This window comes from Leptodactylus fuscus, chromosome 5, assembly GCF_031893055.1.
Source record: "Leptodactylus fuscus isolate aLepFus1 chromosome 5, aLepFus1.hap2, whole genome shotgun sequence".
Lineage (NCBI taxonomy): Eukaryota > Metazoa > Chordata > Amphibia > Anura > Leptodactylidae > Leptodactylus > Leptodactylus fuscus.
The window spans coordinates 35208412-35280500 of NC_134269.1; the positions used below are offsets into that span (position 1 = coordinate 35208412).

The 72089-nt window shown below is 44.2% G+C and overlaps 2 protein-coding genes across 2 annotated transcripts; both read left to right on the forward strand.

Moving 5' to 3' along the window:
* Nucleotides 1-8883: 8883 nt before the first annotated feature.
* Nucleotides 8884-33743, forward strand: LOC142202636 (CD5 antigen-like). Its single transcript, XM_075272863.1, has 8 exons — nucleotides 8884-8972; nucleotides 11944-12065; nucleotides 21340-21484; nucleotides 22301-22408; nucleotides 27767-27900; nucleotides 31155-31330; nucleotides 32765-33030; nucleotides 33454-33743. Exons 1-8 carry the CDS (start codon nucleotides 8924-8926, stop codon nucleotides 33702-33704), a joined length of 1251 nt encoding a protein of 416 aa, XP_075128964.1. The 5' UTR covers nucleotides 8884-8923; the 3' UTR covers nucleotides 33705-33743.
* A 7967-nt stretch (nucleotides 33744-41710) lies between these two features.
* On the forward strand, nucleotides 41711-57880 carry LOC142204486 (zinc metalloproteinase-disintegrin-like MTP9). Its single transcript, XM_075275799.1, has 14 exons — nucleotides 41711-41839; nucleotides 43379-43461; nucleotides 43727-43871; nucleotides 44031-44107; nucleotides 45163-45247; nucleotides 45895-45971; nucleotides 46147-46321; nucleotides 49455-49523; nucleotides 51648-51719; nucleotides 52516-52685; nucleotides 53911-53995; nucleotides 54804-54934; nucleotides 55252-55429; nucleotides 57644-57880. The coding sequence occupies exons 1-14, from the start codon at nucleotides 41711-41713 to the stop codon at nucleotides 57878-57880; spliced, it is 1713 nt and encodes a 570-aa protein (XP_075131900.1).
* Nucleotides 57881-72089: the final 14209 nt, after the last annotated feature.

Below are 72089 nucleotides of genomic sequence, written 5' to 3' on the forward strand. Positions count from 1 at the left end.
TGTGCAACGCTTATGGATGAGTATGAGGATGCGGAGGAATTGGAGAGGTTGAGTACAGACATGGAGTTTCATGTTGGGGTGCTTTACACAGGTGGGCACAAAAATGAAGGCTCTATCCAGTGGTGGTTCATTTTTATCAAAGTGAGCCGGTCGGCACTCTCAGCTGACAGACGGGTGCGCTTGTCAGTGATGATGCCACCGGCTGCACTGAACACCCTCTCAGATAGGACGCTGGCGGCAGGACAGGACAGCACCTCCAAGGCATATAGGGCAAGTTCAAGCCACAGGTCCAACTTCGACACCCAATACGTGTAGGGCGCAGAGGGGTCGGAGAGGACAGGGCTGTGGTCAGAAAGGTATTCCCGCAACATGCGCCTATACTTCTCACGCCTGGTGACACTAGGACCCTCCGTGGCGGCACTTTGGCGAGGGGGTGCCATCAAGGTGTCCCAGACCTTAGACAGTGTGCCCCTCGTTTGTGTGGACCGGTGAGAACTTGGTCGACTACTGCCCTCCCTGCCGCCAACGTCACATGCTGGAAACATCTCCATCATATTCTGCACCAATTGCCTGTGGCAAGCATTGATGCGATTGGCCCTCCCCTCTACCGGAATAAAAGAGGAGATGTTGTTTTTATACCGGGGGTCAAGGATAGCAAAGATCCAGTACTGGTTGTCCTCCATGATTTTGACAATACGCTTGTCGGTTGTAAAGCACCCCAACATGAACTCAGCCATGTCTGCCACAGTGTTAGTTGGCATGACTCCTCTGGCCCCACCGGAAAGTTCAATCTCCATTTCCTCTTCATCCTCCATGTCTACCCATCCGCGCTGCAACAATGGTACGATTCGAAGTTGCCCGGAAGCCTCCTGTATCACCATCACATCATCGGACAACTCTTCTTCCTCCTCCTCCTCCATTAAACGCGATGAAGCAGACAGATGTGTGGACCTACTCTCCAGCTGTGACGGATCGGATGCTATCCCTAACTCCTCTGTGTGATCTGAGTTATCCCTGATGTCAATCAGGGATTCTCTCAGAACACACAAGAGCGGGATTGTAAGGCTCACCATCGCATCCTCAGAGCTCACCCTCCTTGTGGACTCCTCAAACACCCGTAGGATGTCACAAAGGTCTCTCATCCATGGCCACTCATGGATGTGAAACTGAGGCAGCTGACTTTGTGGCACCCTAGGGTTTTGTAGCTGGTATTCCATCAAAGGTCTCTGCTGCTCAACCACTCTATTCAACATCTGAAACGTTGAGTTCCAGCGTGTGGGGACGTCGCACAAAAGCCGGTGTTGTGGCACATGCAGGCGTTGCTGGAGAGATTTTAAGCTAGCAGCGGCTACTGTCGACTTGCGAAAGTGGGCGCACATGCGCCGCACTTTCACCAGTAGCTCTGGAACATTGGGGTAGCTCTTTAGGAAACGTTGCACCACTAGGTTGAAGACGTGGGCCAGGCATGGAACATGTTGGAGTCCGGCAAGCTCCAGAGCTGCTACCAGGTTCCGGCCGTTATCACAAACGACCATGCCTGGGCCCAGGTGCAGCGGCTCAAACCATATTGCCGTCTCATCGAGGAGGGCATCCCTCACCTCGGAGGCAGTGTGCTGTCTGTCCCCCAAGCTGATCAGCTTCAGCACAGCCTGCTGACGTCTACCAACGCCAGTGCTGCAACGTTTCCAACTCGTAGCTGGGGTCAATCTAACAGCAGAGGAGGAGGCGGTGGCGGAGGAGGAGGCGGTGGAGGAGGAGGAGGAGGGGGGTGTTCTTCTCGTGTCCCTGCCAGGAATGTTAGGCGGGGAGACGAGGTACACCGGGCCAGTTTGGGAAACAGTCCCAGCCTCAACTACATTCACCCAGTGTGCCGTCAGTGAAATGTAGCGTCCCTGTCCGCATGCACTTGTCCACGCGTCGGTGGTCAAGTGGACCTTTGTGCAAAGCGTGGAACTAAGGGCCCGCCTGATGTTGAGTGACACGTGCTGGTGCAAGGCAGGGACGGCACACCGGGAGAAGTAGTGACGGCTAGGGACGGCATAGCGAGGTGCCGCAGTTGCCATCAGGTCCAGGAAGGCGGGAGTTTCAACAAGCCGGAACGCCAACATCTCCTGGGCCAGCAGTTTAGCGATGTTGGCGTTCAAGGCTTGCGCGTGTGGGTGGTTAGCAGTGTATTTCTGCCGCCGCTCCAATGTCTGAGAGATGGTGGGTTGTTGTAAAGAAGCGCCTGATGGTGCCTTTGATGGTGCTTGAGAAGGAGATAAGACAGGAACAGGGGAGGATGAGGAAGAAGTCAACAAAGTGGCGGAGGCAGATGAAGTGGTGTCCTGGCTCGTCCTCTGGAGTGCATCGCCAGCACAGTCAGCAGTGGCAGTGGCAGAGGCAGTGGCGTGAACGGCAGGCGGCCTTTGTCCTGCCGTTGCTGCCTGCCACTGATTCCAGTGCTTGGATTCCAAATGACGGCGCATTGAAGTGGTGGACAGGTTGCTCTTCTCAGAGCCCCTAATCAATTTCGAGAGGCAAATTGTGCAGACAACACTATATCTGTCCTCGGCGCATTCCTTGAAAAAACTCCACACCTTCGAGAAACGTGCCCTCGAGGTGGGAGTTTTTCGGGGCTGGGTACGAACTGGAACATCTTGGGAGATTCCGGGTGTGGCCTGGCTTCGCCTAAGCTGCTGACCTCTGCCTCTGCCTCTAGCTACCCTTTTTGGTGCTGCACCTGCCTCAACATCCACACTACTTTCCCCGCTTGACATCCCCCCTGTCCAGGTCGGGTCAGTGTCCTCATCATCCACCACTTCCTCTTCCTCTTCCAACTCCTGTCTCATCTCCTCCTCCCGCACAATGCGCCGGTCAACTGGATGCCCTGACGGCAACTGCGTCACATCATCGTCGATGAGGGTGGGTTGCTGGTCATCCACCACCAAATCGAACGGAGATGGAGGAGACTCTAGTGTTTGAGCATCTGGACACAGATGCTCCTCTGTTAGGTTCGTGGAATCGTGACGTGGAGGGGCAGGTTGAGGGACAATGAAAGGAGCGGAGAACAGCTCTGGGGAGCAGGGACAGTTGGGGTTATTGTTCTGTGAAGCTTGGGAATTTTGGGAGGAAGGAGGACAAGACTGTTGGGTAATAGGAGGAGAGGAGGCAGAGTCTGACTGGCTGCTGGACAATGTGCTGTAAGCGTTCTCTGACAGCCATTGCAAGACCTGTTCCTGGTTCTCGGGCCTACTAAGGTTTGTACCCTGCAGTTTAGTTAATGTGGCAAGCAACCCTGGCACTGTGGAGTGGCGCAATGCTTGCTGCCCCACAGGAGTAGGCACGGGACGCCCTGTGGCTTCATTGCTACCTTGCTCCCCAGAACCATTCCCCCGACCTCGTCCACGTCCCTTTCCGGGAGCCTTGCGCATTTTGAATTCCCAGTTAGAAACTGGCACTATATACCAGTAGCAAAAATTGTGGGTGCACGTAACCCCAATATATTCTTTGAATTACCAGTCAGAAACTGGCACTATATGGCAGTAGCAAGAAATGAGGGTATTTGTAACCCCAATATATTCTTTGAATTCCCAGTCAGACAATGGCACTATATACCAGTAGCAAAAATTGTGGGTGCACGTAACCCCAATATATTCTTTGAATTACCAGTCAGAAACTGGCACTATAGGGGACCACACAGTGGCTCAGTGGTTAGCACTGCAGCCTTGCAGCGCTGGAGTCCTGGTGTTCAAATCCCGCCAAGGGCAGAAAACCATCTGCAAGGAGTTTGTATGTTCTCCCCGTGTTTGCATGGATTTCCATCCCATATTCCAAAAAGACATACTGATAGGGAAAAAATGTACATTGTGAGCTCTATGTGGGGCTCACAATCTACATTAAAAAAAAAAAAAAAGAAAAAAAAGAAACTGGCACTATATGGCAGTAGCAAGAAATGAGGGTATTTATAACCCCAATATATTCTTTGAATTACCAGTCAGAAACTGGCACTATATACCAGTAGCAAGAAATGAGGGTATTTGTAACCCCAATATATTCTTTGAATTCCCAGTCAGACAATGGCACTATATGGCAGTAGCAAAAATAGTGGATGTATATAGCCCCAATTTTATTGCTAGGGGACTTGCAGGGTATTTCTGGGGTGAAGGTGGGGGGGCACACCATTGGAACGGGTATCGGGGGTATATATCGGGTATACGGGAATACACTGTCAGTGTATTCCATTCAGGATCCTGGGAAAGCTGGGTTGCGGCGATTGAGCCCGTCAGTGCCACGTTACACTGACAAGCTTCTCCCTGGAATTTAGCTCTTATAAGAGCTGTTGGTTGTCTTCTCCTTCCTATCCTAGCCTGTCCCTGCCTACCCAGAATCTAACCCCTAGCTAAGTGGACGGAAACCTCCGTCCCCGGTGAATTGCAAGCTCAGAATGACGCGAAGCTGGGCGTCGCTGTTCTTTTAAATTAGAGGTCACATGTTTTCGGCAGCCAATGGGTTTTGCCTACTTTTTTCAACGTCACCGGTGTCGTAGTTCCTGTCCCACCTACCCTGCGCTGTTATTGGAGCAAAAAAGGCGCCAGGGAAGGTGGGAGGGGAATCGAGTAATGGCGCACTTTACCACGCCGTATTCGATTCGAACATGCCGAACAGCCTAATATCTGATCGAACATGAGTTCGATAGAACACTGTTCGCTCATCTCTATTACATACAGTATACACATGATAGTAAAGTGGTGACTTATGGATGAATATATATATTTTTTTTTTAAAATGTAGATTGTGAGCCCCATATAGGGATCACAATGTACATTTTTTTTTTTAAATTTTCCTATTAGTATGTCTTTGTAGAATGGGAGGAAATCCACGCAAACAAGGGAAGAACATACAAACTCCTCGCAGATGTTGTTCCTAGCGGATTTGAACCCAGGACTCCAGCGCTGCAAGGCTACAGTGCTAACCACTGAGCCACCGTGTTGCCCCCATGCTATTATATATTATGCCACAGCTTGTTATTTAATGTGATGCCAAACTGCGTACAGCCAGAATGCCATATATCACTAGTGAGTGTGTGTTGCCACTTTAAGGACTTTGCTCTGGTCATCGCAGCATTATTCTACAGGGTAGCTACATACTGTATTATTACACTGTACATATGTTATACTATGTAACACGGGACTGACATGTGATCCATTTGCCAGTGATATGGATTGATGTAGGAGTGATGGATGCTAAGCCACCTTTAGGAGCGTAACCATAACTTTATGACTGGTATGGTCCATAAATGTTATCTATTACTAGAGCAATGGACGGCATACCATAAAATTTTAATGGTCCAGTAAGTGAACATAGTAAATGTAGATAAGACCTGTAATCCACCTTGAAAACTAAGTGGCGAAAAAAAAAAGTCCGCCTGATAAGACTGTTGTCTAGTGCCTGATGGTTATAATGGGACACGTATGGTTGCTGTCCTGTTGCTGTTGGTACATGTCATTTTAGCTTATTTTGCCTTTACACATTTGCCCCTGGTTATTACTCTTTGTGGGGTAGAAGGCTGTGGCACATTTGGGCTCTCTCTCCTACTGTTCTTATACAGTATATTCATCAAGGAGAAAGGTTGGTAGCAACTCAAGGGGCAAGTGGGGTAGGAACACCTGAAGTGAGGGCAAGGCCTTCTAATAGAACCTCATAGCATCTGCAAGATTTGCCCTTCATTCTGTAATACAGTGCGTAATATAAACATATTGTGGGCTAATTGTATCATATGAGTGTCATACATATTGAATTTTTTTTACAAGATTTCTCACCTGAAAATATGTGTAATGGCGGTATTATATCACACTTATCTAAGTACTGATCTGTCGTATGTCATCTGTGTAACGCAGCAGGGTCAGCATGAAAGTCAGTGACTCACTATATCGAGCGATGGACCGGTTCAGTGAGTTTTACGTCTCCTCCCAAAGACTCTTCTTATTGGGAGTGGACACAGGTCTAGTCGAGCGCACATTACCTGTTCTACAGTACGGTGACATTACTGCCTTACCATACATACAGGTTATATATAGCATAACCTAGTGAATTCCTCACACTGGTGTGGTAGAGGATGGATTTCATCTCATAGCTTTTGTTAGATTTTCTTTGTTTTACAAGCTGCCATGTGGATCATAAAGATCCTGGTAGTTACAACTAAACTCATTGCCAAAAACAATACATTCAGGCTGCGGTCACAATAGCATTTGGGGACTGTTCAGGGTTTACGTCCCCCATTCTGAATGCATTTTCTGTGGAAACCGGCCGAAAAAGCGGCAGACCCCATTATAGTCTATGGTGTCCACTGGTTTCTATGGGTAACTATTTTTTAAGCGGTAGGGTTTCCATTTTTTTTTTTGGTCCCCAAGCAGACCAGAAGAACGGAAATCCGATTGTTAGTGTGAACTTAGAGCTACAGGAATGTGTATAGCATGAAAATGTGAATAAGGCCTAAAATGCATCAAAAAAACCTTGTGCTTTTTTGCTGTGGTTTTTATAGGTGAACAGGGCCGGCTCCAGGTTTTTATGGGCCCTTGGGCGACAGAGCCTCAGTGGGCCCCCTTGTGAAGGAGGTGGGGGAGTCGAGACACTGTGCGTTGCAGATGAAGCGAGTGACGTCATGCAGGAGTGTACCGTCACCAACGCCATACCTCCCAATCTTTTAAAGAGTAGAAAGAGGGGCAAAATATGCGGCGCGCTCTGCGCGCCGCTGCAAATTTAGCTCCACCCACTTTTATGTTGATTCCACCCATTCTCATTCATTATGTGCTCCCACACAGTATAATCCTCCTACAGTCACCTGTAAATTATATGCCCCCCTCCACCTCTCCCCCAGTTTCATATACACCCTTCCTCTGCCCCCAGTTTCATGTCCCCCCTCCATCTCTGTCCCCAGTTTCATCACGTTCTCCCCCTTCATCTGCCCACAGTTTCATGTTCCCCGTCTCTGCCCCAGTGTCATGCCGTCCCCCCCTCCCCTTCAGTTTCATTGGGCCCCCTCCATCTCTGTCCCCAGTTCCATGCCGTTCTCTCCCCACCCCCTCCATCTGCCCCAGTGTCATGCTGTTCTCCCCCCCTCCATCTGCCCCAGTGTCATGCTGTTCCCCCCTCCCCTTCATTTGTCCCCCCAGTTTCTTTGGGCCCCCTCCATCTCTGTCCCCAGTTTCATGCCGTTCCCCCCCCCCCCTCCCCTTCATTTGCCCCCCAGTTTCATGGGCCCCCTTCATTATGTTTCACCTTAATATGTAATACAAAACAAACACTTACACTCACACTCACCTTCTATCACTCACCTTCTCTCATTCCCCCGACGCTCCTCTCTCCAGTCACATACGCGATGCAGGAGCTGTGAGATCAGCTCCTGCTTAGCTCCGGCCCGGCTTGCGTGTGTAGGCGTGATGCGATGACGTCATCGCGCCTACACACGCAAGCCGGGCCGGAGCTTTAAAGCAGGAGCTGATCTCGCAGCTCCTGCATCGCGTATGTATTCCAGCTCATCGGCGGACAGACGCCGATGAGCTGAAATTGTGACAGGCAAGTGCCGGGGGGCCCCCAGAGGCTCTGTGGGCCCCGGCACTTGCCCGACTATGCCGTGAGCTGACGCCGGCCCTGTAGGTGAAACATAAAATTTTATAAATTCGCCAAAAGGTCATGTCCATGCAGATTTAATAGCACCCAACTGTACTGTCTGAATACACCGTAGGTCTCCAAATTTTTTGAATTTCTATATGTTACCATAGTGGTCTGTTTTTATGCAATTGAAATTATTCATAAAACCTGACCAAACAAAAAATCATGACCAAAAAATATGTTTATGACCGGGTGGCCTGGTCAGGCTGGGTTCACATTCGTTGAAGACACCACTGAAGAAACATAGGAAATTTAGCGGAGAGAAAAGTCCTGTTCTATAGTCAATGAGGTCCGCCAGGGTCCCTGTGTAACTGCTATTTTAGCGGTCTGGCTCTCCATCCTTCGGGTTCCCTTGCAGATCTGAATGACGGAGAAGACAACCCTATAGTGTGAACCTAGCGTCACATGTTGTGTTGTCCCATGGACGACACTATAAGTGTGTAAACGGTAAACAGGGACCCAAACAGCAAGTAATGGCGACAAAGCCAAGTCATTTATTTTTCGCCCGTAATGACCCCTTTAAGACTATATGCAGATGTGCACCAATGGATGGATGATACCCAAAGGCAGACCGTGCCCTTCACAGACCCATACGTTTCATTACTGACCCAGGCCTACAAAATGGAGAGGATCTGGCCTGAGTTTTACCTCCCGACTCACGGTCACCTACACGGACATGTGATGATACACTATTGTATGGATGGGGCCATAGGAAAATATCTGGTCAGTGTGCTAGTGGTTACAATATGAGGAGGGCATATAAATAACAGAAAAACACATAGACTATAACACAGGCATGTAAATAACTACTAGGCCTCATTTATTTAGCCTTGTAACCCATAGCAACCAATAACAGCTCAGCTTTAATAGCTGTAAAGCAGTTTACAAAATGAAAGCTGAATTCTGATTGGTCGCTATTGCACAAGTCCATTATTTTGATTAGGGCAGAGTTGTTCATAGCAACCAATCAGGACACTTCTTTCATTTCTGCAGCTGCAATCTGATTGGTCGCTGTGGATTTTGGACTCTGTGAAGTGTAATGAGCACGGAAGTAAACTGCTCCCTGCTGCTGTAGAACTACAAGTCCCAGAAAGTCACATGACTTGTATGTTTGTGTAGAAGAGGCGGCTCCCGGTGTCTCCGCGGACAGGTAGCAGCGGCCACTCCTGCATTCCTGGGCCCCTCCTCTCCCACGTCTGTTCCTCTCTCTTCCCCCCTCCCTCAGCAGCCACAAGTCCTGCCCTCGTCCCCGGCTCTCCTGTCCCTGGGCATGGAGCTGGCACTGCCCCTTTCCTGGTATCTGTGGCTCTGCAGTCTGGGTGAGTTTGTGCTGCTGTATGTTATGTGCCCCTCCATGTTCTCCTCCTTCCTCTCGTACTTTCTGCCCCTCCTTTACTGTAAGGTCTCATCTCCTGCTCAAGCCTCGTCTCCAACCCTCCCCCTCCTCAGAGTGTAAGCTCTTGGGATCAGCAGCTCCCTCAGTCACTTCCTGACTACACAGTAACTAGAAGCTAAGGGTGTATTCACATGTGCAGGTTTAGATCAGTTTTTGAAGCTATAAAGGACAGATGTTACTTCTATTTTCATTCCACTCTTGATATGGTCTTCAAAAACAGCATCAAATAACCTGATCAAAACCTGCATGTGTGAATATAGACTTTTCAACTAATGATATGACCAAACCAAAGCAGTTTTCTATACAGAAATTAAAGGAATTCTACCATTAAAAAACTATTTTTTCTAGGTAACACGTCGGAATGGCCTTTAGAAATGCTATTCGTCTCCTACCGCGCCGTTCGTTCGATATACCGGTTTGTACCAGTATGCTAATTAGTTCTCTCGCAGCGATGGGGGCGTCCCCCAGCGCAGGAGATGTGATGGGGGCGTCCCCATTGCTGCTCAAAAACCGACTGCAACGCCTCCTCTATGTTCTTCTGTATCCTCCCCTTCCTTCTTCAGCTTGATGTCGGACGCCTGCGCAGTACGCTCTGTTCGGCGAAGACTTCAAGGAACATACTGCGCATGCGCAAAATTGCCGTGTCGGCACTATGGCCGTGGGCATGCGCAGTATGTTCGACAAAGTTCGCCGAACAGAGCGTACTGTGCAGGCATCCGACATCAAGTTGAAGAAGGAAGGGGAAGATACAGAAGAACATAGAGGCGGCGCTGCAGTCGGTTTTCGAGCAGCAATGGGGACGCCCCCATCACATCTCCTGCACTGAGGGACGCCCCCATCGCTGCGAGAGAACTAATTAGCATACCGGTGCAAACCGGTATTTCGAACGAACAGCGCGGCGGAGAGCACTTCCAAAGGTAGGAGACGAATAGCCTTTCTAAAGGCTATTCCGACGTGTTACCTAGAAAAAAAAAAGTTTTTTAATGGTTGAATCCCTTTAATGTCCAATATTTCAAAGGGGATTTCTGTGCTTATCAATTGATAATCTATCCTTAGGATAGGATTGTCAGGGGGCCGACATCCCGGTCCCTGCTGATTCAGTGTTTGGTTGAATGGGACTGAGTGTTTGGTCCCACTTGAATGGGACTGAGCAAACAGGCAATATAACCATTGAACACAACATCACATGGCCTGTGAAGTGGATGTTGCGTTGGTGTCTTCAAACAACTAATTTGCAGTAGTCACAGATGTCGCCCTCCCGACCCCCCCCCCAACCCCCCCGGTCATCAATTGATAAGCCCACAAACCCCTTCAGGCTAAGGGTCCATGTAACAAAGCACAACTAAAAAAAAAAATAGTGCGGAACCAAACCATTTTATTCTGCAGCATTTTCTTTCCCTATTAAATCTATCGGGAAATCACTTGCAGTTCTCCAGCTAAAAATTAACACGCTGTGATTTGTTTTTAAAAACATAGTTTTTCTAAGGGTTTTTTTTTTACCCCCACAATAAGTGGATTACCTGAAATGAAATCTCATTCACTTTGCTGATACTAAAAAACGTAGTTTTTTTTTTTTTTTTTTTCCACTGCAGCCCAAAACTACATTTCCGCTTGGGCTGTGGAGTCAAAGTTGGGACCAATATTGGTTGGAGTCAGAAAAAAGTTACCAACTCTAAATCCGGCTTTAAAGTAAAATGATTAATTATGTTTAATGATATTGTACAATTATTATATAATTAGATGTATAAGTTTGTTACATATTTACTTCCATAGGAACCGATCACTGGCTATTGACTGACTATGTCTGTCAGCCATTTGTGCAGGAGACAACGTTGGGGTATGGATAAATAGAGGAGTTGGAGTCAGTGGTTTGGCCTGTTTTCGGGAACTGGGAGCCTTATCCTTAAAAGGGGTTGTTTGAGCTTGATGCTGGGGCCCCATGGGACGTAAACGCCGCAATTTGCCCGAAGTGGAAATGCCACGGGAAAAATCGAGACGTTTTACAGTCAGGGCAAAGTGGATGGGATTCTAGCTGTGAGAAGAACTGCGATGCGTTGCCACCACGATTTATCCCACAGCGCTTTTTGCGACGAGATGCCCCGTGGGGGCCTTAGCCTAAAGGGGTTTTCCAGCCCCAAACTGAATTTTTTTTATACTGATGACCTATATACAACACTCGCACCCCACACAGATCTATTCTAGCATTCTGTAGGTGCTGAAAGCTGCTAGCGGCAGTGCCTCAAGTATTCAAGTAATAGCCGCGGTTCCGGTGAACTGCAGCACCACTACTATTACTTGAATCAGAGTGACACTGCACATGTTGTCTGTACACTAGCAGCTTCTGACTTCCAGAGGCTGCTAAAACTGATGATTTGTGCAGGGTCCAAGTGTCAAACCTCTACAGATTGAATACTGATGATCAGTTTTGTGTATAGGTCATCAGTAGCAAAATTTATTTGGGGATAAACCATAAATATCCCATTAGTGGTGGTCCAACAGCCCTGACAGATTTCAATGGGAGTTAAGCTGCTGTGACAATGTGCGGTTGCTGTAAAGGGGATGAAGCTTTCTGTTTACTGTGCAGATGATCGGCCCAAGGGTCAACTGTCGTCCCCACCACCACCCCCAATCATGTTTTTATGGCTTATCCTGAAGATAGACCATGAATCGCATAATCTCTACGATCTCGAGAATGTTTTGCTCCCCAGCACCATAGCACGACCCAAATACCCCATTGCTATAACATGTGGTTTATCAGGACATTTACACTACAGCCTGCAGACTGACAACATGCTCTAGTAGCACAGTCACAGATAATAAATCCCAAGTACGAGGCTTCATCACAAAGTGGCCACATCCTACAATAAACTGACATGAATGTCTGTCCTTCTCAGTACTGAGTGGAGCCTCGGGACTTCGCAGCTCTTTAGCGACTCTGCAGAATGAATCACTGGTGGAGAATGAAGAAACTTGTCAAGGAATTGTCCTTCTCTTCATCAATGAGACCGCCAATCTGGTAACCTTACCTTTATTATTACATGACAAGCTGATGGTATTAGGAGCTTTTGCTTTTCATTGATTTTTATTGAATTTTCCAATGTGGTTATAGTAGTAGATTCCCTAGTATGTGTACAGAGGCAAGTAAAATGCAAATTCCCCTGTCTATTGTATCCTAGAGATCCCTACAATGAATGGTGGACAGTGTATTCTATTTTACCATGGACATAGGGAATACTGTAAAACACATCAGTCCATATAAGTGAACAGAATGTTGGTCACAACTACACACTGTTGCTCTGTGCAGAAAAGGAAAGTTTTGTGATCACTAGTGAACAGTTGAACGCACAGAGATCAGACACTTTTAGGCTGAGTTCACATGGGGTATTTTGGTCAGGATTTTGAGGCCGTATCTGCCTCAAAATCCTTGCCAAAAAGATGGCTCCTATTGAAATCAATGGGAGCCGGTCAGTTCTTTTTTCGGGGGAGTGGTTTCTTCCGGCTCCCGGAAAGAAGAATGGACATGCTCATTCTTCAGGCGGAGTTACCTCGCGAATCTGCCTGAAGACACTCCCTGCTACCGACTAGGCTCATTCATTTGGGCCTAATCCGGAGCAGAGTGCGCGACTGGATGCCGGTGCACTGCACCAGCATCCAGTCGCAGTTACCCGTATTTTGGACCGGAACCTGAGGCAGCCTCCGCCTCAGATTCCGGACCAAAAAAACCCTGTGTGAACCCGGCCTTACCGTATTATTTGGAGAGCAGATGTCTTATTCACACTTCGGTATGTTGTGGATCCATGGTCTCCATGATAATCTACCCTACTATTTTCAGGTTATGTGCTGTCCGTGGTTGATCTGTTTTTGACGTCCATCAAACAGATCAATTTCTATTTTTTTTTAATTTCCTATACTTTACAATGTCTATGGCTTCATGAAAAATGGATGGCACCCAGATGTTGTCCTTGACTTTTTTTTTTTTTTTTTTTTTTTTTTTTTTTACACACCCATAGATTTTAAAGAGGATTTTTTTTTTAAATGCCAGGACAAGCAGGGGAGGTGAAAAAAAAAAAAAATCATACTCGCCTGTCCTCGGTGCTCCGTTGTCCTCCCGGCATGTTCTGGTCCTTCTGCTCCAGCTGTTTGGCCTCAGTGGTCACGTGTGGCTGGGACTTCCACCACACGTTAGCACGGGATTGAGAAGACCGGACTGTGCAGGGATGCAACAGAGCATTTTTGCCTGGACAACCCCTTTAATGGAGCACCAATGACCCTAAAAAGAAATAAAATAGAGCATGCCTCTGTTGAAGAACGAATGGAGGTCTGCACGTGCCCATTAACATAAATGTGTCCATATGCAGACTGTGATTATCACAGAGATCACAGAATGCAGATGTACAAATAAGGTCTAAGTGTTGTTAGTGATAAATCTCCTTTACCCTAGTCCTCCATGACAGATATATCCATCATTGAGATCAGGCAGATACTGGCCTTGTGTGTTCATGATCTTACCTGATCTTTCTCACCAGGTCCACCAGAGGTATAGACCTATTTCCTTCTTCCTACTGTGAAGACGTGAACACACTGCTGAAGTCAGGAATAGTAAGGCTGGGTTCACACTGGGCTTTTTGGTCTGGAACCTGAGGCAGAGGCCGCCTCAGGTTCCGGTCCAAAATACAGGTTGCTGCGACTGGATGCCAGTGTATTCCGCCGGTGTACTCCGCTCCAGATTAGGCCCAATGAATGGCCCTAGTTGGGAGGAGGGAGTGTCTTCAGGCGGATTCGCGAGGCAACAAATGAAACAAACGGCTCCCGGAAAAAAGAACTGGCCGGCTCCTATTGATTTCAATAGGAGCCGTCTTTTTTGGTCAGGATTTTGAGGTGGATGTGGCCTCAAAATCCTGACCAAGATACCCCATGTGAACTCAGCCTTAGATCACTCAGCTCACAGCCATCTAAGGTGTGTGGCCCCCTTAAGTAATATAGTCATTCTCTACATATAAACTGACAAGAAAGCAGATAAGCATAGTTCTAGCCAAGTAATATCTGTACACGTGAGGGGACAAAATGTAACATAAGTCTGTCTTCCTCTACATGCTGACTGATGCCATCTCAACCAGCTGGAGACTCATCACTGTAGAAAAGTACTGTATGACATTGTGAGTTTTCTAGTATTATATTTTCTATGAAGGAAAGCATAACCCAGCCGTTGCAAACCACAGCAAAGCAGTATAGGACCAGCCGGACTGATACACCAAATAGCAACTGCTTGCACTACATGTAGGGTACGGATTCCTTTCCTTGCTTGTATGTACATGCTTTGGTACCATCAATGGTTTATAGACAAGAGAGTTAGTTAGTAGTGCCTATGTTGTGTCCATGGGCAGCTTTAGTATAACGCAAAGTGCCCGTACCTCTGCATGTCAGATCCGTGTCCACTGGTTTATTAACATTTCCTCTGCTTGTTTGTACGGCTCTGATCTATTATTAGGAAATCCCGCTAATATGGGATTTAATAAGAGGCAGATTTAGGGCAGACATTGCTTTTAGGATTCTACATGAACATAACAAACAAGATAATAAAAGATGTTTCTAGTGGTTGAGGAACATTCCTTCTGGGATATGAAAACCCCTTAGATCTGTTTAGTCCTCTTTCCCTTTACTTGTTGTTGCAGGTGGTGGAGGTATCGGCTTATATTAGGGAGCCTTAGGGGCTAAAGTGTGTGATTTTATTTCCTTAAGCCACTTCTTTACAACATATTCCTAATACAGCCAGACTTGGTAGCAGGGGTACGCTATTAGTTAGTTGGAAATTGGCACATTTAAAGGGAACCTGTCAGGTCTGTTTTGGGCACTAAACCACCACAGGTCCTTATGGATTGGTGGCTTACTATCCCAAATAGCCTTATCCTAAGTACATATACTCCCACCACCTGCGTAGTAGGAGTACAAGTCCTGGGAACACAGGAGTTGGGTAATGATGATAATGGTTTTTTTTAACCTTGATCGTGGACAGTATTAGCATACAGCTATTTGGGACACTTAAGCACTGTAAGGACCTGTATGTGGTCTAGTTTCCCATATAGCTCTGCCAGGTTCCCTCTAAAAGGAAAATATTTCTTCTTAACTCCAAAGTTAAAGGGGTTGTCCCATCACAAGGATCCTATCTATACTGCTAGTTTATGTGGATTTAAGACTTTTCATAAATGCATTGCTTTATCAAAACTGCTTTGTTTGGCCGCTATCTTAATTTATTCACTTCATTGTTTACACTCCGTTTCTTTGGCCCTTGGGATTATCTGCTCATTTGTCAAGTGATGTAGTTGCCTGCTTTCAGAGGGGGAGGGGCTGGGAGCAGCTCTGAGCTGTTTGTGTCTGATAAGTATCGGAGCTTCTCAGATAGGGGAGGTGAGAGCTCTGGATTTCTGAGCTCTTATCAGTCGGTTTAATTGAATTTGGCTGATAAGGGCTGAGATAGGGAGTCCGTTACCTCTGCATGTAATGCAAACTGACTCAAATCCAGCTCTGCTACATTCAGCTTCACTCTGTGGTAATTAATTTACAACCAATCCCATGCAAGTGAAACCCCGCCCACCAATGTGCCGAGAAAAGCAGGAAGTGAAGAGAGCACAACAGCCTGCAGGTTAGTGAACAAGCGTCATGGGAATACCCCTTTAATTCCTTTATGACAACCTTGTGTCACAGAGACTTCCATAATCTCACTGCTCTTACAGTAAAGAATCCCCATCTATGATGGTAAAACTTCTTCTCTGTAGATCAACTACATTTACTGAAGGTTCGCTGACCTATGTCTACCATCAGGTGAAGTTTTGAGCTGAGCAGTGTCCTATATTCAGAAATGTTAACACATAACCTCTAGTTATAAATAACTTTTCATAAATTAATAGTACAGGGAAAAACTTTGTAATATATTTTATTACGTAGATCTGTTCCCTTCTTCAATTATTAAACTATTCTCCTACTCCTTATCTTGACTGCTTTGTTTACATTATATCTGTCTCAGCCTATATATTCCGCCTCACACATAGAGGTCCATGGAGAAGGGAGGGGTGAAGTAGGAGGCTGCCCTATTCTGTGCAATATTAGCCTCTTATCTACAAACATAGAATTTAAAGTATACAGAGAGTAGGAGCAGCAATTATATAGAGCTGTGTTGCGAACCTATGGCACTCGTGCCAGAGGGGTACTCAGAGCCCTCTCTGTTGGCATGCGTGCTGTCGCTCAGATTGCTCACTGATGGGGAGTCTAGTATAGGATGCAAATGCACATATAGCTGAAATCGGCTTACACTGACTGCAAAGTGTTACCTCTGCCCCAATGCAGGTGCGATGACATAAGTCATCGGCGCCTGCAGTGATAAGAGGGAAGACGCAACTTTCCTGTTCTTTGTGGGACTACAAGAAAGTAGCTTATAATACCAAAGATATAGGCTTTTTTTAATGTAGATTATGAGCCCCATATAGGGCTCACAATGTACATTTTTTTTTCCCCTATCAGTATGACTTTGTAGAATGGGAGGAAATCCACGCAAACACAGGGAGAACATACAAACTCCATGCAGATGTTGTTCCTAGAGGGATTAAAACCCAGGACTCCAGCGCTGCAAGGCTGCAGTGCTAACCACTGAGCCACCGTGTTTCCCTAAAGATACAGCCAATTTGAAGTGACCATCCCCTCTTTGGTAAATGCTACTACATCTTCACAATACAACTGTGTACAGACTTTCCTTAGTAACAGCTCAGTTAGAGAGTTGCTCGGGAGAATTGTACAGCCTGTTTTATAATAGAAAGGAAGTTAGATAGGTTGATAAAGTATGTTACAAAGATTAACACCAAACACCCCTTGACACAATAGCAGAAAAATAAAATAAAAAGGTGAGTTATACTTTAAGTATACAGTCCACCAATAACCCAAGCCTTTATAGTGTTTCATGGTATTTAATACAGAATTGTAGTTGTTTTTTCGGCTCAAGTGCCATATCTCTGCCCAAGCCCCTAAATCAAATCCCTCTGTGCTCGCTAAAGTGAAGTTCACCTAATATATTAGAGTTATTAACCAGCCCGCTACTACGGATGTCTTTAGTTACTACTTACACATGTATGCACACACACAGACACAGTTTACATGTAAATCGCTTTTTTCCATCCTGTTTCTCACGTTTGACGGTTTCCTCATACTTCTTAATTTCCTTCAGATCTTATCAGATTACAGCTATTAAATGAGCGGCTATTTTGGGATCTATTATTGCTATTTTTAGCTGTGGCCGGTGATAAAAAAGCACACCCATTCAGATAGGTTGTGTGTGGCTGTATGGACAAAAGGGGTGCTGAGTCTTTACTGACCTCCCATCCTACATGTAACTCCTGCAGCTTCCAGACAGGCCGCTTATGTAAAAACGCCATCTCTTATTTCAGTGTAATAATCTGCATTAGGAGCAGCGTGCAGATAAGGATGGAAGGTCATGTGACTGGCCTGTCCATCAGCGGCCTTCAGTTGGTCCATGACTTCAGACAGAAGCCCCAAAGACTGTAGGGAGTCGCGCCGGAGCCCAGGAGAGATGAGTAATAGAGGTGAGCGAACAGTGAAATATTCGAGATTCGATATTTGTTTCGAGTAGAGCCTCAATATTCAACTACTCAATCGAATATCGAATCCCATTATAGTCTATGGGAAAAAATGCTCGTTTCAGGGGAGACCACTATTCGACTAAAGGAGAGTCACCAAGTCCATGAGTAGCAGGAGGAGAGTGTTTAAGAGGAGCGCTGTGCAGTTAAAGCGCACGGACCCCATTATAGTTTATGGGGTCCGTGCGCTTTAACTGCACAGCGCTTGCAGTTGTGCTGATAAAAAGTCAGCTCCCTTGTAACCGCAAGCTGCCAGCTCTCCTGACTAGCAAGGACGAGCCTGCGGCAGAACCAGCGTTGATTTTCCACAGGTTCGTCCTTGCTAGTCAGGAGAGCTGGCAGCTTGCTGTTACGAGAGAGCTGACTCTCTTTCTCGGACCACAATGGAGACTGCTGTGGTCCGATCTTAGACTCTGCCTCCTCACAGACAAGCCTCCGGCAGGACCAGCGTTGATTGGCCGAATGCTGTACACTGGTCAATCAACGCTGGTCAATTCAATCCTATGAGAAAAAGTAAGCTCCCTCATAACAGCAAGCTGCCAGCTCTCCCGACTAGCAAGGACGAGCCTGCTGCAGAACCAGCGTTGATTTGCCGAATGCTATACACTCTATAGCATTCAGCCAATCAATGCTGGCTCTGAATCAAATATTTACTGCGAATAGCTAGTAGTATTCGATCGAGTACGAATATTTTGAATACCGTAGTATTCGATCCAATACCTACTCGATCAAATACTACTCGCTCATCTCTAATGAGTAACACTGTTTTATGTTTAATCACATCCCTTGGTTCTCTGGTTATTATACTCTGGAGTCTGAGAGACCCCACAGTATATTAATAGCGGATCCGATTAAAATGGTAGAATCCCGCAAATATTATTTATTTTTCGATTAATCGCCCAGCCGTATTATGAGGGTCTGTCTTTCTCTTCTCTTCAGTGGAGATTGTATTCTATGCGTTCTGCTTCAACGGTGTGTTGCCATTTTGTTAAAGATATATTGCTCATAGAGTGTCAGATATGCAATACCTTAATGCCTGCTCAGGTTCCGGTCCAAAATGCAGGTAGCTGCGACTAGATGCTGGTGCACTGCAGCGTCATCCAGTCGCGCACTCCGAATTAGGTCCAAATGAATTGGCCATTATTCTAGTAATTGTCTAATTTGTGCTCATTGACATATTCTATCACGCTACTTTATCCACTACATGGGGTTGGGTTTGGGTTCCTTCTTTTCCTTACAGAGGCCTCCAGCTTGTACCCGGTGTCTTATAGGTTAAGCATTGTTCCCTTGGATCATTGGGGTCTAAGCACGTAGTCAATATACAAAGCCAAATCTGAACTGACCTAAATAGAGTAGATGGAGAGCGCTATAAGAAGCCGCCCAGCATGCAGGTTACTGCCACAGCTGTCCGAGCAGGTACTTGTACTGCAGCAGAACCTGCGCTGCCGCTCACAAACACACACCTAGTAATTGTACCTTCCCAAAATAGGATGGCATTGATCAGCCACCGGGGAGCGCTTCTCTAGAGCCTAATGTGGCTTCAGCAGGGTGTCAGCATTACCCTGACAGTGAGGATGTGTATAAAATGGTATTGATCCATCTGCCATCTATTATGTGCTGCCCAAGAACTGCAGATACGGGGGAACATTGGGAGCCATGTGCAGTCTTATGGCCTGCCAGTGACTTACTATAGTCATCATTTATTATTCTGCTTTCTTTATGCAATGCCCTAGATCTTATCCCCAGGTACTTACATGGACCATTTATCACGGGTAAATTCAGTGTGGAACAAACCGAATAAATAAGCATGCAATTCTAAAAGCTCTCTCAAAACGGGAGGATATAAGTTCCAACATTATACAGACACCACGTGTATATTGTGTATTAGCGCCATTGAATGCTTCTTAGTCTGTTGTATATGACCTCCATAAAATCTTGCCTAGTTTGTATATTACCATGATAGAATATTCCTTAGTCTATTGTGTATATATTGTATAATAATTAGATGTATAGTTTGTTACATATTTACTTTCATTGGCAGTCCATCGCTGAATTAGAGGATTTTTACTGCTTTTGGCTAAGGCCCGGATCACATCTGCGTTTGGGCCGTTCTGTTCACCTCTCTGTATGAAATGTGCGGAGAGAAAAGTCTTGCAAGCAGCACTTTTCTTTCCGTATTTTTCGTGCGTAAACGGAACAGAAACCAAACGGACCCCATTATAGTCTATGGGGTCTGCGGGTTTCCCAAGGTAACCGCTTTTTTATGTGGATTAGGTTTTAATTCCCCAGTGGACTCCCCAATTGGAAACCCATGAGCCGATGTGAACTGGGCTTGACCGTGGCTATCCGCCATTTATGAAAGAATTGGAAGAGTTGGTTTGGCTTCGTGACTTCACAGCCTTGAGGACACAATTTACCCTTTGTAAATTGTAACAGCATCAATAGATGAGATGACACGAGGTGAAACTTCTCATCTCTGTTCTATCAGATCCGATCACAGGGTATCACTACAGTTAGGGCCCATTTACACAAGGTGGGGTGGTGACAAAGAGCCATCCCATTACAGAACTGTAGCCAACCCACAACCATGTACCTGTAGACATATATATTACCATTGCCATTTCTCAAGTGAGTGCAGCAATTTTGGCAAATCCAGCAGGAATAGAGCGGAAAAAGGAACCTATTGAAGTCAATGGGAGGCTTTTTTTCCACGCAGATTCTGATGCAAATTCCGTGTCAGAATCTACACCAGAAAACTCCGTGTGAATGGACCCTGAACCTTAACAAACAATAAATTATGGGACCGTTCACACTTCGGAAAATGTACTGACATTTTTAGGAAAAAGACATGGCCCGCACATCCCAGTCTTATACACTGATCTAGGCTTCTCAGCAAAATCTACAAAACTAAACACAAAGTTCTTAGTATACATATGGATCAAGGTGTATAACCCCACTAGTCAGTGCATGGTATGATGGGTGCATCCCCTATATAGTGGGTCCCTACTTTAGTGGGTGCGGCGGTGCACAACAACCACAGGGGGAGCAACCAAGCGGCCCAGAAACATCCCCAGGCTGTGGGCCACAGCAATGGCAGACACCGCATGGCATGGCACCATGTGAACAGATGTCAAAAAATTCCAAAAGGATTGAATCAGTAGAAGATTAAAACCACCTGGGCTAAAGGGGAGGAGAGCTGGTACCAAGACTGCAAGGAGACGGAATAAGGGATCCACGTATTGGCTCTCAGTCTTCTACATAGTAAGGTGTATTTTTGAAATCTGTTCACATGTGCAGTGCTGCATGGTGTCTGCCACTACTGTGGTGCTGTGCACGTGGGGTATTGTGTATAACGTCTGACCTATTCATAGAATAGGTCATCAGTCCCATGTCAGTCCAACTTCTGGCACCCGCACTGATCAGATGTTGGAAGAGGGCAATTGCCACTTCTTCTTCTCAGGCCAGTGACATCCTATTGTTTGGTCTGGTTGTCAGACCCACTCAAGTTTTATATTGATGACCTAATGTAAAGAAAGGTCATCCCTATCATAGTTCAGGAAAACCCCTTTAACTGAGATTTCCCCAATAGGGTTTATGAACACTGTTATGCAAGTAGATATGATTTAACCATTGTATATTTGTGTGTAGGTATGTGACACTCAGTGGAGCCCACAGTCTCCTCTTGCCCACGTCATATGTAAGGAATCAGGATGTGGAGCTCCAAATTCTACATGGACCCTGAAGTCTTCTCTGAAGAACTCCTATGGAGCAGTCCAAGGTGTACTCTGTAAAGGTGGGTGTGAAATACAATGGCATAGTCTACTACAAAGATGTCCTATTCTATATTTACTTCAGTCACTGATCACCTGGTATGGTTGTACAGTATCACTATTGTCTGTTGTATTTATATGCTGCACCTTCCTACATTTCCTCCCTCATCTCTGTCTACCGCCCAACCCGTGCTCTCCGCTCACTCAATGACCTAACACTTACATCCTCTATTATCAGAACCTCCCACGTTCGTATACAAGACTTCTCCCGAGCTGCACCACTTCTCTGGAATGCTCTACCCCGGACAATAAGATTAACTCCCAATTTCTACAGCTTCAAGCGCAAACTAAAGACACATCTTTTCAGACAGGCCTATCCCAATTCCTAATGTAAACCCTAGTGTACCGTAACTAGAAGACATAAAACAAACCCTCCTCTGTCCCCGCTCCAGCATTATCCCACACGATATGATGGTGTTTCAGACTAACTTTATATGTCCGGGCACCATCCACATGTTAAAGGACACGACTGGTGACGGCTCATAAAGTTTTATGTTTGTGTAATGACAGTCACCTCTATTACATTAATGTCTGACCCCCTGTATAAGCAATGCCGCCCCTGCTACCTCTTGTGTCACCCCCTCTACCTCATAGATTATAAGCTCTTGTGAGCAGGGCCCTCAGTCCCAGTGTGTGAAGTGACTATTTCTCTATAATGTATCTTTGTCTGCACTTGAACACTACAAATTGTACAGGGCTGCGGAATATGCTGGCGCTATATAAATAATATGTATTATTGTTGTTGTTGTTATTCACCTGTATTTCATTTTTGTGTACAGGAAACGAGTCTAGTGTGAACGAGTGCGAGAGTGGAGAAGAATTGCAGGTCTGCGATCCCCAGAGCATTGCTGGGGTCTCCTGTCTCCACAACATCAGCGACCGCATCGGTAATAACCAATGTTCATATCTATAGGTGATACTCTAAACTTTACCACTGTGTAGGTAAGTGGTCCCCATTGGTCAGTATCAGACAAATGTGTATGAGGGAGAGTAGAATAAGCCAGCTTACCTCCAAGAGAACAAAGGATCGGCTATTTGAAATTCATCATGGCTGATCCTTCTTTGCCCTGACATCATCGGTCTAGGGAAAGAAGCTGGGAGACCCCCATTTATATAAAATAATTGTCCGGTCCTCCCAAAATCCGCAGGTCTGACCAGCTTTGCTCTTATGTGTAATGTAGCCTATTGAACAATAGTCATGTGTGTATGCCCAATTACTCCATCTCTGTACAAAATATAGCGTAATGTTTCCCTTAAAGGGGTTGTCCCATCACAAGGATCCTATCTATAATGCTTGTTAATGTGAATGTAAGACTTTTCCTAAATACACTGCTTCAGCAAAACTGCTTTGTTTGTCCACTATCTTACTTTATTCAATTCTTTGAGGCCACAGCCCTGACTTATCTGCTCATGAGTCAAGTGATGTATCTGTTGCTCTCAGGGGGGACGGAGGAGGGGCTAAGTACACGGGAGCGAGCCTGTGTTTCTAGCTATTCCTGTGTCTGCACCACGTGACCTAGCTCCCTGCACTCAGATAGAGGAGAGGAGCTGCTTTCATTTCTGAACTTGTCTTCTGTTCTCCCACTTATCAGGCTAGCTAATTCAGTTGTGTTCATTATGGCAGAGACAGGCAGTCTCTGTATGTAACACAGAATGGAGTTGCTGCTGCCTGTACTTCATAGTCCAATATGGGTGGGCGGAGCTACACGCTAATTTGGGGTGGAGCTAAACGGCAGGTTGCATGTGAAACCCCGCCCACCAAATGATGCAAGAAACCAGGAAGAAAGATTTTACAGCAGTGAAGACTGGTGAGTATGTGATGTTGGAATACCCCTTTAATCCGTCCATTATCTGTACTTCTATGACTATTCATTCCAATAAATACAGATAATGTGAAGCTATATAGCCCTGCAACGTTTTGTATTTTATTTCCCATAATTTCTGTGAGAACCGAGTTACATAAAACTCAATCACCAGGGAACAGCAATTTCATTGTCTTAAATCTGTGACTTGTTTTCAAATAATGTTTGGCCTCTGGATCCAAAAATAACCGCAGTTTTTGTCTATCACGTCAACTTTTTAAGCTACGGGATACCCTCAAAAGCCATACAAAGTGTGCATATAAAGGAAAATAAAGTCAAAACTTACCAAATACACTGTTTACAAAGAATAATTTTATTCATACAAAGGCTATAATAGTTGCTGCAAGTTAAATTGTGTTCATGCAAATAGTTGTTTTTATATCAAACGGTAATTACATATTGGCTAAGCAAACATTTCTAGTCAGGAACATGGTAAGCGGGGTATCGGGGAGGAGAGTACTGTGTCTTTGACATGTTTTTTTTGTTTTTTTGACAGGGTTTTTTTTTTTCATACTGAAAGGATAGGCCATCAGTATGTGATCAGTGGGGGCACTATAAAATCCTGCATTGGACCGAGCCAGATGCAACTTCCTGTTTAAGCAATAGGCTATAGTGGCAGAGCCCGACTACTGCCCATCTGCACCTGTTAGGCTATGTTCACACTTCCACCTGGGGATTCTGTTCCCCATTTCGCTTTAAAATTGCAAAAAGAAAATTCATGCAAGGAGAGCATTTCTCTCTGCATTTTTTTGAACACAATATAGTCTATGGGGACTGCAGGTAACTGATTTTTAAGCGGATTAGGTGTCCATTCAGGGGTCCCCTATTCTGTGTATAGGTCATCAGTATAAAAAATGCTGTTTAGGCTGAGGCCCAACATTGTACAAATGCAGCTTTTGTGAGCCAAAGCCAGGAGAGGTTACAAAAAGAGTGGGAAATATATAAGAAGTAGGGTTGAGCCGATCTTGAAATTTCAGGATCGTTTTTAACCCTTTCCCGCCGATGGCATTTTTTGATTTTCGTTTTTGACTCCCCTCCTTCTAAACCCCATAACTTTTTTATTTCTCCACTCTCAGAGCCATATGAGGTCTTAATTTTTGCTTCATGATGCCATCATTAATTATTCTGTATAATGTACTGGGAAGCAGGAAAAAAATTCAGAATGGGGTGGATTTGAAGAAAAAATGCATTTCTGCGACTTTCTTACGGGCTTTGGTTTTACGGCGTTCACTGTGCAGCCAAAATGACATGTCCCCTGTATTCTGTGTTTCGGTACGGTTCCAGGGATACCAAATTTATATGGTTTTATTTACATTTTGACCCCTTAAAAAAAATCCAAAACTGTGTTAAAAATTTTTTTCCTAAAAGTCGCCATATTCCAACGGCAGTAACTTTTTTATACGTAAGTGTACAGGGATGCATAGGGCGTCTTTTTTTGCGGGGCCGGGTGTACTTTTTAGTTCTACCATTTTCGGGGAAATGCTATTGCTTTGATCACTTTTTATTCAAATTTTTATCAGAATCAAAACAGTGAAAAAACGGCGGTTTGGCACTTTTGACTATTTTTCCCGCTACGGCGTTTACCGAACAGGAAAAATATTTTTATAGATTTGTAGAGTGGGCGATTTCGGACGCGGGGATACCTAACATGTATGTGTTTCACAGTTTTTAACTACTTTTATATGTGTTCTAGGGAAAGGGGGGTGATTTGAACTTTTAATACTTTTTATATATTTTTATATTTTTTTTATATATATTTTTTTTAACTTTTTTTTTGCATTTATTAGACCCCCTAGGGGTGTTGAACCCCAGGGGATCTGATCACTAATGCAATGCATTACAATGCTAATGCATTGCAATGCATTGCAAAAAATCATCCTTTCTTTTGCAGGCTGCATAGACCAGCCTGCAAAAGAGAGAATTTGCAGACAAGCCTGGGAGCCTTGTAAAAGCTCCCGGCTGTCATGGCAACGTGACGTCGGACCTGGAGCATGCTCCAGGAGCCGGCGATCACCGGCAAAATGGCGGCGCCCATGCGCCACCGGGAAAATGGCGCCTCCGGCGCCTTTGACCGTGGCGCCGGAGGGGTCAATGCCTTCGATCGGTCCGGGGACCGATCGGAGGCATTACAGCCGGTTGTCTACTGCTTAAAGCAGTAGACACCCAGCGGCTATGGCAGCCGCCCGGCTCCCGGGCGGTCGCCATAGTTACAGACCCGACATGCGCCGTACTATTACAGCGCATGTCGGGAAGGGGTTAAAATCTGATTTCCGATCATTTTCCATTCGAACCCGATCCCAATGCAAGTCAATGGGATTTTTTAAATAATCGGAGATCAGATTTAAAAAACGATCCTATTCACTACACAGCATGTAGTCCAAAAATTGATTAAATTTTTGGACCCCACGCTGTGTAGTGATTAACCCCCCGCCACCCCCCCCTGGTGTTTGCTTACCGGCAGCTCCCAGTTCTTCTTTGTCCGGTCCGGTCCTCTGTTCTTCACGTCTTCAGAGCGCCCTGCCCCCCCGCCTCCCTAGACTAGTATTGTAGAGATGCAGGGAGTTGGCGGGGCTTGGTGCGGCTGGAGAGTGTGGGCGGGGAGACGTGAGTGCATCACTCACATCTCCCCTCTCAGTACCCGCCCACACTCTCATAAGCCCGCCTTCTCTAAAATACTAGTCTATGGAGGCGGGGCGCATGTCGCTCTGAAGCCACATGAAGTACAGAGGAACGGACCAGCAGAGGACAGCGGCAGCACTTCTGAGCAGGTAAGTTGAGCAAAGTTCACGAGTAGATAGATATTACTGTACATTGACTTGTCTAGTAGATAGACAAGTCAATGTACAATAGTATCTATCCACTCGTTAACTTGCCTTGTCATCCTCACAGCAGCGCAGCACACATTGATTTACCGCAGCCTGCCACTCTTCTGCTTCGTCCCTATTTTACCGTATATTCAGCTGAGTATAGAGTAAAACAGGGACGAAGCAGAAGAGTGGCAGGCTGTGGTAAATCCTTAGGAATGAATGGATGCAGCCAGCACGCAGGGGGTTAAGCGGCCGCAGCTTCCATTCATTCCTATGGGTGCTAAGCTTTTCCCACAATGATTGGCCAGTAGCCAAGCATTGTGGGAAATAAGCCCCGATCTCAATCCTGCCCGAAAAGATCGGGATCGGAATTCCGAATGCAATCGTGAAATTTTCTTGATCGAAATCCGATCTTTTCCGATCCCGATCGCTCAACCCTAATAAGAAGCTCTTATACTTCTCCCTTCTGCACAATCCACTTCTAGCTTTTGCTAATAAAAAACTGCAGCAAAATCTGCAACAAAAAAACCTTCTGGCCTCAGCCTTAAGCTGGAAAACCCCTATAATGCTGTATGAACCTGCTTTACATACTTTCCCACTGGACAACCCTTCTAATATCCCTTGATAGAGAATAAGCCTGCCTAACCTTTTCACTGGAAAATCCTATTTAGTTGTGGTTTTGGATTATTGCAGTTTTGTTTTCACCATTTTATGGGAAATTATATTATTCATAATTTATTTTTGCCATCAGATCTTCCTCAGAGCATAGAATTAGTTGTAGGATTCGTGCACAATAGCATCATATAAATGCCAGCAATAGGACACGTGCGATGTATAGAGGTCATGGCCTGTATTCATACATGCGGGTTTGGCCACATGCTAAAATTGTCATCATGTTCCCTTTGACTTATCTTACTGAAATGTGAATCATGGATGCAGTCATCCCGGCATGTCACCCGATAAGATGTGAATTGTCCTCCTGTAGTCAGAAATCCTTTCATGACGTGTTCATTACACTTCTAGATTTCCTAGAAGCCATCATCCATGAATTATGTTTTTTCTGATATTAAGATGTAGCGGAGCAGTGAATCAATAGACCTCACACCATAGCTACATGACCACATGAGAACTAGACTGTGTGCGGACACCCCTGTTACAGGGGAATGGTAACGTCCATGTCAATTTAGTCATTAAAGGAGTCATCCACTTTCTACAATTGAAGTCTTAGCTTTAGGATAAGCCATCACTAATAGATCTTTGGAAGTACCCCAGACGGAGGAACCACTGATCTGTGGAGGGCCCCGATTGTCTGAACCCCGCAGATTTAATATTGAAAGGATAGGCCATCAGTTTTAGAAAGCGGATATCTCTGTTACCTGGTATAGATGAGTGTCACTGGTTCAGATGTGTAATCCATGCTGAGCAGAGGCAAGTAGGTGGAGTTGTAGCTGAGTTGTCACCTAGGCCGTATACTCAGTAGATTGATCTTTCTGTATTGACTTCTAATTTCTATTAGGTTGATTCATTAGGATTTCGGTGATTGATATCATTCGTATTTGTTTTCTTTACCCAACAGATGTGAACACTTGGAGACTGTCCAGAGGACGCACGGCTTGTGACGGCCATGTAGAGGTGTATACAGGTGACAGATGGAGCCCTTTTTGCTTCAACATCATTAAGAAAATGGATGCGTCTCTGCTTTGTCAGCAGGTAAGCGGAGGGTTTATTACAGCAGAATCTTTATATATGCCTCTTGTTTGCTTTGTGTATGGTGGGTATATTAATCTGTAGCTAGGTAGAGCTTCCATTTAGGACATCTGGGGGCCTGTACCCTGGTCTTTAACCCCTTCCCGACATGCGCCGTAATAGTATGGCGCATGTCAGGTCTGTAACTATGGCGACCGCCCGGGAGCCGGTCGGCCGCCATAGCCGCCGGGTGTTTACTGCTTTAAGCAGGAGACAACCGGCTCTAATGCCTCCGATCGGTCCCCGGACCGATCGGAGGCATTAACCCCTCCAGCGCCGTGGTCAAAGGCACCGGAGGCGCCATTTTCCTGGCGGCGCATGGGCGCCGCCATTTTGCCCGGGATCTCCAGCTCCTGGAGCATGCTCCAGGGCCGACGTCATGTTGTCATGACAGCCGGGAGCCTGTACAAGGCTCCCATGCTTGTCTGCAAATTCTCTCTTTTGCAGGCTGCTCTATGCATTAGCATTGTAATACATTGCATTAGTGATCAGACCCCCTGGGGTTCAACACCCCTAGGGGGTCTAATAAATGCAAAAAAAAAATTTAAAAAAAAAGTAAAAAAAAATATAAAAAGTATTAAAAGTTCAAATCACCCCCCTTTCCCTAGAACACATATAAAAGTAGTTAAAAACTGTGAAACACATACATGTTAGGTATCCCCGCGTCCGAAATCGCCCGCTCTACAAATCTATAAAAATATGTTTCCTGTTTGGTAAACGCCGTAGCGGGAAAAATAGTCAAAATTTCCAAACCGCCGTTTTTTCACGGTTTTGATTCTGATAAAAATTTGAATAAAAAGTGATCAAAGCAATAACATTTCCCGAAAATGGTAGCACTAAAAAGTACACCTGGCCCCGCAAAAAAAGACGCACTATGCATCCCCGTACACTTACGTATAAAAAAGTTACGGCCGTCGGAATATGGCGACTTTTAGAAAAAAAATTTTTTAACACAGTTTTGGATTTTTTTTTAAGGAGTCAAAATGTAAATAAAACCATATAAATTTGGTATCCCTGGAACCGTACCGAAACACAGAATATAGGGGACATGTCATTTTGGCTACACAGTGAACGCCGTAAAACCAAAGCCCGTAAGAAAGTCGCAGAAATGCATTTTTTTCTTCAAATCCACCCCATTCTGAATTTTTTTCCTGCTTCACAGTACATTATATAGAATAATTAATGGTTGCATCATGAAGAAAAATTTGTCCCGCAAAAATTAAGACCTCATATGGCTCTGGGAGCGGAGAAATAAAAAAGTTGTGGGGTTTAGAAGGAGGGGAGTCAAAAACGAAAATCAAAAAATGCCATCGGCGGGAAGGGGTTAAGAACCTGCAGGTGGTTTAGTTTCCCAAATTGTTCTGACAGGTTGCCTTTAGGCCACATACACATGACCGTTTGCAGTTTATGGGTCAGTAAAAATCGCATGGATGAGACACAGATTGGTATCCCTGTGTCATCTGTCATTTTCACTTCAACTATATGCCTGCCCTATATTTTACTGCTCTTTTCTGTGGACCAGACACACATCTGTAAAAACTATGGATGTGTGTATAGTGCTATAGAAATGTATGGGTCAATCATATACTGTATGTGACCTATGAAGGAATAGGGGAGTGTAGTTCACTCGTATTATTCTCTAATTAAAATCCGTCTTGGACAGATGAGTGGCGTACACAAACCAAAATAGAGGTCAGCCACATTGTATTACAGCAATAAACCACATTGTTTGGCAGTTATGACCAATTTTTGTGTGTTTATTATATTGTGCTTTTTGAGGGTGTTGCTGACCTTCACTTTGGTTTGTGCACGCTACTCATCTGTCCAAGGCTGACTTTAATTAGAACATAATATGGGTGAACTTACACCACCCTAATAATTCAGAGGCCACAGGTCCCCGTTTTTCATAACCAGCCAGATAAGATAAAGCAGCAGCAGACTAGCATTACCAGGGTGAGGAAGAACATGATTTTTGGGTTTTCCCAGTCTAGTAGTAAATAAATACCCTCACACCCTTATTGATCATTTTATTGAAATAAAAAAAACCCAAATCAAGTCCGTTGAATCCTACGTTGTCCAAAAGCAGATCTGCATAAACAAAAGCAAAGAAAACCAGAAACACAGTAATAAACCTAAATAATGCAGCTATACTTACCTCTCCTGGTCCAGCAGTGCTCCCTGTTGGGGTGGGAGGCACAGAGAAGGACATTATACTCTGAGGCACAGGGGACATTATACTGTGTGTATAAGGATTACTTGTGATCAGTGACTGACCGCGAGTCACCCTTCCTAGTTCAGACTCTTGCGTCCCTGCATTGGGGGTTAATAGCTGTCATTGACTTATAGTAACCAAGGCCATGTGGTGTGGTCCGGGTTTATAATACAGGTTACAAGAAGACAGACGAGGTTTCTGCTGCCCCTAGCCATCTCCCTCCTTTTCTGCAGCGTTGCTATTCCAAGAGCTGGTGCCTGTGTGGGCAAAGATGAATTAAATAACATGGCTGCAGACAACACAGCAAGGGCTACATTTGCATCAGGCTGAATTCGTTCTCACATAGATGTCTATGGAGTATAGTTCAGTGACCTATGATTCTCAATCTGACCAGGCAAAATCTACATGAAATAACGCAATGGTCCCTGTCTTTCATATTACATAGGGTAAGACAGAAACTTCGGTCACTAACTACTGCTGAGCAGATAGTTGTTGTCACACAGTTATGGTAAAGGAGATCACAGCTCACCGTCACTGTATAATTGTAGTGTCTCAGGTTTAGGAGAGAGAAGGGTTAATACACTTTCTGACAGCAGGTAGATGTAGTACAGTCTCTAGCTGCCCATGGGATGCTGCGCTCAGAGCAAAGACAAAGAGAAGTATAAAAGCCAAGATGGTGTCCGATCACAAAGTTGGTAGCAGGGATACATGAAAGAAGTCTGGAGAGTGACAGAGAATCAGGTAAGGGGTGCAGGGATAGAAAGAAAAGTTTTTGCTGGAGTACTACTTTAATAAGATTTATTATAAAGTTTCTTATCTTCACCTGTACTATTCTTTTATGAAATGTTGTTTATAACTGGAGGTATGCTGTAAGATATATGAAGGGGAAGGTTATATAAAGTGGTAAGTAGTATATGGCGCCAGGTGAATGCACAGTTGGCATCGCTAGTTACAGTCATATGATTGAAGTCCCTGGTCTCACCCTGTCCTGTCTTCTCCTCACCAGGTGGGTTGTACACCGCAGTCCCCTCTCTTCACACCACTTAATAAGGTCAAGTCCTCTGTGGAGCCCGTGGCGTTTCAGTGTCAGGAGAACGGGAGCTCTCTCTGGGAATGTGACAGCTATGAGGTTCAGACATGCACTTATGGCCTGGCGACTTACCTGCAGTGTAACCGCCCTCGGTAAGGCCTTCATTATATCCATGAGGAGTGAGTTTTCATATCACTTTTTAACATGTGCTCAAATATGGATATTCAATAAGAAGGAGTGTTTGCTACTTGTTTGGTCCAGGTACTTCGATTTCCCCCTAACACTGCAAAGACATACTGATAAGGAATTTATATGGGTGTAGTGATGACAATATCTGCACAGGGCTGCAGAATATCTTGTATTGTAGTTTAGAGAAGGCCAAAATTGAATCAACTGGACAAATGTGTTATGTCTGATATATTAACAACTAGGTGAGCTCTTCCACTTTGCAAACTGGCATGTCTGGCACTGTCCAGTCAGAACTGACCGTCTTCCATACTTATTTTGGTAAAAAATGGGGTCTTTTGAGTCCTATCTAGAGATGAGCGAACAGTAAAATGTTCGAGATTCGATATTCGTTTTGAGTAGCCCCTCAATATTCGACTACTCGAATCGAATATCGAACCCTATTATAGTCTATGGGGGGAAAATGCTCGTTTCAGGGGTAGGCAACGTTCGATCAAATTATACTTACCAAGTCCACGAGTGAGGGTTGGGCTGGATCCTCCGAGCAGTCTTCTCCGTGCAGCGTCCCCGCGGCATCTTCTGGCTCTGAATTCACTCTGCCAGGCATCGGACCTGGGCAGAGCCGACTGACGCACTACAAGCGGGCATGCGCAGTCGGCTCTGCCCAGGCCCGATGCCTGGCAGAGTGAATTCAGAGCCGGAAGACGCCGCGGGGAAGCTGCATGGAGAAGACTTCTAAAGGTAGGAGAAGAACCAGCGTTCATTGGCCGACTGTATAGCATTCGGCCAATCAATGCTGGTTCTGCATCAAACTTTTCCATTCGAATAGCGAGTGGTACTCTATCCAGGACGAGTATTTTGAATACCATAGTATTCGATCGAATACCTTCTCATCTCATCTCTAGTCCTATCCCCAGGAACACCCAAAATCTGCAGGGAGAGCTTACTTTTAGAGTTTGGAGACACCCTGCCCCTTTTCTGGCCAAGACAGGCCAAAATCTCCATTTGGGGGCATCCCGCCAATTTTTGGACTATGTATTGTCAGATTGCGTAGGGATACACCTTATTGAAAAGAGGAATGATAACTCCCAGTAGCAGAATAACTCAGATGCAATGGGCAGCAAAGACATTAGTCTTAGTGTTACGTTATAATTCCTTGGTTAGAGTCAAGTGTATAAACGGGTAAAATGATATAAATTTAGAAAGATGTGAATATGGAAACCACACCAACCATCTGGATCTAATGTAACATGGAACACCGACAAGTTTATTCTTCCTTTTGTAAGTAATATATTTGCTAGACCAAGACTGTCTCCACCTTTGAGTATGAATGTTGTTAGAGGGTGATCATGTTATTTGAGGAAATGCTCTCTTACCCTTGTTTTGCTCTTTGTCCCCAGAATGGAGGAGTCATGGCTTGTCTGGCTCACCATATGCCTCAGTGTCATAATGATCATGATTTTCTGCTGGCTTCGGGTGTTCAAGTCTTGGAAATGCTGTACCCAGTGTCTGCACAAGAACGTGCTTTCTCTGTTCCATAGAAGATCCCACTCCCGTCATGAGACTCATTCACGGAGGAATATTTATCACAGGGAACCGCCCAACCTTAATGTCCAGGAATCCAATAGTCCTCCATCTTCTCCAGGAGTCATCCAGGATCCAGGTGGTACGTTTTATACACATATAACACGTTGCTTGAGGCCAGTTGACACTTTAGTGAATCTGCTGCCTTCAAACTGTGTGCCGTGTCTATGGAGGGTACATGAGGTACAGGTGATGGTTTATATTACTGTCGCTGACTTCCTAATTGCTGTATATACAGCACTGTGTGGGAGCCGCCATGATGTGACTTTTCTGCCAGCGCCGCAGTCATGTGATCTGCTGAGTGTCAGACATTGCTATGTCTTAGAGGACTGCAGCAGGCCTTAACAAAACTCACTGCTGCGGGGCTCCCTGATCTCTGGGGCCCCACACAATTGCATAGTATGCGTTAATTCTTAGTATTTTGTATCTTGCCTGCTCCTCATGTCCTGTATTGCTTGTTACATGTATTCTGATTAGCTTTTCTTCTGCTTTTGTTTTGGTACAGAAGTGAACGCTCTACTGGCTCCTCATGGTTTCCGTCTGAATAACACAATCACCCCGCCGCCTAGCTACATGCACGCCCTACGCGTTTTGTCGCGACCTCTGGAGAACACACAGACTCCGCCCCCAAGCTACCTCGAAGCACTTAAGATCCTGTCCCGTCCAGTTTTAGTTCACGTTAATGCAACAGAGTGTCATGAAGAGAAAGAGGATCTGGACGTTCTTACTGTTAAAGAGAAGGAAGAGGGATCTTAGTGATTTTATACTGTGATGAACTGTATTTATAGATATGAACTGAGCTTTTTATAAAGATATTAGTAGTAAATTCCTCAATCTGTGAGTCTCATTCCCCAGCGGTGTCCAACTCTTAGGTCCCATGCCCATGACCCAAGTCATCCAAGTGCCTTCTGTTTAAAAAACCAGAATCCCTTCAGCCTGCACACTCCGCAATGTGCATGAGGCCTTAGCTTATTACATATACTCACCAAGCATTGGTGCCTTGGGCTTTATCAATTGATGACCTATGCTTAGGATAGGTCATCAATTGAAGATCATTAGTAGTCCAGCACCCAGGGCCTCATCGAATTAGGTGTTTGGAACAGTAGTGTCGCTCACTGAGTACCACTTCTGCTTCATCGACCACGTGGCGTCATGTTCATTGGTCATTTGCCATGTTTGTAGCTCAGTCCCGTTTAACTGAATGGGCTGTAATACCAAGCACAGCCTCTATACAAATATAAGATAAGATGATCCTTTACTAGTCCCACAGTGGGGAAATTTCAGTATGTTACAGCAGCATAGTAATACAGATACAGGATAATACACAGTAATATATTACAGATGTAGACACACATATTCTGAGAAGAGAAGATATACTAGGAGTCCATAGCAGCTAAGGAACAGAAGAGAAAGAAGAAAGATTTCATAGTCATAATCATTAGTTCTCTGTGCGGAGTGATCTTCGCTTGGTCTGATGTAGATTATACAGCCTGGTCGCGGTTGGAAGGAAGGACCTGCGATAGCTCCTTCTCACACTTGGGGTGGAGCAGACGGTCACTTACAGTGCCATCAAGGTCTCATACATGGGGTGGGATTTGTTCACCTGCATGGAGGTCACCACAGACAGTATCCTTCTGTCACCCACCACCTTTGTACTGGGTCCTGGGGGCTCCCCAGGACAGAGCTGGCCCTTCTGATCAGCCTGTCAAGTCTATTTCTGTCCCTGGTTGATATACTGCTCCCCCAGCAGGCCACACCGAAAAAGATGGCTGAAGCAACCACAGAGTTGAAAAAGGACCTAAGAAGTGTCCCCTGGACTCCGAAGGCCCTCAGCCTCCTGAGCAGGTAGAGTCTGCTGTGGCCCTTTCTGTGCAGCGCCTCCAGGTGATCAGCCCAGTCTAGTTTATTATTGAGGAGCACACCCAGGTACTTATAGGTCCTGACTATCTCAATACATGTTCCTTGGATCTCCACCGGGTTGGAGCACCTCTCCGTTTACTAAAGTCCACCACCATCTCCTTGGTCTTTCCAGCATTAATCCTGAGGTGGTTCTGCTGGCACCATTCCACAAAGTCCTGGCAGTGTGCTTGTTTTTCTCAAGACAGGCTGCAGTGCTCAGGTAAACACTATAATCTCTTCAAAATTTTATTCCCTATCCATTCTAAAAAGTACAATGGGGGATATTTTTAACTGTTGTGCACCAGTTTTTTGGGGTAGATAGGTGTAAATGTGGTTCATCTTTTTAGTGCCAAAGATATGCCATGTTGATCCTTCTACGTTTTGCTCATCACTTTTTACAAAAGTGGGCAGAGAACAGGGCGGCTGGGACAGGGACATTTCAATCTGACAGATTTACTTAAACTTGTGCAAAAATCCTGGGCGAGATATACCTGAAATCTATGGCAGTTCTTGACTGGTGTATATTTCAGTTCTGACGCATAGGAGTGTACCTGAATTATGAGCTGGAGCATCTTCATAATTCAGTCTCATTACGTGCCAATAGGGGAATGGATCAAGACTGCCATACAGAATGCCAGTCTTAATAAACTGCCCCCATTGGCTCCACAATATGCTTATGCTCTTCCAGCTGGTCCAGCTCCTATACCATGTGACTGCTCTTGTGTCCTGCAAGATCTTTCCTTATAAATAGAAGATCACCTATTACTAGTCCTCACCATTACTGCTTGAAATGACCACATAGTTTATTGTATATATGTTTAATAACATAATATTTGCAACATTTTCAGACTAAGGGCACCCCCCTGGAAAAAAAAAAGCAATTTTTACCAAAAGACAAGTAAATGTCCTAAGGATGGAGGTAATGTTGCACAAAGGCATTTGGTCATCTTCATAACCAGTTTTGTGGCCCATGGGCGCAGGGGTATTCCTGTTGGCAAACAGTGATATAAAGTCATGTTTTGGGGGCCATGTATAGGTCACAGTTTTTGACTCTGTTGTTTTTGTGAAATAATGATGTCATTGCGTTCCATGGTAGATGATAACTCAATGTAAGAAAATCACTGAATTGTAATTTATGTTTTTACTGGAGTGCATTAGGCACCAGTAAGAAATCCTAAATAATTGACTACACATCAAACACTGTCCCATTTACCTACCCATTAGGATGATTTACAACACTCATTAGGGCTCGTTCACACATGAGCAAAGGGGAGGTTTTTGACAGCGGATTTTGCGTCAAAAACCTCCCCTTACAATGGTGGTCTATGCAGACCGCCAGGCTTCTTTTCTCCGCTAGCGGCGGAAAAGAAAAGAAGCGACATGCCCTATCTTCAGGCGGAAGCCGCGCGGGCTGAGCCGCGCGGCTTCTGCCCCCGGCAGCTCCCTCCTATGTCGGCTCATTCATTTGAGCCGACAGCGGAGGGGAAAGCCGCGACCACGATGGTCGCAGCAGACGGGTTTTGACCAGAGAGAGACGTGGCTCGCTTGGTGTCAAAACCCGCACGGACAGTTCACGTGTGAACTAGCCCTTAGAGTGCGTTCACACGATGTAACGTGACGCATGATATGGCACGTATACGGTGTGTTAGAGTTTGTGCGCCGTAAAAACTCCCATTGATTTCAATGGGAGTTAGGATCGTATACGCTGCGTTATTTTGCGGCTGTGATTTTGTGTCTGATTTTGCACTGTTATGTCTTTATGTATTTATGATCGACTTGCACCTTCTTCTTATTGATTTGCACCTTGTGAGACTGTTCCATTTATTATCTAATTCAGAGGGCATGAAGATTAGTCCAATTCATCACTTTTTAGGCATTTTGCAAAAGTCATATATTTGTCGCGGATGTACCCCAGTCCCGAGGTGGGGTATACGATAAAAGTCCAGCCACTTCTCCTCACCCTCCATAGCTGCAAGGTTTCCCGCCCATCTGAGCATGTTTTTGGCAGTAAAATGATTAAAATCAGACCTCATAGGGTTTTGGTATTTTTTGCCTTTTAATTAAAAAAGACAGCAAATTATATTTCTGTTGTTTATACTGAAAAACACACTGACAAAAAAATGCAACAAAAACTGGCAAGCCCTGCTAGGTGAAAGAAAGAAGTAGAAGCATATGGAGGTGATGACTCCATCACCCAAGGGCCTGTGTAAATCTGGAGCTGGCCCAGCTCACATGGCAATGATTTACAGGATAATTTATTTTTAATGACCAGAACCTCCTGCCATTTTTTTGGTTCAGGAGTGCTCAATGTGGGAGGCTCTTTTTTTAAGTTTTTAATTGTCGTGCAAACATATTTATAAAGGTTTCTTGAAATAAATTTGTCACAAACAAATACAAAAACAAGTTACAGAGGTATTCCCATCTCCAGGATCATATTCACACCAGTAGCTTAAAGGGGTATTCCCACGTCGCATACTCACCAGTCTTCGCTGCTGTAAAATCTTCTTTCTTCCTGGTTTCTTGCGTCATTGGTGGGCAGGGTTACATATGCAAAGCCAGCGGCGAGATGACGTCGCTTCTATGCCGCTGGCCCTGTGTGCGCGCTCCCGATGCAGCTAGGCATCGGACGTACAGCGCTTTGAATGGTGAGACCAGTCATCCAGTGTTCACATGCTTCCCAAATATAAATCTCAAGTATAACAGTCCGTGGGGTCTCATCTTCCCGTTAGTTGCTAACCGCTGTATGGGGGGTTGTGTGTGTGTGTGTGTGTGTGTGTGTGTATATATATATATATATATATATATATATATATATATATATATGCATATACACCACCCCCCCAAGCTAGGTCACATGTGGTGCACACAGGAATAGCTAGAAACACAGGCTCACTCCCGATACACTGTTTTATCTCTTTCTCATTATACCTCCTCAGTGTTCACAGCTTGTTGCCTAGGTTTCAGACCACCGTTGCTGTCGAGCTGCAGTGGTCAGGCTGGTGACATCAGTCCCTGTTCCCGGCCACCTCTTCAATTCATCTGATTAATGACTAATGGAGTTTCTATCAGGTCTACAAAGTGCAAAGTTTGGAGGGGAAGAAAAGTAGGTGAATCCCTTAGGCCGGGTTCACATGGAAAATAAAGGGGAATTTGAGGCAGACCTCCTCCTCAAATTCCTGTTCCCTTTCTGTCCCTCTGGCATTTCCCTGTTGATCCGGCACAGATGAACGAACCAGCTGCAGAGTCGGCAATAAGGCTTCAATCTATCAATCATTTTCAATGGGAGGCAGAATCGGGGCAAAATCTGCTGCTGATTTTTGGGATGGAATCTGCCTCAAAATCAGCGCCAAGTTTCACCATGTCAGCATAGTTTTAGATGGGAAGACCTATGTTTATTACTATGGGTGCTACTAAGTAATATGGACATATTTGCCGTTTCTTCAGCAATGTTCAGAGCTCCTAAGAGAATCAGGGTACGGGGGCTACAGGACCTGTAACGGGCACATCCTATAATCTGTCTCAAAAGCAGGGGACAGGTTCGTGTGGGGAGGGGGAAATGTAGTATACCATGTTATGTGCCCAATGGGGTAGAGGAGATCCAGTGTACTAGAAGATCTGCTATAATGCTGTCATAGATGGTGGACTTGCTAGGACACCTGTATTCAGGTCTTGTTTGGTAAGGGGAGTATAGTCTTGATTTTGGCTGTAGGACCCTTCCTTGTATAAGATTTTTTAGACCTTTATTAACATAACTAAATATGAGAAAGTATAGAAATTATTCACCACCCATCCTCACTTACAATACCTTATATTCATGAGAACTACAAAAAAAGGAAGACCTTAAGAGAAGTAGCTGTTGTACGATACATCACAAGGACATTTGCCACTGAGTTACGTTTTTTATGTACGGCACTTGCTGTTCCTTCCCTACAAGGTTTGTGGTAACGTTTTACAACTTGCTTGGGGGAGTATTGCGTACATGTCATTGTTATACCGGTAAGACAAATAACACGTGGGCCTTCTATTTGTCGGTACGTGATGTACTCCAAGACCTGGTAGACAATGTCCGACCAGAAGTCGTAGTATAAGACTGTAATGAAACACAGGCATCTACAAATATAGCAGAAATAGAAATACAGCCGCCACCGTTCGCTGCTTTTAAAGCTTTAGATGCCACTGCAGCATTTAAAGTGTGCAGGTGCCATGGGTGCCGCCATTTTTAATGATCGCTGCCCTCCAGAATGCAGGGCAGCGATCGGTGGCCATGACAGGTAGGAGCCTATGGAAGGCTCTCAGGCTTGTCATTACTAGGGTTCTATTACTGTAATAGAAGTCAATGGATTTTACTATGCACTGCAATACATTAATATTGCAGTGTATTGTATGAGCAATCAGATCCCTTAGCGTTCAAGGTCCCTAGGAGGTCTGAAATAAAAGTAAAAAAAATAAGGTTTTTAAAAGTATAATAAACACAAAAATGTAAAAAATCCCCCCCCCCCCTTGACCAAATATAAAAATAAACAATAATAGACAAACACTTGAGGGATCACTGCACTCAAAAATGCCCGAACTATAAAAATATTATTTGCATACAAGGAATATTGTAGTGAGGAAAAAAAATCTAAGGACATAGAAGCCAACATAACACATGGAAATCAATAGAAGACACGGAAACTAGAGATGAGCGAACACCATTCAATCGAATATCAGGCCGTTCGAGGTATTCGATTCCAATCGAATACCATGAGGGAAATGCAGTAAAAATTCGTATCCCCTCCCACATTCCCTGGCGCGTTTTTTGCACCAATAACTCCACAGGGGAAGTGGGACAGAAACTATGACAACGGAGGCATCGAAAAAAAATCGGAAAAGGAATTGGCGGCCGAAATCAGGTGACCTCCAATTTATACTATATATATAATTGTGGATTTAACATATACAGTATATATAATGGTGGATTTAACATTCGATTAATTTGAGATTGTGAACTATGTGACTGTGAGACAGGGACAGATCTACAGGCAGGGTTAGCTAGGGATTACCTTTATTTAGGGGGGAATGTCACTCACCCAGCTCTTTGGGGCTCTATCTGGTCGGGATCCCTGTCAGCTTGTGATATGTGCGAGCTGACTTTTTCCCATAGGAATGCATTGACCAGCGTTGATTGGCCGAATGCCATACAGACTACAGCATTCGGCCAATCAACACTGGTTCTGCCAGAGGAGGCGGAATCTAAGATCCGTCCACAGCAGCTTCCATTGTGGTCCGATCTCAGATGTAGCAGTGCTGACACAGCACTGCTACATGGAGAAGCGGCAGAGCTCAGCACACACAGAGATGCAGCAGAGCTGAGTGTGCAGCATGGTTCAGCACACACTCAGCACTGCTACATCAGATGTTGCTGCATCGGACTGCTACATCGGACACTGCTACATCGGGCCGTGCGCTCAGCTTGGCTACTCTGGAGTAGTCGAGCTCAGCCAATGGCCAGTTCTGCTTCATCTCCGATGTAGCAGTGCTGAGCATGCGCTCTGCTCGGCTGCATCTCCGGAGTAGTCCAGCTGAGCGCACGGCCAGATGTAGCAGTGCTGGCCGATGTAGCAGTGTCCAATGTAGTAGTCCGATGCAGCAGAGATGAGTGTGCAGCAGGGTTCAGCGCACACTCAGCTCTGCTAAATCTCCGGTGTAGCAGTGCCAGCACTGCTACATCTCAGCATAGGAATGCATTGACCAATTGCATTCGGCCAATCAACGCTGGTTCTGCCGGTGGAGGTGGAGTCTAAGAGCGGTCCATAGCAGTCTCCATTCTGGTCCGATGTTAGACTCCGCCTCCTCACAGACGGGCCTCCGGCAGAACCAGCGTTGATTGTCCGAATGCCGTACTCGGTCAATGCATTCCTATGGGAAAAAGTCAGCTCCCGCATATCGCAAGCTGACAGGGATCCCAACATAATACAGTGACTTGAGCATGTTAGATGCCCCCAGGCATGATTCCCCTGCTGTCCCAGTTGCATTCCAGGGTGTTGGCATCATTTCCTGGGTTGTCATAGTGGACTTGGTGACTCTCCTGAGTCGAATGGTGGGATCCCCTGAAATGAAGCATTTTTCCCCATAGACTATAATGGGGTTCGATATTCGTTTGAATAGTTGAATATTGATTGGCTATTCAAAACGAATATCGAATATTTTACTATTCGCTCATTTCTAACGGAAACCAACAGAGGTAAGTTCACACAGGGTTTTATGGTCAGTCGGCCTCAAAATCCTGACCAAAAAGACGACTCCCATTGAAATCAATGAGAGCCAGTCAGTCCTTTTTTCAGTTCTTTTTTCAATGAGAGTCAGTTCAGTTCTGGCTCCTGGAAAAAGAAGCGAGATGCTCATTCTTTCAGGCGGATTCGCCTTGCGACATCCGCCTGAAGACACTCCCTCCCAACTAGGCCCATTCATTTGGGTCTAATCCGGAGCGGAGTGTGTGACTGGATGCCGGTGCACTGCACCGGCATCCAGTCGCATGCCCCGTATTTTGGACCGGAACCTGAGACGGCCTCCAAAAAACCATGTGTGAACTTACCCTCAGAATGGAAACCAACATAGGACATGGAAACCATCAGAGGACATGGAAACCAACATAAGAATGGAAACCAACAGAGGACAAGGAAAACAACAGAGGACATGGAAACTAACAGAGGGCATGGAAACCATCGGAGGACATAGAAACCAACATAGGACTTGGAAACCAACATGGTAATGGAAACCAATACAAGAATGGAAACCAACATAGGACATGGAAATCAACAGAGGACATAGAATCCAACATAGGATATGGAAACCATCAGAGGACATGGAAACCAACAGAGGACATGGAAATCAACAGAGGACATAGAATCCAACATAGGATATGGAAACCATCAGAGGATATGGAAACCAACAGAGGATATGGAAACCAACAGAGGACATGGAAACCACTGGAGGACGTGGAAACCAACATGGTAATGGAAACCAATACAAGAATGGAAACCATCAGAGGACATGGAAACCATTCATTTATTCATATAACCCGCATAAGAAAGTGGGATTTAATGTCACATACATTCCGACACCATTCTGAAGTCTTTTCAACCAAAGTGACTAAACACAGTAAAGCCGCCTCCGGTCTGGCGTAGGTTAGAAGATGGCGGCCTTCCATCTGTGCCAGTACTCACTGTTACTGGCACGGGTAAACACAGCTTGTCACATTGCTTGGGGACATGTACAGGGTGACGTTTGCTATTGTTCAGGTTTTTATTGACCCTTCTGGGATAAATGACATGGACTCTACCCATACATTCATCTAATGGGCACTATAGGAACTTGTACTGACTATGCAGACATCCACACTGATACCACTGGTCCTGCTGGGCGGCCAGTTTCTAGGTAAGGTGATACTTTGTAATCTATTTTGGATAAAATCAGGTGAGCTTTTTATATTTCCCATTGCTATATATTTTTGTAGTTGTTCACATTGGTTCCACCTGTCTGTTGTTCTGATCCCTGGAATAGTAGTTACACACGGAGCCCGCACGGACCCATTGACTATAATGGGGGTCTGTTTGATGCCTGTTGTTTTAAAGCCAAAAACGGTGGAGAAAAAAGTCTTCCGTGCTTTGTCCACCGATTTCAGGCAGACATTGCAATGGAGTCTCCATTTCCAGCACAAATGTGAACTAAACCTCATATGTCATATTGTCAGAAACTGCTGCAGTTTCTTAATGAAACTATTTGCAACTAGATGTTAAAGGGACAAAGCCTACCCATATGTATTATTAAGGTGTATGAGCCCTGGCTTAGCTGTAGGGGTTACAGTGGACACATCTGTGACTGGGTCCTGAAGACAGGGGGACCCACAGGTTCCCCTTAATACCAAAGGGATTTTTTGTTTTCCTATCTGATTTCCTTTGATGGCTGTCAGTGTATGCATCATAAATATATTACCTTTCCATGTTTCTTTGTGTTATTGGCCTATTTCAGGCCTTATCGTACTGAAAACTTGCAATAAAACTTTGAATTGGAATAAGATTTATGATACATAGCCTTCCACTGCCAGAAAGGAGAACATCAACCTTTTCATAGTAAAAAATATCAGGTGGACAGCAGCATATAGTCAAAGATGGATTCCGTGGGAGACACTGTGGTGCAGCTAACAGTGTTGGAGATAAGTAAGCTTTTACAATGGGGCGAGGAAGCCATTAGTTACGCCATTGGGTGGGGGTTCTACTCTGTGAACTAGAACAAAGATTTCCTCAGCATAAGGCATCCCCCAGCCTGGAAGACTCAAACAAACTTTGTATTCGATCAGAATGGGTGCCATGTATTTCTACCATTTTCCTTGCAACGACTGAAGCATCCCCCTGCAAACTTATCTCTTTACTGGTGGCACCAGGGGCCGCATCTTAAAGGACTTGGTCGGGAAGTTATCTTCAATGAATTGCTGAGACATTCTACCTTATTATGGATAACATTGTAATTGTGTTACTTTTGTTAAATTTAAGTGTCCTCTGCAATGCCCAGAAATGGTAAATATGAAGTGGTGGTTCCTCAGTTGCGGTATTCTGAGTACAAGGTGCAAGGCAAGGTAAGATTATTAATATCTAAGAGATTGATACAAGGTAAGATGTATTCTAACAAAGATTAAGGACAGACGGCACAGGCTCCTTAGTAGTGCCAGAGGGTCCCCATAAAAAGTGTACGTCATAGTGCCCCCATTAGTGCTCCCATATACAGTGCGACCTAGACCGTGCCCCCATTTACACTAGGTTCTTACTAGTGATGTCTCTACGGCGTTCCAGTCCATCAGAGGAAAATCCCTGAGATTGACATTTTTTTTTTTTTTTTTTTAGATCTTTTATTGAGATGTTTCTAAGGTTACTGAAGAACAATTCTAAGCGTTTCATACATTTTTACACTACCAAGTTTATGTCAAAGTCAAGACTCAATACTTACAATGCTGAGCCTTATTTTTCAAGACTTCTGCCATTCCCCCTGGTATCCTGAATGTCATCTTGTTGGCCAGGTCCAAACTAGTGACAAGTGACAGTACTAAGAAATGGGCGGCATAGTTACATAGTCTCGGGTTGTCACTTCTTACTACTGACTGGTTTATACTATAATGATGATCAAAATCACTAAAATTAAAATCCACAGGACAAATACCCAAGCCTTGTGCAATACGAAATACAACTGAAGGGAGAACTAGTGGTGATCCTTCTGGAAAAAACTGAGTAAGTGACACCTAACATTACCTTGGGTAGATCTATAAGAATCAATGCAAGCAGAGAGGTAGTACAAAGCAGCCATGAAGGTCACTGACCACGGGCATTACCACTGTATATTTGTCCCAGGTCTTATACAGTCATGGCCAAAAGTTTTGAGAATGACACAAATCTTCTATTTTCACATGATCTGCTGCCCTTTGGTTTTTATGTGTGTTCGTCAGATGTTTTTATCACATACAGAAATAGAATTGCAATCATATTATGAGTAACAAAAGCTTATAGTGACAGTTAGAATGAGTTAATGCAGCAAGTCAATATTTGCAGTGTTGACCCTTCTTCAGGACCTCTGCCTCACAGTGCGTGCAGATGCACTCACACCTGCCTGCTGCCATTCCTGAGCAAGCTCTGCACTGCTGGTAGCCCGATCCCACAGCTGAAACACTTTTAAGAGACGGCCCTGGTGCTTGCTGGTCTTTCTTGGCCCTGGAGCCTTTTTGCCAACAATGGAACCTCTCTCCTTGAAGTTCTTGATGATGCGATAGATTGTTGACTGAGGTGCAATCTTTCTAGCTGCGATACTCTTCCCTGTTAGGCCATTTTTGTGCAGTGCAATGATGACTGCATGTGTTTCTTTAGAGATAACCATGGTTAACAGAAGAGAAAAAATGATGCCAAGCACCAGCCTCCTTTTAAAGTGTCCAGTGGCGTCATTCTTACTTAATCATGACAAATTGTTCTCCAGCCCTGTCCTCATCAACACCCACACCTGTGTTAATGGAGCAATCACTGAAACGATGTTAGCTGGTCCTTTTAAGGCAGGGCTGCAATGATGTTGAAATGTGTTTTGGGGGATAAAGTTTATTTTCTAGGCAAATATTGACTTTGCAAGTAATTGCTGTTAAGCTGATCACTCTTTATAACATTCTGGAGTATATGCAAATTGCCATTAGAATAACTGAAGCAGTAGACTTTGTAAAAATTAATATTTGTATCATTCTCAAAACTTTTGGCCATGGCTGTACATATTTATTGGGTATTCCCTATACTCTTCATTTCCTTAGGAATCTGTTATCAGATGATTATATAGAGACCCTTTATCGTCACGATGACACCCCAGTAATGATCACCTCTGAGGACCAAATACAGGTAAGATAAATAGACTCGATTTATCATTTGTGCTATGTATCCACATTAGTATTAGAGCTACAGATGAGATGTAGCCATCTTCGACCTGAATCTGATAACTTACTGCACAATGATATCTCATAATAAAAGCAATCAGAAGCAATGGAGTAAAAGGGTTAATGTGATTAGCAACTGCTTACTTAATGCGCTAAAAGTTACGTTAAACTTGGCAACACCTGTAGATGCAACACAGATTGTAAGTTGATTTGCTCCCTAGAAATTCCCCATCTTCACTGTTATACCTGTGGGAAGGGAGACTCCGTCTCCTCCATCCTGTGTTCTCTCTGGGTTGTGTCAATGACAGTGACCAAAATAAATCAATATATAGGGGTTTAAAGGAGTTATCCAGGCACGCCGCATGCACCAACTGCCTGACCGGGTTCTATTTAACCCAACCTCAAGTTTCCAGGCTGGTTCTGACTCAGGCTCATCTAGTATCTGATTCCCAAGTCGCCCTGCCTCCTCCCTCTTCTACCTGATCAGTGTGTATTACAAGTACTATGGGGATGTCTTTATGATTTAGTCTGCCACCATTGCAGTACCCTGCCATTATTTATGGTAAGTGCCTCCATTTTGTGTAGAACATTCACAGGCCTATGCTCTTTTAGGATCACTGCCATTATCAGGGCTATGTGAAGGACGATGAAGGATCAGCCGTCAGTATTAGCACCTGTTCAGGGGTCAGGTAAGTTGCCTTTCTAATATCTATTTCGTCACCTTCCAAATGTATTGTTGTCATGTTGATTTATAAAGATGGAAGGATGGATATAGAATACGTGAGAATTGTTGTAATCTTACCAGTGAGTGTAGAAGTCTGCTCCTTACATGAGACAGAGGTAACATCAGTACTTTCTGTGCAGCGGGGTCATCCTGACACAAGATCGCAAGTTCTTCATTGAACCCCTGAATCCATCAGATAATGGAAAACATGCTATATATGAGGCAGTGGAGGATATTCCTAATACTATGGGAGCGATGATTTCAGAAGATACCCTACCGGATGTGAAAGCTGATCAGATGGCACAAATGTTAACGGTATGAGAGATGGATTTTGGTATCAGTACCAGGACCTCCTATTTTGTGGTTGGTTACGAGTGTGGCGGTGCCAAGCAAGACTTGCTAGGGTTTAGTACGATTGTTATGGAGATTGTCTTAGTCTTTATATAACAAATTAGCATTAGCTATGTGAGATAACATGATATATAACAGAGCTCAGCTTCTCTCCTCTATCATGTATACCTATATATCACAGAGCTCAGCTTCTCTCCTCTATCATGTATACCTATATATCACAGAGCTCAGCTTCTCTCCCTCTGTCATATAACCCTATATATCACAGAGCTCAGCTTCTCTCCCTCTGTCATATAACCCTATATATCACAGAGCTCAGCTTCTCTCCTCTATCATACAACCCTATATATCACAGAGCTCAGCTTCTCTCCTCTATCATATAACCCTATATATCACAGAGCTCAGCTTCTCTCCTCTATCATATAACCCTATATATCACAGAGCTCAGCTTCTCTCCCTCTACCATATAACCCTATATATCAAAGAGCTCAGCTTCTCTCCCTCTGTCATATAACCCTATATATCACAGAGCTCAGCTTCTCTCCTCTATCATACAACCCTATATATCACAGAGCTCAGCTTCTCTCCTCTATCATATAACCCTATATATCACAGAGCTCAGCTTCTCTCCTCTATCATATAACCCTATATATCACAGAGCTCAGCTTCTCTCCCTCTACCATATAACCCTATATATCAAAGAGCTCAGCTTCTCTCCCTCTGTCATATAACCCTATATATCACAGAGCTCAGCTTCTCTCCTCTATCATACAACCCTATATATCACAGAGCTCAGCTTCTCTCCTCTATCATACAACCCTATATATCACAGAGCTCAGCTTCTCTCCTCTATCATATAACCCTATATATCACAGAGCTCAGCTTCTCTCCTCTATCATATAACCCTATATATCACAGAGCTCAGCTTCTCTCCTCTATCATATAATCCTATGTATCACAGAGCTGAGCTTCTCTCCCTCTATCATATAACCCTATATATCACAGAGCTCAGCTTCTCTCCCCTATCATATAACCCTATATATCACAGAGCTCAGCTTCTCTCCTCTATCATATAACCCTATATATCACAGAGCTCAGCTTCTCTCCTCTATCATATAATCCTATATATCACAGAGCTCAGCTTCTCTCCTATCATATAACCCTATATATTGCAGAGCTCAGCTTCTCTCCTCTATCATATAACCCTATATATCAGAGATCAGCTGCTCTCCTCTATCATATAACCCTATATATCACAGAGCTCAGCTTCTCTCCTCTATCATATAACCCTATATATCACAGAGCTGAGCTTCTCTCCCTCTATCATATAACCCTATATAGCACAGAGCTCAGCTTCTCTCCTCTATCATATAACCCTATATATGGCAGAGCTCAGCTTCTCTCCTCTATCATATAACCCTATATATCACAGAGCTCAGCTTCTCTCCTCTATCATATAATCCTATGTATCACAGAGCTGAGCTTCTCTCCCTCTATCATATAATCCTATATATCACAGAGCTCAGCTTCTCTCTTCTATCATATAACCCTATATATCACAGAGCTCAGCTTCTCTCCCCTATCATATAACCCTATATATCACAGAGCTCAGCTTCTCTCCTCTATCATATAATCCTATATATCACAGAGCTCAGCTTCTCTCCTATCATATAACCCTATATATCGCAGAGCTCAGCTTCTCTCCTCTATCATATAACCCTATATATCAGAGATCAGCTGCTCTCCTCTATCATATAACCCTATATATCACAGAGCTCAGCTTCTCTCCTCTATCATATAACCCTATATATCACAGAGCTCAGCTTCTCTCCTCTATCATATAACCCTATATATCACAGAGCTCAGCTTCTCTCCCTCTATCATATAACCCTATATAGCACAGAGCTCAGCTTCTCTCCTCTATCATACAACCCTATATATCACAGAGCTCAGCTTCTCTCCTCTATCATATAACCCTATATATCAGAGATCAGCTGCTCTCCTCTATCATATAACCCTATATATCACAGAGCTCAGCTTCTCTCCTCTATCATATAACCCTATATATCACAGAGCTGAGCTTCTCTCCCTCTATCATATAACCCTATATAGCACAGAGCTCAGCTTCTCTCCTCTATCATATAACCCTATATATCACAGAGCTCAGCTTCTCTCCTCTATCATACAACCCTATATATCACAGAGCTCAGCTTCTCTCCTCTATCATACAACCCTATATATCACAGAGCTCAGCCTCTCTCCTCTATCATATAACCCTATATATCACAGAGCTGAGCTTCTCTCCCTCTATCATATAACCCTATATATCACAGAGCTGAGCTTCTCTCCTCTATCATATAACCCTATATATCACAGAGTTCAGCTTCTCTCCTCTATCATACAACCCTATATATCACAGAGCTCAGCTTCTCTCCTCTATCATACAACCCTATATATCACAGAGCTCAGCCTCTCTCCTCTATCATATAACCCTATATATCACAGAGCTGAGCTTCTCTCCCTCTATCATATAACCCTATATATCACAGAGCTGAGCTTCTCTCCTCTATCATATAACCCTATATATCACAGAGTTCAGCTTCTCTCCTCTATCATATAACCCTATATATCACAGAGCTCAGCTTCTCTCCTCTATCATATAACCCTATATATCACAGAGCTCAGCTACTCTCCTCTGTCATATAACCCTATATATCACAGAGCTCAGCTTCTCTCTCTCTATTATATAACCCTATATATCACAGAGCTCAGCTTCTCTCCTCTATCATATAACCCTATATATCACAGAGCTCAGCTTCTCTCCTCTATCATATAACCCTATATATCACAGAGCTCAGCTTCTCTCCTCTATCATATATACCTATATATCACAGAACTCAGCTTCTCTCCTCTATCATATAACCCTATATATCACAGAGCTCAGCTTCTCTCCCTCTATCATATAACCCTATATATCACAGAGCTCAGCTTCTCTCCCTCTTTGATATTCTTCTATCAGATAGGCAGCAGAAAACACCTGACAAGTTCACTTTAAGTATGTTAACCATAATTCTTATAAGTTCTCATCTTGCTTTAGAGAGAGGATGATGACATTTTGAGTTCTCAGAAGTATATTGAGCTTTACATGGTGGCTGACAACTCTATGGTAAGACTATGTGTGTCCTGTATGTTCTACTGTTCATCCATTCAATGTTCATTGGAACTTCATCCAATACATGAAAATCAATGGTTGGCCTATCCTGGAGGCAGATAATGTGTAGCCAGAGGGTAAAATGGTGGATAGAGGGTAAAATGGTGGACAGAGGGTAAAATGGTGGACAGAGGGTAAAAAGGTGGACAGAGGGTACATAGTATACCACCTGCTACAGAGGGCTCTGGTAATGAACCAGGATATCCGGCCTCTTAGCCAACCTTAGCTCTTACTTCTCAGGTAGTAAAATCACAACCATGTACATGTTGATGTCAATATCTAAGTATAACGCTATAGCCTGTTATACTCATGAAGACCCATCACTTGGCACGGGCACCATTTTTAAGATTAATGCTTTAAAATTTAATTTTAGAAAATCTAATAAATAATCCTGGCTACTCTGACATCAGTAAAATAGTTGTCAGACATGTCCAGCCTGCAACCAATACTAGTCACAGTCCAGCAGGGGGTGCACCTTGGAGGGTGCAGAGGATGTGTCAGTCGCATCTGGACCCACAAGATGTCTCTTCCCAATATGAGAAGACCTGTGCTATAAAGGATACATTACAATTGGAGGCCTGGTACAGATTTGTCATAGGGACCCAGGAGCTTCATGGTACGCCTCTGCAGTCCAGATCATGGGCAGAGACTGATTAAGATAAGATAAGATAATCCTTTAATAGTCCCACATTGGGGAAATTTCAGCATGTTACAGCAGCATAGTAATACAGATACAGGATAATACACAGTAATATATTACAGACGTAGACACACATAAGTTGAGAAGAGAAGATATACTAGGAGTCCATAGCAGCTAAGGAACAGAGGAAGTAAGAAGGAAGACTTCATAGTCATAATCATTAGTTCTCTGTGCGGAGTGATCTTCGCTTGGTCTGATTTAGATTATACAGCCTGGTCGCGGTTGGAAGGAAGGACTTGCGATAGCTCCTTGTCACACTTGGGGTGAAGCAGACGGTCACTTACAGTGCTGCCGAGTCCCATCAGAGTCCCATACATGGGGTGGGATTTGTTCTCCCGCATGGAGGCCACCATGGACAGTGTCCTTCTGTCACCCACCACCTGTACTGGGTCCAAGGGGATCCCCAGGACAGAGCTGGCCCTCCTGATCAGCCTGTCAAGTCTATTTCTGTCCCTGGTTGATATACTGCTCCCCCAGCAGGCCACACCGAAAAAGATGGCTGAGGCAACCACAGAGTTGAAGAAGGCCCTAAGAAGTGGCCCCTGGACTCCGAAGACCCTCAGTCTCCTGAGCAGGTAGAGTCTGCTGTGGCCCTTTCTGTGCAGCGCCTCCAGGTGATCAGCCCAGTCTAGTTTATTATTGAGGAGCACACCCAGATACTTATAGGTCCTGACTATCTCAATACATGTTCCTTGGATCTCCACCGGGGTCGGAGCACTTCTCCCTTTACTAAAGTCCACCACCATCTCCTCGGTCTTCCCAGCATTAATCCTGAGCTGGTTCTGCTGGCACCATTCAACAGAATCCCGGTTTAAGTCTCTGTATTCCCTATCGTCGCCATCAGTGACAAGGCCGACTATAGCAGAGTCATCGGAGTACTTCTGTAAGTAACAGCTGGAGGAGTTGTGCTTAAAGTCAGCAGTGTACAGTATGAAGAGAAATGGGGCAAGAACTGTACCTTGTGGTGCCCCCGTACTACAGATCACAGTGTCAGACACACAGTCCCGGGCTCTCACATACTGAGGGCGGTTTGTCAGGTAGTCTAGGATCCAGTTGGACAGGTGATGGTCCACACCACCAGGGTTCAGCTTCTCCCTCAGTAGTCCTGGCTGAATGATGTTGAACGCACTGGAGAAGTCAAAGAACATTATTCTCACAGTGTTCCTGGGTTTCTCCAGGTGAGAGAGTTCTGTGAAGAAGGTGGATGATGGCGTCAGCCCATGTCCTAGGAGAGAACAGTGTCTCAGCATATTACAACCCATATCTTACATATATCACATTATATTACATCAGTGATGAATAGTTGGAACTCACATTAGTACATAGTGTTATATTCTGGTGATATTCTGTGTGTGATGTAAGATTTATTTACATTGCAGTTCGTGGCATATAACCGTAATACCTCACTCATCAAAAATAAATTAATTCAGATTGTCAATTACATCAACTTGGTGAGTCTATCTATCTATCTATCTATCTATCTATCTATCTATCTATCTCCTATCTATCTATCTATCTATCTATCTATCTATCTATCTATCATCTATCTCCTATCTATCTATCTATCTATCTATCTATCTATCTCCTATCTATCTATCTATCTATCTATCTATCTATCTATCTATCTATCTATCTATCTATCTCCTATCTATCTATCTATCTATCTCCTATCTATCTATCTCCTATCTATCTATCTATCTATCTATCTATCTATCTATCTATCTATCTATCTATCTATCTATCTATCTATCTATCTCCTCTCTCTCTCTATCTCCTATCTATCTATCTATCTATCTATCTATCTATCTATCTATCTATCTATCTCCTCTCTCTCTCTATCTCCTATCTATCTATATCTATCTATCTATCTATCTATCTATCTATCTATCTATCTATCTCTCTCTCTCTCTCTCTATCTTCTATCTATCTATCTATCTATCTATCTATCTATCTCCTATCTATCTATCTATCTATCTATCTATCTATCTATCTATCTATCTCTCTCTCTCTCTCTCTCTCTCTCTATCTCCTATCTATCTATCTATCTATCTATCTATCTATCTATCTATCTATCTATCTATCTCCTATCTATCTATCTATCTATCTATCTATCTATCTCCTATCTATCTATCTATCTATCTATCTATCTATCTATCTATCTATCTATCTATCTCTGCACTTCCTCCTTGTGTTATAAATAACTTTGTTACTGAAGTCTGTTTTCAGTAACTACTTTACATCACACAGGCATACAAGACGTTGAATATCTTTGTAGCCCTTATTGGTTTGGAAATTTGGAATACTAAGAACCAAATAGAAGTTACTCTCTCTATTGAGGATAATTTGGACCGATTCGCTAAATGGCGGCAGAAAATTCTCTTGTCCAGGATAAAACATGACAATGCCCAGCTCATCTCGTAAGTCTCTGTGCAGAATATCTGCACCTTCTATTTCTATTCTCATATCCTTTATAATATATCGAAAGAGAGTGTTTCCCTTTTATCCTAACCATGACATGGGAGAAATTATGGTGCAAATTTGTTTACAAGGACAGGAACAAAGCCTGACAAACCCCATTGATAATAAGTCCATGACAATTGATTGACATTAAGACAATAAGTCAATCAGTCGCAGGGCAAAAAAGTTGGACTTGCATTTTTTTTGTCTGGTTATTTCGGATGGATCTGCACCAGACACCAGGCACAGATGGGAAAGTAGCCTCACTGTTATAAATGCTGGTAAAAGTCTATGTCCTGCCCAAATTATATCCCTGCTTCACTCACTGAGGATACAGCAGAAGCTGTACTGTATTCTTCTGGGCATGCAAAGCCTCACTAGATTGTGATGCATAGATGTAAATATTCTGAACAACAGGGGGTCAGACCAGCGCCTTACAATCTCTTAGCCTAATACCATTCTTGCTAACTTTCCCAAATCAACCAGGAGGCTTCTATGAAAAAAGGGATGACCTACAGGATTCCTGGAAGATTGGTCTCCCTGGCCCAGCAGAATGCACCTATATCCCCCTGTCTAGTGGTTATATAATATGTGACTTGGCCACGTTGTATGTTGGCCACTTCTCGTAAAATGGGCACGTCCAGCACAGAAAGTGTCCACAGCACAAAAAAGGTTATGGGACGTGGTAAAAAAGGGGATGAGGTCCCACCCAATGGGATAGCTGTAGGGGTTGGAGTGGCAGCACCTAGCAGGCCCCAAACCAATAAAAAACCACAGAAAACAGCAGATCGGCAGGACTTGACACAGATTCACATCTTCATACACATATTTTGAGACTCAGCACCAAAAACAAACAGGGTGCTCTTGCAATAAGAACCATCCAGGAAGACATAAAGAAATTTTGGCACTTACCATTCCATGCATCTTGGCTGTGAATGAAATTAATGCATGGAACAGAGAGTGCTGAGATTTCTTTTTGGATTTTTTTCTATCCTCCGGGATGGAATATATCAAGTATATCACTATTCTAAATGGCCAGGGTCAACATTTTTCAAATGGAATGGGAGACAGACACCCCCAATGGAAACCGAGTGCTAGAGTGAACCCAGCCTTGCCGGTTTTCTGCAATGGGTCCCTGCGGATAAGGCACGTCCTTTTCTGACCATATCATTTCTCTTTTCTTAGACACATACATTTTAATGGTACTAGAGCTGGCCTGGCCTATACTGGCTCCATGTGCAGCGATACCCATTCTGTTGGGGTTATGCAGGTGAGGGGTGTGCATTCATTTATACATATTTACTATAGAAATGGTGATGACATACAGATAGAGTCATAATTGGGTGATCTGAACCTGCTATTTATTTTTGCTATTGTTGCTATCTTCCTAACTCCATTGCCATAGAGCAGGGGTAGGGAACCTTCTGCTCTCCAGCTGCTGTGAAACTACAACTCCCATCATGCTCCATTCACTTTCATGGGAGTTCCAAGAACTGCACAGCAAGTAGGCATGCTGGGAGTTGTAGTTTTGCAACAGCTGGAGAGCCGTACGTTCCCTACCCCTGCCATAGAGCATAACTAAGATCAATGGGGCAAATGTATTAAGACTGGCATGTCACCACTCTGCTCCATTCTTCTCTACTCTGGGACCTATTGTGATGTCAGCACTTGGCATCCTGGACACAGTAGTGAGCAATGAATGGGGTTCACCACTCGCTCCCAGGGCTCATTGTGCTGCTAAAGTAAGTATGCCACCCAACACCATGCCAGGGCATCCATCCTGGGCAGGGGTGACGTGCATGGTGTGCAACATGTAATATAGACCAGTGGTTCTTAGTTGTGACATGTACCCCCAAGGGACTGTGGGACCTACCCCCTGTCGTACGAGTACCACAGGCTGAGAACCACTGCTCTAGGGGGTACATGCCATTAACATACTGGGTACTAGACTCGGTCTTGTGAACGCTGTATACGGTCATAGCATTTGGGGTACCTTGAAATGATTTGCGTGAGTAAGAGGTTATTGGTGAAGGAGCGTTGAAGACCATCACCATATTATGTTTTCTCTGTGTACACAGGATTATAGTACATTTGCTTCCACTGTGGCTGCCACACTGGCACATGAGATGGGTCACAACCTTGGAATGAACCATGACAATAGTAACTGCACCTGTTCAGAGAAGGCTTGCATCATGACTGCAACAGTTAGGTATGATATTTAGTACTACATTGCGTATATAGGACGTGAAAGGGTTTATATAGGTAATATATTGATGCTTAAGGATGGTCATGGTCACACATTGCAGAAAAAAAAATTGCAGCGGAAAAGATGCCTTCTCAAAATCGTTCCGATGCGTTTCTGCTGCAATCTTTTCCGTAGCATTCTTTAGCTGCGTCTCACTATATGGAGCCATAGCCTGAATTAAACTCACATGTGATTCCTAAATATCCTAAATATTGCATCGAGTTCTGTGAAGCGTAAACCATGATCTTCTCATCGTCCGACTTTCCTCTCTCTTTATGCAGCAATAAATTTCTGGACTATTTTAGTAGCTGCAGTGTGAAGCAACTCAGAACATTTTTCTCCAAACTTGATCCAAATTGTTTGCTGAACAAGCCCAATAGTAAGAATATTGTGAGTCCCGCTGTCTGCGGAAACCAGTTCACTGAGCTCGGGGAGGAATGTGACTGCGGTACGGAGCAGGTAAGAGGTGCATGACACGTAGACTATGGACAGTGAATGGGAGGAAGACTCAGCTTATGAATATATCAGACTCACGATCATATCTAGGTGACAGGTCCGCTTCCATAATATATTCTCTTGTATACAGCACTTATCAGATTCTGCTACTATAGATGTGGTATACATATAATCCATTGTGCTGTATTCTAGGAATGCACCAATCCTTGCTGTAACGCTACTACATGTAAACTGCAGCCTAACGCTACATGTGCGCAGGGGGCCTGTTGTGATCGCTGCCAGGTGAGGCCATTATTACACCTCTCTAGGCTCAGCCAATGAATGATATATAATGAATGATAAATGAGTTTTATCTTCTTGCAGAGCACCTTAAAGGAATTCTACCATTAAATCGATTTTTTTTTCGTTCCTAACACGTAGGAATAGCCTTAAAAAAGGCTATTTGTCTCCTATCTTTAGATGTCTTCTCCGCGCTGCCGTTCCGTAGAAATCCCGGTTTTCGCCGGTATGCAAATGAGTTATTTCGCAGCACTGGGGGTGGTCCCAGCGCTCAAACAGCACTGGGGGCGTCCCCAATGCTGCCAGAGAACTCTCCAGCGCCGCCTCCATCTTCTTCAGGAACGGGTCTTCTTTGTATCTTCTTCCGGAGGTCGGCTTCAAACTTCTAGGCCTCGGGCCAAGCCGACTGTGCATGCCTGCCGGCCACAAGAAAATGGCCGCTTACACAGTATTGTAAGAGGCAATTTTCATGTGGCCGGCAGGCATGCGCAGTCAGCTGTCCAAGGCCTAGAAGTTTGAAGCCACCGCCAGAAGAAGAAGAAGAAGAAGACCCGTTCCTGACAAAGATAGAGGCATTGCTGGAGATTTCTCTCGCAGCGTTGGGGATGCCCCCAGTGCTGTTTGAATGCTGGGGCCCGCCCCCAGTGCTGCGAGAGAACTCATTTGCATACTAAAGAAAACCGGGATTTCTATGGAACGGTGGCACAGAGAAGACATCCAAATGTAGGAGACGAACAGCCTTTCTTAAAGCTATTCCTACATGTTAGCAAGAAAATATTCGATTTTAATGGTAGAATCCCTTTAAGCTTTGTAGGTTAGGTAGTAGCAATTAGGGACAACAGACAGTCCCATATAGAAGAAATGGATGACACTCCGAAGGGTTATCAGCTCGTATTTTCTTTTTAATTCACTTGAATATTAAAGAGTCAAATCAGGAATATCACCGTCATTCAGGTATATTCAATAACAACGTTTCGAGTTGTTACCCTTCATCAGGCAGGGGGTATTAATCTGAAGGAGAGGTTTTCCCACTCAGGGGGGAACCAATGGTCTATAGGACATGTCTCTGCCTTTGGAGTGTCCCATTTATTTTATATTGGACTACTGGGACCGTACACCCATGTGTGATGTCTCTTGTATGATCTCTGTATGCTATAACAGGCAGCACCATATCACCGGACCCCAGGCCTAGGTATCCATGACTGAGCGTACCCTGTATTTTCCCAATAGTGGTTTCCAAATAGGACTAGTCCTCAGGGGTTGCCCCAATGTCAGAGGACTGAGGAAGTGGTGAAAAGTCATAACCACTCCTTGTGTAATCTGCCATGCATGTGGAAACTGCTGCTGTAAGTGAATTGTGCCATAATGTGGATGAAACTGCCTAGTGAACTAAGCCGCATGTTGTGCCTGTAAGAGCTGCCATTTTGTCTCTTGTGCTTCATTTGCACGTAACACCAAAGGCCTCCCAAAACACCGTCACATGGAAGACAAGTAGCAGGGAGTGTCCTGGGGAATCCAACACCTTCACCGCAGGACAAACCCCTCATCATTGTGTCAGTCTGAGGCTGTCTATGGCCTATGGTCCATCTCCAGGAGACAAGAAGTCACAAACTATTTTAGGCTTAGTAGCAAGAGTTGGAATTGCAAGATTTTCAGGGTTTTTTTTTTTAAAAAAAATATCACAAAAAAATTATTAAAAAATATTTACCAACCTGATTTAAACAATGGGTCATTTCCTTCCCTTCAAAGCTGACAGTGTTGGCTTATACAAACTAGTTTAAGTACGGACCATAACACAAGGTGGTCCAAACCTAATAGGTTTTTGTAGTATACAGTGTCTCTTCTATTTTTACTGTACTAAAATGAATTTGGTTGGTTTTATTAAGATTCCTCGATACGCTGAGTAACTGTACTAATATGGATCTTATTCACTCCAAGATCAAAGAAGCTGGAGCCGTGTGCAGACCTAGCAGCGGTATAGACTGTGACCTTCCAGCGACTTGTGACGGGAGCTCTATTCACTGCCCTAACAATAATTGGAAGGAAAATGGAGTGCCCTGCAAAAATGGTCAGGGGTACTGCTATAATGGCCAGTGTCATACCTTGGAGAAGCAGTGCATTAAGCTCTGGGGACCAGGTGATGCTCATAGCCTACTAAAACTACAACTACAATAGCCCAGATATTCTTCTGTCAACAGGACACTCAGTATCAAAGCAATGGCACTACTTTGTAGAAGGACTTCTACATTTTCCAAAGATGCCTTTCTTATACTGCATTGCAGCTCCATTTTCAGGAAAATCAGGATTTTATTCTAATGTAAATAATCTGAATAGAGCTTTAGCCTAAGATCCAACATTGTGGAAATGCAGCGTTTTTGGTTGCAGATTTTGCTGCCGTTTTGTCAAGCCAAAGTCAGAAGTGGCTTGAAAAGGAATGGAAATAAAGGGAGCTCCTGCACTTCTCTCTTCTGCTCAATGCACTCTTGACTTTGGCTAAAAAAAAACGCAGTAAAATCTGCAACAAAAAACGCTGTTTCCGCAATGTGGGGCTTTAGCCTAAGCAATGACCCTCAGCTATAAAGCGCTGCAGGAATAACCACGGCAGGAACACATCATGGTTGTTCCCGAGCACTTTAAACAGAAAGCTTACAGAGTTTTCCTCCGCGGACTTTCTGTTATAATTCTATCTACGGGAAAGCTGCTGGCATTTCCGTAGATATCATTGACATGCAGCAATTTCCAAAACCTCACCGGTTTTGGAAATCGTAGTATGTCAACATTGTGGTTTTTACCGTAAAGTGGGCATGGGATTCACAATAATCCCATCCACTTTGTAATTACTGTTTCCGCTTGCAGGTAAATCGCGGCGTTTCTGACTCGTGGGGCCCCGGCCTAAGGGACGTTTTTTCTTCTGCTAGGAATTCACTCTCTGTTCTATATAACCGCCCCTAACAGCAGACAAAGAGGATGATGTCTCTCAAGAAATGGGGGTAAGAGATGGACAGCAGTTAGGGGCAGTTATCTAGAGCAGAGAGTGAAGGAACCAGAATTGATGGTCTGAACAATGACCTTAGATAAACATATTACAGATAGATAGATATATAGATAGATAGATAGATAGATAGATAGATAGATAGATAGATAGATAGATAGATAGATTTGTATTACTGACCTGCGCTCTCTTATTTTAGGTGCTGTAGTCGGCATTCATTCCTGTTACACTATCAATACTAAAGGCACAATCTATGGGCACTGTACTCAGTCTAACAACACCTATGTGCCATGTGGCAAGGGGTGAGTACACATATTCTCAGTATAGAAATGGACCTTTGTGACAGTACACGGGACATCAATTGTTTACCACAGACCCCTTCTGTAACATTATATTTTAGTAAGGCTGTGTTCACACCTGCTGTCTGCCTAGGGATTCCGTTTCTTATTCCACTTGAAAAATGTGGAGAGAGAAGTGCTGCAAGCAGGGCTTTTCTCTCCGCCCTTTTCAGGCAGAAACCCAGCGGATCCCACTATAGTCTATGGGGACCGCGGGTTTCCGAAGGTAACTGCTTTTATAAGCGGATTAGGTTTTCCTGAAGTGGACCCCCCCAACAAAAACCCAAACGCAGGTGTGAACCTGGTTCATCAATTGGTTTCTGCCGAGGTGTCCATTATTTTGATGGAAATGATAGTGCGTATTTTACCCAGGTCTTAATGTCCTATTCACCAGCAGAGGGGATCATGAATTAAGAGATGTCGCTCCGCTAAGCCATGCTAGGTGTAGACTGGGCCTTCATTTATACCGCTCTTGTGGTGTAATGAAGATGAATACGATATAGATAGTGGCCCCAGCCACTTCCCACCTCCAGACATGCCAACTAATGGAAAATTTCAAGGCTGACACAAAAATGCCTCCTGCAACTATTTTAGTTATACGTGGTGTTAGATTTTGCAACTTTTTAACATGACAAAAGTGGGGCAACCACAATGATGAATTGCCCCCTTGTCTATCTATACTGCCATGTGAACGCTCAGGGTGACTTGCTTCTCTCTGTACAGGGATGTGATGTGCGGGGTCCTGTTTTGCTCTGGTGGTACTGAAGTTCCTAAGATCTCTGGCAAAACTAAAGTGGTACACTTTAAAAATTGTAAAGGAGTCTTGACTTCTGATGGAATGGTGGAAAATGGAACAAAGTGTGGGGATAGCCTGGTAAGTTCACCACATGTCTACGGACCCCATCTTTCTACCAGCTACAGTCGGACACCAGGAGCTTGTATACAATGTGCTAAGTTTTTGGGATACCTAAGTTTAGATAAAGTAACATAAGATAGAAGTACACTCTCTTATTTAGAAACAAGAGTGTATCTGGGGTGGTTTGGTGGACCTTGTTCTCTGGGTACGGAAGTGGGTGCCCACAAACTACCCTTTTTAAAACTGCATTGTGACGGCCATTTTTTACTGTCGTGTAACTTAGTATTGATGAGTGTATCACTCAGGACCACGTACCAAGAGGAGGACTCAGTATGTCCGTGGGACATAGGGGAATTAAGATCTTCGTTCAGGTTGCAGAAGAGATAGTATATTGTATATTTGCAGGGTTCTACTATTGGGGTCCATGTAATAACCAATGGTATAGTGACTGTCCATTTGCCCAAAGAAGATGCATATAATTATGGCATGGTTACTGTATATACTGTACTTTCTTTCCAGGTCTGCTCCAATGGAAAGTGCTTATCCATTGATACAGTGTATCCACCCAACACTGTGAAGATTAAGTGAGAGATGACCCTTTTGCATGGGCAACCAGAACCAGGACACTTGGGATCACTGGTATTTTGCCGCAGGCCGAGGTTCTCCAGTCATGTGGCTCATCCGCAGCCATCACAATCATGTTTTGGCTTCCTTAGACAACGCTTGAGAGTATGTTGTGTGTCCACAAATCATGTTCTTCATGGACCTCACTGCAGATATGTAATTTGCTTCATAATATTGTTCAATGATTCCAATAAACATAAAGCAGATGACTTGTCTTGTGCTTGTCAATTAAGTGAATGAAGAAAAGAGAAATGTAAATCCATCAATATTTGGTCTGTTCTTTGCCCTTTGGAGGAGGAGTCCTGGAAGTGATAATACGGCCCCCGCAGAGCCCTACATTTCAAGGGACAGAATATCCCCTGTTCTCATGATCAGTAGGAGACTCAGTATCAGACCACCTCTTTGACACCTTTCCAATGCTTGGGTTGCTATAGTGGTAATGAACTTGTACATCAATGGTTGGGTTCTGACTCTGCAAAATGGAAAACGTATGGACAGTCATGGCCAAAAGTTATTATTGTATTACATGCAGCACATGGGAATCAGCCAACACCTAAAAAGTGTTCATAGGACTCTTTTTTTGAGAATCACTTTTCACTTTCTTGGTTACTGATGCAGCTACTGGCACTTGTTCTTGCGTATTTTCTATTCTGCTCATGGAACCTTCCGTATGGTACTGCTGAGGTCAGGGAACTGAATAGAAGATGAACAAAAATAGGCCCTGGAGTTGCATTAGTTAACAGGTAAGTATAATGTAACAGGATGTGGGCGGGGAGTGGGGTCCATTACACTACTAGGGCTCTATTACAGTAATTGTCCCCCACACAGTTAATAACAGTCCCCCCCCCCCTCCACATACAAGTACTATCTGTGGGGGCACTACTAGGGTACTATTACAGTAACACTGCCCCCTCCAGTTAATAACATTACCTGTGTGTAGGGGGGGAGACCATTACCAGTGGGGGGCACTATTAAGGCAGTTGGAGATGGCCAAGGCCCCAGACCACCATGATAGTGGTCAGGGAGAGCCTGGTTCCCTGATCGCTATATACACTGCTCAAAAAAGATAAAAGGAACACACAAATAACACATCCTAGATCTAAATGATCAAAACTCAAAAATGGAAAACAAATTTATTAACCAATGGAGGCCTGGATTTGGAGTCAACCCCGCTATATAAATAAAATGTATTATTATTATTAATCTACTGCACATAGATCATTATGGATCCACAGTAAGGATCTGTACTGCACTTCACATTTTAGTGTTTAGTGCAGTCATCTGGCAATGTATATAATGGAGAATACTTCCATAATATTGCTTGTGTAATGGTAAGTCATCTTTTCCTATGTAATCTATAAGAACAAAACAAAATGTAAAATTGGCCCTATGGGTCACATTCACTAAAGTTAATGAGCCTGGAAAGTGGCCAAAAATACGCTTTACCTTGGTTAATTCTCGCCATATAATGGTGTATCTCAGCTGCTGCACCCTGCTCACCACTCTATTAGATAGTGGATGATACAGGGCAGGACTCTAGCAGACTGGGGATACCCTGGACCATCAGAATTACTATAACTCAATACTTATACCACCTGATTGGCAGACATTTGAGGTCAGGAGAACCTCCATGTGCAAGAATTACTAACAGGATGTCATTTTGGCGGATCTTGTGTTCAATGGAAAAATAATTAAGACTGGCGTAACAATTGCAAGTCTTCCCCCCATTATATTCAAGATACATGTGATACTGTTTCCAAGTAAGGTCATGAGCACAAAACTCTATAAGAGACTACTGAGAACATATAAGAGGCTACTGAGAACATATGAGAGGCTACTGAGAACATATGAGAGGCTACTGAGAACATATGAGAGGCTACTGAGAACATATAAGAGACTACTGAGAACATATGAGAGGCTACTGAGAACATATAAGAGACTACTGAGAACATATAAGAGGCTACTGAGAACATATAAGAGGCTACTGAGAACATATAAGAGACCACTGAGAACATACAAGAGGCTACTGAGAACATATAAGTGGCTACTGAGAACATATGAGAGGCTACTGAGAACATATAAGAGACTACTGAGAACATATAAGAGACTACTGAGAACATATAAGAGGCTACTGAGAACATATAAGAGACTACTGAGAACATACAAGAGGCTACTGAGAACATATAAGTGGCTACTGAGAACATATGAGAGGCTACTGAGAACATATAAGAGACTACTGAGAACATATAAGAGACTACTGAGAACATATAAGAGGCTACTGAGAACATATAAGAGACTACTGAGAACATATAAGAGACTACTGAGAACATATAAGAGACTGCTGAGAACATATAAGAGACTACTGAGAACATATAAGAGGCTACTGAGAACATATAAGAGACTACTGAGAACATATAAGAGACTACTGAGAACATATAAGAGGCTACTGAGAACATATAAGAGACTACTGAGAACATATAAGAGACTGCTGAGAACATATAAGAGACTACTGAAAACATATAAGAGGCTACTGAGAACATATAAGTGGCTACTGAGAACATATAAGAGGTTACTGAGAACATATAAGAGGTTACTGAGAACATATAAGAGACTACTGAGAACATATAAGAGACTACTGAGAACATATAAGAGGCTACTGAGAACATATAAGAGGCTACTGAGAACATATAAGAGACTACTGAGAACATATAAGAGACTGCTGAGAACATATAAGAGACTACTGAGAACATATAAGAGGCTACTGAGAACATATAAGAGGCTACTGAGAACATATAAGAGACTGCTGAGAACATATAAGAGACTACTGAAAACATATAAGAGACTACTGAGAACATATAAGTGGCTACTGAGAACATATAAGTGGCTACTGAGAACATATAAGAGGTTACTGAGAACATATAAGAGGTTACTGAGAACATATAAGAGACTACTGAGAACATATAAGAGGCTACTGAGAACATATAAGAGACTACTGAGAACATATAAGAGGCTACTGAGAACATATAAGAGACTACTGAGAACATATAAGTGGCTACTGAGAACATATAAGATGCTACTGAGAACATATAAGAGACTACTGAGAACATATAAGAGGCTACTGAGAACATATAAGAGACTACTGAGAACATATAAGAGACTACTGAGAACATATAAGAGGCTACTGAGAACATATAAGAGACTACTGAGAACATATAAGTGGCTACTGAAAGTACAAAGTCTTTCTCAATATACATTAAAATGACTTTCATGGTTTGACCGTCTCCTATTTTCACATCTTACTAACAATTCAGGTTTCATTTGCGATCTCAGGTGACTGATACTATAAAATAATGACAATAACTAGCCAAGAACATAAATGTCAAAATTGGGGTAAACAGTAAACTTGGGGTAAATTTCTTTGACTTTGGGAATGATAAACTTGCCCTATCGCTGCTAACACAATTTGTTATAACCAATACTGACATTACAGTGAAGACAGAATGGATGGAAAAAGAAAATGTACAATTGGAATTTATGTTACTATAAATGAAGAATATTTCTACATGTACGTTGCACATATGTGTGGACCTTATAAGTCAGGTATCCGTCTCATGCCCAGTGGCATGCGGCAATGTGAATGTAGAGACTGGAGCGGCAGGTGCAGGTGACAGTTGGCGGCGATTGGATGAGCAGCGACTTTATGGAGCAGCAACCAAGAATGGAGAAAAAGGAGATTGCAAGACGAGGAGAGAAGAGGAGAAGAGATGTTATGGACTCAATTGTATATGAGCCGACATCTATGAGGAAGGACCAAGGGAAAAAGAGGAGAATCGTCCCTGGATCCAACATCTGGCTGAAGGAAGATCATGAAGACCAGAAAGAAGAAGACCATGGAGAAGACGGTGTGATCCTGATCCTGGACTCAAGTGACGAGGGCTCTGCAAGCAAGAAAGAAGAGGAAAAGAAGAAGACCCCCAGAGGCGAAGGTACCACCAACACTATGTCACTTCAGACAGGGTTACTCATAGATAAGTCCTCGTGTTACACATAAATAAAAGCAACACAAATTTATCCCAAATCACTACAGAGCCTACACAACGTACATTGAGAAGTGGTCAAAGCCAGATTTCATGTTTGGTGGATGTGGTTTGCAGAATGGACAAACTTAGAGCAATCTCAGACTTTGTTCTATCTTCAATATTTCAGTGTCACAAAATGGACAGCAATAGGACTTGTCCTGGGTTTTGCCCCATACACGGTACTGTGATAATATACAGTTGTGTGTATGGTGCCATAGAAATAAATGGGTCAGTGCACCAGTCATGAAAAACACGTCTAGCGCACAGACAATGGACGAGGCCTTAATAAAATGTGTAACTGGGGAACGTCTTAAATGCTAAATTCATAGATATCCCAATAAATTGTGGATGGGATTATTCACATATATGCCAACATTCCCTAATATACACCCCATTTACATTCAGCCATAAGAAACCATTGCTGAGTATTCTCTCCAGCCATGTAAAGCCGCATTCACCTGCACGGTCAAACGTCATGTCCTAGCTAAGAAATTATACAGAATATGGAGCAGAAGTTTTATCTTCCAAAATCCTACTTCTAATGTTCAGTATCTGTAATAACATTTACAAATGAGAAAGTCCGGAGCCGCCATACGAGCGCTCCCCATTGAAATGAATGGGCTGCTTTTTTCTCTACGAGCGCTCCCATTGAAGTGAATGGCAAGTGTTTAGAAGCGCTCGCGTGTACGGCTCGGAATGAGCCGAGCGCTTACGCCGTGTGAAGGGGCCCATAGAGAAAAAAGCAGCCCATTCATTTCAATGGGGAGTGCTCGTATGCCGGCTCCCATTGAAATGAATGGGATCTGCTTTATACGCGCTGATTCTGAACGTGTTTTAACGTTCAGAATCAGTCAGCGTATCCGAAGTGTGAATGCACCCTAATAGTAAATTTCCATGTAATCTTATATTCCCCTTCTTCTTCTTTCTAGGAGACAGCGGTGCATCGACATCTGACCCCGGCAGCACAATCTCTAATAACATCCAGAGATTAACTTTTCATCATGTGCTGGGCCGGGGCAGTTTTGGTAAGGTAAGAAGTCAGAACGACAAGGACAAAGCTATTGTTATGGTTACAGCTTGTAAGACTCTAGGGCACAGGTATAAAAACACAAGGCACAGCCACATCTGCCATGAGGCACCCGTAGGCTCCTCTTGGCATGAACTGAGGGGTGTCATTCTTTTTTAATCAGCTGTTACCTATTGTATTATTGCATTATGGCTGATAATTTAGGCCTGGTTCACATCTCTGTTCGGTAATCCGTTCGGGGAGTCTGCATGGGGACCCCTCCCGAACAGACTACTGAACGCATTAGCTAGCGGAGAGAACTGAAAGCACACGGACCCCATAGACTATAATGGGGTCCGTGTGCTTTCCACGCGTTGTCCGCACAAGTACATGAAGTACTTTTCTTTCCACATGACTCGTGTGGACACCGCGTGGAAAGCACACAGACATCATTATAGTCTATGGCGTTCGTGTGCTTTCAGTGCTCTCCACTAGCCAATGCGTTCAGTAGTCTGTTTTGGAGGGGGTCACCACGCAGACTCCCCGAACAGATTACCGAATGCAGATGTGAACCAGGCCTCACTGACCTAGCTATATTCCTGTCCAGGTCAGCGTGATACGCGCGTATAACATTGAAAGCAATAGGGAAAAAATCAGCCCATTCATTTCTATGGGGAGCGCACATATGCCGGCTCCCATAGAAAGCAATGGGATCTGTTTTAACGCCACTGATTCGGAACGAGTTACACGTTCAGAATCAGTGAGCGTATACTCAGTGTGAATGCACCCTAAGGGTTGTAATTTGGGGTGGGGTGTGGAGAACTATTAACTGGAGGTCACCAATATCTTTGTGGGGGGACTGTTACCTGTAGGGGGGAGATAATTGGGGCACTATTACCTATGTGTATTAATAATATGTTATCATCAGTCTTATTGCTGCTATAAATGTAACTAAATTACTAAATGAACGGCACCAATATCTCCAGCCCTGGGGCACATACAGGGAATACCGATAGTGCACTGAATCCATTGCACTGTTGGCTTTCTAGCGGTATATAAAACCATATATTCATGAGGACATGAAAGGACCTCTTTAACACCCCTGCTCTAGGGTTATGGTCACACAAGAGATTTTTCTTGCTGATTTCCTTGAGCCAAAGAAGTCAGACTCAATGTCAAAAAAACCTCAAGTCTGTCTGCCATTGTTGTCACTTAGGAGTCATTGACAGACGCTTGTAGGATTTCAGAGGGCTGAGAAATGAATCCTCATACTCTTTGGTGTCCCGGTTTCATCCTGGCTACATCTTGGTTAACCCCATTGACTCACAGCGGTAACCACTGCAGAAACCCCAGGTTCAGCCTTTTCTGGATTTCTGCTTCAGGCTACATGACAAAAAATACATGTCAGATTTTTCTGACCTATACTGTATGCTGTGTGAACGTAGACTGAGTCAACTTAGTATGGCCACTCATTTGCTGTGCAGCAGTAGCCATTGTAGGAAAAATGTAATAATACATTGTACCCAGTAAAGCAGAGAAACCACTATGTAATACATGGGTATATTGGCCCTCATTTACTAATATTTTGGAAATGTAAAGACAAGGAGGCAATGTAAAGATGGCAGGGAGACATGGGAGAAGTGGCACCCCAGCCCAATTCTGCTACTGGTAGAGCAGGAAGCCTGTGGCTTACCTATCTGCTCTCCGACCCCTCCTGCTTCAGGTGCCCATGATGTCACAACAGGGCGCCCGGAGCAAGAAGGAACAGGGAGCAGCTAGGTAAGTAATGACCTAATACTGCTATTAGGGGAACCAGTAAAAGGGCCACTGCATGGTCTGTGTAGTGTCTCCTTCACTGACCCTCCCATACAGTGGTCACTTCATTGGTCCCCAATACAGTATGGGAACGTGTGATGAAATAAAAAGAAAAAAAGCAAACTCACCAGTCCTCAGCACCCCGTTGTCCCCCGACAGTGGCCATTCAGTCTTGTGGTGGCGCCTCATTTATGGAAATCCTCCTGTGCCTAACGGATGTCAGCGGTAACGAGGCCACAGGACTCCCAGCAAGAAGGCGCCAGCACGAGACTGAATGGATACTGGCAGCAGACAGTGGAGCTCTGGGGACAGATGAGTATGCTTTTTTAAATTTTACTTTACACCTCCCCGCCCGCCACATGGTTTACTACAATTCATGGACAACCTCTTTAAAGGGATAATATCATTATAAACCATTTTTAAACAAAATACACGCAGGAATAGCCTTAAAGGGGTTGGCCACTTTCAGACCAATATTGACAAACAAATGTACAATAAAAAGATATACAATTCTCCAATATACTTTCTGTATCACTTCCTCACAGCTTTCTAGATTTCGGCTTGCTGTCATTCATTCTGTTACTTCTAGAGGATAAAAGTCTGACCATGGTCATGTGATTTACGGTCCATGGTCATATTGTATAAACCGTGAGGAATTGATACTGAAAGTATATTGGAAAATTGTATATCTTTTTATTGTACATTTGTTTGTCAATATTGGTCTGAAGGTGGACAACCCCTTTAAGAAAGGCTATTATTCTCTTACCTTTATTATTCTGATCTGTGCCTCCGTTCCCTTGGCTTTCCTGCATAAAAATGAAGGGGGGGGGGGATACATATTGGGGATCTGAATTCACATCAAAATACCAGCATGCACCACTACCATTAAAGTTGTCATATAAGTAGCTCATGCATATACCAGAGTGTTTATATTGGGGATCTGAAGTCACACTGAGATACAAGCATGCAAGCTAAAATACTTCCCATATATATTGCTTTACAATTTTCCCCTGATGATCCAGCAATGCTGGTGAAACGCGTAGGAAGTATTTTAACTTTACTGAAGGACAGACTAGTTCGGCTCCCAGACTAGGTGTCAGCTTTAGCCTCAGCCATGGGTGTTGGGGACCTTTTGAGCAGATAGACCATTATTCCTTGTCTCTTTCAGGGTGCTTAGGGGGACGACTGACAGAGTGAATCCGAATTCATAACCCTGACATAACCAGGAGTGTGTGCACTGAACACTCAGGGTTTTAGACAAAGTGGGGCCCCGGGCAAGTTTACAAGTGGGGCCCTAAATTCTAAGATACTGTACCAACAACTCACTCAACTAATTCAGTAAATGAAAATACATGAATGCTTGCAGTACTTTTCTCTCTTCATGATTCGTGTGGACACCAGATGGAAAACACACAGGTCCCATTATAGTCTATGGCTTAGTTCACACAGGGGGCGTAACTGATAATGATAAAAGCCGAGTGTCATAAGGAAAAATAGCAACCAATCCCAGCACAGCTTCCATATTTCAAAAGCACTAAATTATGGAAGCTGTGCTGTAATTGGCTGCTATGGGCAACTAAGGGTCAGTGTACACAGATTTTGGTGCTGAATCAGCGTCAAAAAACTCTGTGTGCACTAGCCCTAAGACCACTTTTCTCTGTGACAGTTTTCATAAATCAGCCATAGTGAGTCTGTGCAAACTGGCTGATGAATGGCCAAAAGCAACTCATCATGCTAAGTACTGATATTTTTGGCCAAAAATTCCCAACAGGGCCAATTGTTTCTTAGGTAAAATCTACCGTTGCTTATTATGACTAATGAACAAACATTCATAATTAGAGATGAGCGAACAGTGTTCTATCGAACTCATGTTCGATCGGATATTAGGCTGTTCGGCATGTTCGAATCGAATCGAACACCGCGTGGTAAAGTGCGCCATTACTCGATTCCCCTCCCACCTTCCCTGGCGCCTTTTTTGCTCCAATAACAGCGCAGGGTAGGTGGGACAGGAACTACGACACCGGTGACGTTGAGAAAAGTAGGCAAAACCCATTGGCTGCCGAAAACATGTGACCTCTAATTTAAAAGAACAGCGCCGCCCAGGTTCGCGTCATTCTGAGCTTGCAATTCACCGAGGACGGAGGTTTCCGTCCAGCTAGCTAGGGGTTAGATTCTGGGTAGGCAGGGACAGGCTAGGATAGGAAGGAGAAGACAACCAACAGCTCTTATAAGAGCTAAATTCCAGGGAGAAGCTTGTCAGTGTAACGTGGCACTGACGGGCTCAATCGCCGCAACCCAGCTTTCCCAGGATCCTGAATGGAATACACTGTCAGTGTATTCCCGTATACCCGATATATACCCCCGATACCCGTTCCAACGGTGTGCCCCCCCACCTTCACCCCAGAAATACCCTGCAAGTCCCCTAGCAATAGAATTGGGGCTATATACACCCACAATTTTTACTACTGGTATACAGTGCCATTGTCTGACTGGGAATTCAAAGAATATATTGGGGTTATAAATACCCTCATTTCTTGCTACTGCCATATAGTGCCAGTGTCTGACTGGGAATTCAAAGAATATATTGGGGTTATAAATACCCTCATTTCTTGCTACTGGTATATAGTGCCATTGTCTGACTGGGAATTCAAAGAATATATTGGGGTTACGTGCACCCACAATTTTTACTACTGGTATACAGTGCCAGTTTCTGACTGGGAATTCAAAGAATATATTGGGGTTACAAATACCCTCATTTCTTGCTACTGCCATATAGTGCCAGTTTCTGACTGGTAATTCAAAGAATATATTGGGGTTACGTGCACCCACAATTTTTACTACTGGTATACAGTGCCATTGTCTGACTGGGAATTCAAAGAATATATTGGGGTTATAAATACCCTCATTTCTTGCTACTGCCATATAGTGCCAGTTTCTGACTGGGAATTCAAAGAATATATTGGGGTTACGTGCACCCACAATTTTTACTACTGGTATACAGTGCCATTGTCTGACTGGGAATTCAAAGAATATATTGGGGTTATAAATACCCTCATTTCTTGCTACTGGTATATAGTGCCATTGTCTGACTGGGAATTCAAAGAATATATTGGGGTTACGTGCACCCACAATTTTTACTACTGGTATACAGTGCCAGTTTCTGACTGGGAATTCAAAGAATATATTGGGGTTACGTGCACCCACAATTTTTACTACTGGTATACAGTGCCATTGTCTGACTGGGAATTCAAAGAATATATTGGGGTTACGTGCACCTACAATTTTTGCTACTGGTATATAGTGCCAATTTCTAACTGGGAATTCAAAATGCGCAAGGCTCCCGGAAAGGGACGTGGACGAGGCCGTGGGCGAGGTCGGGGGAATGGTTCTGGGGAGCAAGGTAGCAGTGAAGCCACAGGGCGTCCCGTGCCTACTCCTGTGGGGCAGCAAGCATTGCGCCACTCCACAGTGCCAGGGTTGCTTGCCACATTAACTAAACTGCAGGGTACAAACCTTAGTAGGCCCGAGAACCAGGAACAGGTCTTGCAATGGCTGTCAGAGAACGCTTACAGCACATTGTCCAGCAGCCAGTCAGACTCTGCCTCCTCTCCTCCTATTACCCAACAGTCTTGTCCTCCTTCCTCCCAAAATTCCCAAGCTTCACAGAACAATAACCCCAACTGTCCCTGCTCCCCAGAGCTGTTCTCCGCTCCTTTCATTGTCCCTCAACCTGCCTCTCCACGTCACGATTCCACGAACCTAACAGAGGAGCATCTGTGTCCAGATGCTCAAACACTAGAGTCTCCTCCATCTCCGTTCGATTTGGTGGTGGATGACCAGCAACCCACCCTCATCGACGATGATGTGACGCAGTTGCCGTCAGGGCATCCAGTTGACCGGCGCATTGTGCGGGAGGAGGAGATGAGACAGGAGTTGGAAGAGGAAGTGGTGGATGATGAGGACACTGACCCGACCTGGACAGGGGGGATGTCAAGCGGGGAAAGTAGTGTGGATGTTGAGGCAAGTGCAGCACCAAAAAGGGTAGCTAGAGGCAGAGGCAGAGGTCAGCAGCTTAGGCGAAGCCAGGCCACACCCGGAATCTCCCAAGATGTTCCAGTTCGTACCCAGCCCCGAAAAACTCCCACCTCGAGGGCACGTTTCTCGAAGGTGTGGAGTTTTTTCAAGGAATGCGCCGAGGACAGATATAGTGTTGTCTGCACAATTTGCCTCTCGAAATTGATTAGGGGCTCTGAGAAGAGCAACCTGTCCACCACTTCAATGCGCCGTCATTTGGAATCCAAGCACTGGAATCAGTGGCAGGCAGCAACGGCAGGACAAAGGCCGCCTGCCGTTCACGCCACTGCCACTGCCACTGCCTCTGCCACTGCCACTGCTGACTGTGCTGGCGATGCACTCCAGAGGACGAGCCAGGACACCACTTCATCTGCCTCCGCCACTTTGTTGACTTCTCCCTCATCCTCCCCTGTTCCTGTCTTATCTCCTTCTCCTGCACCATCAAAGGCACCATCAGGCGCTTCTTTACAACAACCCACCATCTCTCAGACATTGGAGCGGCGGCAGAAATACACTGCTAACCACCCACACGCGCAAGCCTTGAACGCCAACATCGCTAAACTGCTGGCCCAGGAGATGTTGGCGTTCCGGCTTGTTGAA

What these genes read in the sequence shown, in the direction of transcription:
- LOC142202636 (XM_075272863.1), top strand. Translation starts at nt 8,924, where the DNA reads ATGGAGCTGGCACTGCCCCTTTCCTGGTATCTGTGGCTCTGCAGTCTG. An exon ending in CAACATCAGCGACCGCATCG is followed by an intron (nt 22,409 to 27,766) that starts GTAATAACCAAT and finishes TTTACCCAACAG; the next exon opens with ATGTGAACACTTGGAGACTG. An exon ending in CTGCAGTGTAACCGCCCTCG is followed by an intron (nt 31,331 to 32,764) that starts GTAAGGCCTTCA and finishes CTTTGTCCCCAG; the next exon opens with AATGGAGGAGTCATGGCTTG.
- LOC142204486 (XM_075275799.1), top strand. Translation starts at nt 41,711, where the DNA reads ATGGAAATCAACAGAGGACATAGAATCCAACATAGGATATGGAAACCA. An exon ending in AGTACAAGGTGCAAGGCAAG is followed by an intron (nt 43,462 to 43,726) that starts GTAAGATTATTA and finishes TTTTTTTTTTAG; the next exon opens with ATCTTTTATTGAGATGTTTC. An exon ending in GACAATGCCCAGCTCATCTC is followed by an intron (nt 52,686 to 53,910) that starts GTAAGTCTCTGT and finishes CTCTTTTCTTAG; the next exon opens with ACACATACATTTTAATGGTA.